This window comes from Heteronotia binoei, chromosome 6 (genome assembly GCF_032191835.1).
Source record: "Heteronotia binoei isolate CCM8104 ecotype False Entrance Well chromosome 6, APGP_CSIRO_Hbin_v1, whole genome shotgun sequence".
Lineage (NCBI taxonomy): Eukaryota > Metazoa > Chordata > Lepidosauria > Squamata > Gekkonidae > Heteronotia > Heteronotia binoei.
Genome location: NC_083228.1, coordinates 76,095,165 through 76,167,253, shown reverse-complemented (window position 1 = coordinate 76,167,253; position 72,089 = coordinate 76,095,165). Strand labels below are relative to the sequence as shown.

The 72,089-nt window shown below is 42.5% G+C and overlaps 1 protein-coding gene across 1 annotated transcript; it reads right to left on the bottom strand.

The window, feature by feature from the left end:
* Nucleotides 1-49,193: 49,193 nt before the first annotated feature.
* KAZALD1 (Kazal type serine peptidase inhibitor domain 1) lies at nucleotides 49,194-71,169 on the bottom strand. Its single transcript, XM_060241791.1, has 5 exons — nucleotides 71,021-71,169; nucleotides 58,798-59,416; nucleotides 56,381-56,541; nucleotides 52,173-52,320; nucleotides 49,194-50,810 (listed from the first exon to the last, which is right to left on the bottom strand). Exons 2-5 carry the CDS (start codon nucleotides 59,318-59,320, stop codon nucleotides 50,716-50,718), a joined length of 927 nt encoding a protein of 308 aa, XP_060097774.1. The 5' UTR covers nucleotides 59,321-59,416; nucleotides 71,021-71,169; the 3' UTR covers nucleotides 49,194-50,715.
* Between the last annotated feature and the right edge of the window lie 920 nt (nucleotides 71,170-72,089).

The following is a 72,089-nucleotide window of genomic DNA, read 5'->3' as shown; positions in this document are numbered from 1 at the left end:
AGTAACTCACAACTTTAATGCTAGTAGCTCACAAAGTAGAATTTTTGCTCACAAGACTCCGCTGCTTAGAGGAAGTATCTCTCCTCTGTGACCTGCAAACTTTTACCTGTCTGGACTAGTGTACCAGCAATAGCTTTTTCTTTGCAGATCAGGTTTGATGACATCCAGCCTGAAATATTGCAATGCACTTTACGAGGGACCACCCTTGACGATTGTTCAGAAGCTTCATTTAGTGCAAAATACGTGTCACAGACACCAGACTCTTCCAGTGTTGAAGAAGCTTGCTTCACTGGTTGTCTCTGGGTCCAGTTCAAGGTGCTGATTATGACATTTTAAGACCTAAAAGATTCACCTAAAGTTGCTCAAAAATTTAAATATGCCCACCTTCTGAAGTAAAGAAGGCAGTCACAAGGAAGAGGTCTTTTTCCATGGTGGTGCCCAAGGATACGTTTGCCTGGCTTCTAGTGTGGTTAGTTTTAACTAACTAACGTCTGCATAGTGGAGACGTTCCTTTTCACCTGGAATTTTGCATTTCAGGGAAGGGGTCTTGCTGCTATTATGCTGCCACTGCAGAAGCCTGACTGGTAACAAACTCTACATATTTTGTAGTTGACTCATGATAGCAGGTGTGTTATTTATGGTTATTCTGATACTGCACTGTATTTCATCATATTATGATTTTACTTGTATTTTTATTATTCAGTGGTAATGGAACCTACATCATGAACACAGATAGGCTGAGTTGTGGGGTATAAATTTATTAAATAAAGCTGTAATCTTGTGGTCAGACAGGACTGTTCTTTGGCTCTAAGCAACAGTTTATGTATGCAACTAGTTGTGGATTCAAGAAGTGCAAGTCGCTGTACACAGTGCTGCTACCACAGTGTTGTTTTTCTCTCCCTCACACTCCCCTTTTCCAGTTAGGGTTGTCAATCCCCAGGTGGGGGCAGGGGGCCCCCCTGTTTGGAGGCCCTCCCTGCACTTCAGGATTATCAGAAAGGGGGGGGGAGGGAAATGTCTACTGGGCACTCTATTATACCCTATGGAGATCGATTCCCATAGGGTATAATAGATAATTGAACTGTGGGTATCTGAGGCTCTAGGAAGGGCTGCTTTTTGAGGTAGAGGCACCAAATTTTCAGCATAACATCCAGTGCCTTTCCTCAAATCACCTCCCAAGTTTCAAAAAGATTGGACCAGGGGGTCTAATTCTATGAGCCCCAGAAAAAAGTGCCCCTATCCTTCATTATTTCCAAATGGAGGGAAGGTATTTAAAAGGTGAATGGTCCCTTTAAATGTGATGGCAGTTCCCTCTGGAGTTCAATCATGCTTGTCGCATCCTTGCTCCTGGCTCCACTCCCAAAGTCTTCTGACTCCACCCCAAAAGTCCCCAGATATTTCTTGAGTCAGATCTGGCAGCCCTATTCCCAGTGTATTTCTTAAAAATTTCCTTCTTTGCTCTTGCACTTAGGTTTTCTCTATGTGGTTGTTTCTGCCTCCCATGGCAGCCATTTTACAGTTGCATCCACCACCCCTATGTCAGAATTGCAAATGTGGCCACAAACTCAAAAATGTAGGGATTCCCATCTTAGATTCTTTTCTTCTTTCTACTGTTTCAGGTCATCATCATAATCTTTACCAGACTGAAAACTTTGGGAGAGAGGGATAGATCCATCTCTGGTTGTTTACATGGCCATTGCTTCTATCTTGAAGCAAAAATTAACAAGAATCAAACAAACCATCTTTGCTATTTTGATCTTTTGCCCCTCAGCATTCTACCATTTTTGCCTCTCAAAAATGTTGGGTCTTTAACAGCAGCATGTCAGGGAGAAATTCAGCAAGAGTATTAAGATGTAGGTACTGGAAACATTTAGCACTTAGGCTTCATGCAGTCATTTGAAAGGCCAAAATTGCTCTCTGTAATAAAGCTGAGTTGCCTTAGCTGGTATCGCTAATTTTTCCTTTTAATCCAGGAAGGCAGCCATGTGTCCAAAAGCTCATACCTTGAATAAAACTTTGTTGATTTTGAAGGTGCCACTGGACTCAAATGTTGTTTAAGACTGCGTTACTGACATAGCCCTCATTCGGGCATCAGATATATGGTCCTTCAGACTGGAGAGATCAATGCTGTTTGCTCAGCCACTCTCTCTTCCTGGGACTCCTTTCCCAGTCTTGCTGTGATCAGCTCCCTGGTGGTTTCCTTTATCAGCAGCTGAAATCCTTGTTTTCTTAGTTGCTTGTTCTAGTAGCTCTATCAGCATTAACCCATGACCTCTAAGTGTAGCTTTTTCCTTCTTCCCGCAATTATGTTTACTGAACATTTCCCTCCCCTTGGTGAGAAAGATTAACTTGTGAGTCACACACAAGGGTCCCTTATTCCTGTAGCTGAGCTTTCCTATGCAGAGGCTATTAGGTCCTCCTAAGAAAATGTTTAAAATAGAACTGTGTAAGTCATTACAGTAAAGTTCTTACTGGTGGTTAGAATGACTGACATTTTCATAAGACCTAATGAAGCCACACATTTTCCTGGCAGACCTGTGTTTTTAGCATGGCAAGCAGAAAATCAACAGGTGCTGCTGAAGTTGTGGCTAAAATAAATAGCCAAATTAAATTATCATTGTCACTAAAAACAGCTTTTAATTGATTGATATTAACATTTGGGCAAGTCTCATGTTGGCATATTAATTAATTAGATTTGTACTAGGTTTCTACTGCATGTGAATCTCAGCTGGAGGTAAAAGCAATGCACAAGTTGCAAGACAAATCTGTAATGATCATCAGAAACAATTTAAAAATCACAACAGCAAAGAGTCTTACAGTACCTGAAAGCCTTAGCAAACTATGAAAGAGGTACATGAATGAGCATGTGGTTGCAACATACAGCTGTAGAATTCTCATGAGAGCTACTTGTTAAAAAACACTCTGGCCAACCTAAAATGGATGGAGGTAAGCAATTCAGAAATGTAAATATACAGTAAGCAACATAGATCATTGCTATACCAGACCAAAGCATGTTATGTTGCACTTGCCTAGCAGCAGAAATTTAATGGAGAGTATTCCAGAGGATGCCAATACAGGACACCACCTCTTTTAAAACATGGGTGTCAGTTTTGTTTTTTGAAACTGTAGTTCATAGCCAGCTCAGATTAGCAAAGTACAAAAAAGAAATTTCATGTTCAACAATGAATCTGCAAATAAAAGTGAGTTTTGAATATCTCCTTTCTGAGCTGCTTTTGCTTCAAGTGTTTAAATTAATGCTTGCTGTTTTGTAGAATAAATACTTTTCATCTCATATAAACATGACAAAAAACTACAGCCTGTGTTTGCATGTGGCAAGATTAACAACTGCAAGGTGCTGCAAGTGTAAGAGGAGCAAGATACAGTAGAGTTGTATGTATTCTAGCGTCATCAATGGAAAATCATTCCATATCATAAAAATATGTTTGGATGAGTGCCTTTACATTAATGTGCCCTCAAATATTAGCATAAGGCTGCAATCCTACACACTAACCATGCAATAAGTCCCACTGAACTCATTGTGGGTTACTTAACAGGGTTGTGCTGCAAAATTGCTTCTGAATTATGTACCAGAAGGTTTGATTTGTGTTCACAAAAACAACAGAGTTCTCTGGCACTTTGAAGACTAGCAATGAGTTTTGTAGCTAAGAGCCTGTATTGTCAAATGTATGAAATTGACTAAAAGTTGTAATATCTCCCAACCTCTTCATTCTTTACCACACTTAATGGCTTTGCTCATGAAAGCTTCTTCTGTTCACTTTATTATTGGCTCAGTTAGCATTTTCTTTCCTAATAATCCCATCCAACATGATAAAAAGAACCCCTGTCTGGTCCTTTAAAAAGGGAGAAGATTCAAAGAAAATTATGTTGCTTCTGCTGCAGATACCCAGTTGGATGTTTCCAAGATAGATGGAACCTACCCAGGACTGAAAAGGAGGGTTGGGAATTAATCAGCAAATGTGTTGGCAACAATCTGCTCCAAAATACACTGGAGCATGTCCAAACAGCACACGTTTGGCACTCTGAGATGGAGTGTGCCTGCCCTCAACATTCCGCAGCAGCCCTTGGCTTTGGGGGATGGAGGAGTTAGTGTGCACTACATGGCCAATGTGGAAAAACAGGTGTGTGTTTGATGAGTTGCAGAGTAGTTAAGAAGAGAAGTTCAGCTATTAATCAGAGGTTTAAAGTTAACTGAAGGATAAGAACTCCTGTGCTGTTTGCTTGAAAAGTATCCTTATGCTATCATTTAGTTATCATGAAAGTAATATAACATAGCCTGGGAATCAAGACATTTGAATTCAGTTTGTAGCTCCATTCCTATAGATCTGGGTAAATGTAAACATTTTTTCTTATCCTCTGAGCTGCAGGATAAATACTGTATCACATTTTATTCTACCCTTTCTCCAAGGATCTCTGGGTGGCATAAATGGTTCTTTTCCACCTTAGAACTAAAGAGTGTGACTGACTGGCCCAAGGTCATCCAGTGGGGTTCATTACTAAGTAGGGATCTGAATGTAAGTCTTCCCAGGCCAAGTTCTGTACTCTGTCCACTGTACTGCAGGTATTACATGGTTTTTGATTTTGGATGTTGGTGTGGACCAGTGTGGCTACCTGCAGCCTCTGTATATTATACTGGTTCTCATTGAACTTAGCCTGGATTCGATTAGCCATCCTATCTTACTTATAATCCAGAGTGCGGGTTGTGATTCATCAGCTTTGTATGCAGAAGGTTCTAGATTCAATCCCTCACATTTCTATGTTTTAAAACAAAGGTGTCAAACTTGAAGCCTGGGGGCCAAATCAGGCCCCCAGAGGGCTCCTATCAGGCTCTCAAACAACTGTCTGTCATCTGCTTCCTTCTCCCTGTCTCTTATTTATTTATTTATTTATTTATTTATTTATTTATTTATTTATTTATTTATTTCCATTTATATCCCGCCCTCCCCCTGAGGCAGGCTCATAAAAGACATAAAAACCATAAAACCGTTTAAAACATAAAAATTTAACATTTTGATGCTGTGGTCTTAAATTCAAGTTATGTTCTCTGTTAACAGATCTTATATGTTCCTTGCTGCTGCTGCTGCTTCAGGGCAGCTTGCAAGAGGTGGTTTAGACGTTACCTGAGGACTGTAGTGGCCAAGAATCTAGTTTGCAAATGCCTGGTGGAAGAGTGCCATCTTACAGGCCCTGCAGAACTGTATGAGCTCTCGCAGGGCCCTAACTTCTGCAGGCAACTTGTTTCACCAGCGGGGGACCACTACAGAGAAGGCCCTGGCTCTAGTTGTCATGAACCTGGCCTCCTTAGGGCCAGGGATTAAGAGCAGATTTTGTGATCCAGACCGAAGTGCTCTCTGGGGAACATATGGGGAAAGACGGTCCCTAAAGTATGCAGGTCTCTTAAAGGTAAGGACCAGCACCTTGAAACAAACCTGGTATGTAATAGGCAACCAGTGCAGTGCTTTCAGTCCAGGTTGAATGTGCTCTCGTAAGGGAAGACCCAATAGCAGCCTGGCTGCCGCATTCTGCACTAGTTGAAGCTTCCGGGTTTGAGACAGCCCCATGCAGAGGGCATTGCAGTAATCCAATGTTGAGGTGATCCTAGCGTGGATCATTGTTGCCAAGTCATCACGTTTGAGGTAGGGGACCAACTGTCTTATCCTTCTGCATCACAGCTTGCTTTGCAAGGCTTGCTCAATCACACAGGAGCTACAGAGCAAAGCCTCTGTTTTCTCCACTGGCTGAGGCTCCTCCCTTGGGGAGGAAGGGCAGAGAGGGAGAGTGCCAGGCTTTCTCAATCACTCAGCAGAGCTACTGAACCAAGCCTCTCTTTCTTCTACTGGCTGAGGCTCCTCCACCTCCTCTCCCTGGAGAAGAAAGGAAAGAACTAGAGCTTCCTTTGCCCCGTTCCCTGGATCCCATGGGAGAGATACAAAGAAAGCACCTTTAAGACCAACGAGTGTTAATGTTTTAAGCATGTTTTATTTTAAGTTTTTTTTTTTTAAAAAAATCTTTAATTGTCTTTGTCCTTTATAAAGTTTATATCTCAGCTACCTAATCTTAAATAGGTACATACATGGCCTGGCCTGACATGGCATGGCCCGGCCCAACAAGGCCTCATTTATGTCTGATCCGTCCCTCATAACAAATGAGTTCGACACACCTGTTTTAAAAGAGCAGGTTGTAAGTGATGTGAAAGATCTCCATCTGAGACTGCGGAGAGCTGCTTCCAGACAGGGAAGAAAATCCTAGCCTTGAAAGACCAAGGGACAGATTTACTATAAGGAACGTGTTCTTTGTTCCTACATTCTTTGTTTTAATGTTTAGCATCATCATAGATAAATAATGACAAAAAAGAGAGCTTTCTGCATCCTCTCAGCAGCCACTTGTTAGTGAAATGAAGGTTGTAATCCGTATTGCTGGATGTGATTATGAAACCAAAGGCCTGATGGTTATTCCACACAAATTCATCTAAAGTTAAATAAGGTCCTCAATCCCCTTCATAACTCCCCATGCCAGCATAGCAGTTGCAGCCCTTAAGCCCCCTCGAGTGGTAGTTTAAAAATTACATGTGTGCGTGAACACGAAAGCTCATACCTTGAATGAAATTTTGTTGGTCTTAAAGGTGTCACTGGACTCAGACTTTATTACACAGATAGCAATAACATTGCCCAGCTGTGGACCATACACAGGTTGTAATGCATGGTTGTTGGAATTCAAGTTATTCACATTTCAGACATTATAGTGTTAACAGATGTTGTTTACTAGAAAACAGGATATGATGTATTGTAGGTTATATCCAATTAGGAACTATCTCATGTAAGCCCAGGAAAACAGTCCGACATGTAATCACAGTATTGGTCAGTTGGCACCTTGTGTGTGAAATTGCTTTGATCTCATATGCAAGGAAGGTGAATTGCTCTCCTTCCTGTTCCAATGTTCTCTGGGAAGAAGCAGCAGAAGACGATTGTAAAATAGCCATGTAACTGTAAGGATGTAGTTAGCAATGTAGAATCCTATGTTTTGTTTTATTTTAAGCCCAAGTACCTTTCCTGATGTCTTATACTAGTAAACTTTATTTCTTTTGGTAAGCAATAGTCATGTCTCCTTTATGCAAACACCTCGCCTCTAAATTTAAAAGAGTATCCCAACAATGGTTCTTTTCTTGTTGCAACAGTTAGGCAACATTCTACTTCTCCCTGCAATACGGCTGGGCTGCACAGAAGCAGTGTCATTGTGCCTCCTTTTAGAAGTTTGTTGCTCAGTCAAACAATGGCTGGTGATATCTATGGTGGTGGTACTTTGTATTCAGTCTGTGGTCTTGGATCATTCGTCTGTCTTCATCTAATCCAGCATTTTGGTTAACAATAGTTAACCAAAAGCCTCTACAAATCTTATAAGCAGTTTACAAGGTAACAGCCCTTCCCTATCATTTGTCCCTAGCATTTGATATTTGGAAAAATTCTGCCTCTGAAGATGGAGGTTTCATTTAGGCATTATGGCTGACAGGAAGAGCTCCCATAGGCAGAACTGGGGCTGAGCATATGGGAGAACTTTAGGCAGCTGGGGGAAGTGGTGGCCAGAGTGGCCTGGTAAGATGGGAGGAGCTTCTTTCTAAGAGAACCATCAGTGATACAGATTCATGGTGCCCAACTTCACTATCTCCATTGTCTTACAAAAATGCATAGACTACTTTTCAACCATTTTGAGGGCCCATTCTCCCTCTTGCACATCCCCAGCCCCTAACAATTCAAAATAAAAATTGTGTGTATGTTTTATTATTATTTTCCATTTATGATTGGGGAGTAACGTATGGGGCCTTTCTGCACAATCACAGAAAATATCATTTACATTTTTAAAACTTATTTAGATATTATATCTCACTTTTCACCCCAAGGGACTCAAAGCAGATTACAATACAATTCTTCCTCTTCCATTTTAACCTTCACAATGAGCATTCTGTGAGGTAGGTTAGGGTAAGAGTGTGTGCCTGGCTCACAGTCATCCATGAGCTTCCATGGTTTGAAACAAAACTTTAGTCTGATAATTCTACCATCTACACCATGCTGGCATGCTGTAAGCAGCTGTGAAGCAGTACTCTAAGAACTCTAACATGCCATAAGAATTACCTTGCTGGATCAGACCCATCTGGTTTCAACAGCAGCCAGCCAAGTTACTAAAAGAGCTCCCCAAAGTTGCATTCTGTCCACACTTTACAGATGGGGGAGAAGGTGAGTAGTAGTGCAATAGAACTCACAGGCTGTATTCTTCAAGAGGAAATTCCCATATCCTAGCATTTAATCTTATTTAGATAGTTGTGTAAAAGAAGATGTAACATCATGACTGATTGCTCCTAAGAGTTGGTTCAAATGGAACGGAAATAGGAAACGGAAAGCTTTTTAAAGACTTTGACATTGCTTGGGAGCTGGGTTGCTCTCCCATACATCCTCCGGTCTCTGTGAATCTCTCAGTGGGCTTGCTGCCTCCCACTTACTATGTGCCTGTTAGGGAATAGCCCATTTCAAACAAAATGATCAGATTTTAAAAGCACTAAACATAGGGGGAAGACCATTCTAGCAAAGATAGTGTAGGATCTCAAAATGATCTTTAGGTGGGACTGCAGCTGCAGTTACAAAATATATATATAGCAGCCACAGCTGTGTGCCGGTCCAATGAAGAGTTACCTGCCTCTAGTTATAGACCTTCTAATTTCTTATGTTTTATTTACTTCAAATTTGGGTTGTCAGCCTCCAAGTGGGGTCTGAGGATTTCCTGCTTTTACAACTGATCTCCAGCTGGCAGAGATCAGTTTCTCCTGGAAAAAATGGCTTTTTTGAAGGATGGACTCTAGCAATGTTCCCTCTAAGCTGTGACGTCTTGTGAGCCAAAATTCTATTAAGTGAGCTACTGGCATTAAAGATGTGAACTAAATTAGTTTGCTCTAGGGCAATGTTTCCTGAGCTAAGGCAAAGATATGTGAGCCAGAGGCTAAATATCTGTGAGCTAACTCACACTAACTCAGCTTAGAGGGAACACTAGACTCTAGGGCAGTGATGGCGAACCTTTTAGAGACCAAGTGCCCAGAATCCACTTATTTATCGCAAAGTGCCAACACGGCCATTTAACCTGAATACTGAGGTTTTAATTTAGAAAAACAACTCATAGTGAAGTTAACAAACTGTAAAAACATTTGGTCTGGATAGCATTTGCTTAAGAAACCAACAAAATAGTAACATGTCAGAATGGGAGAATGATGGTGAGAGTGTCATAAGGCAATAAATGGAGACTGTTCATTGCTCTGTTGCTTGCAAGTCTGGGTTAAACTGAGAACATTCCTTTCCCAGTGGTATTCCTGTCCACCTAATTTACTTTTGAACATGTAACATACATTATAAACATCATTCTAGTTTGCCATTAGGAAAAAAGAATACATTAAAATATAGTGTGTTTAGTAAGAGCTGGTGGTTAGGGTGTCCAAATCAGATCTGGGAGGTCCTGATTCATACTCCCATTCTACCCTGGCAGCTTGCTGGGAAACCTTGGAACAGTAATATACTCTGAGTTAACCCACCTCATAGGTTCATGGTGAGGATAAAAGAGAAGGAGAGAGTGTGTCAAACCACTTCAGTCCTTTTGGAGGAGGAAGGCAGGGGATACATGATGTTAGTTAATAAATTAAGTTGATGAAAGGAGTCCACTGATTTATATAGCTAAATCTGAGTCCAGCGGCACCTTAGAGAACAAGATTTTTGAGAGTCAAAGCTCCTTTTATCTAATAGAGGGAGCTCTAACGCTGGAAAGCTTGTGCCCCCTCCCCCAAATCTTGTTGGTCTCTAAGGTCCTCCTGGGCTCAAATTTAGTTGTTCTAGTATGGACCAGCATGGCTACCCTTGGAAACTTCAGGGACAGTCTGAATTGTATTTCTGGGTTTGATTCCCCACTCCTCCACTTTCAGCTGCTGGAATGGCCTTGGGTCAGCCATAGCTATCACAGAGCTGTCCTTGAAAGGGCAGCTTCTGGTAGAGCTTCTCCCAGCCCCACCTACCTCACAGGGTGTCTGTTGTGGGGGAGTGAGATAAAGGAGATTGTGAGCTGCTCTGAGATCCTGAGATTCAGAGTGAAGGGCGGGATATAAATCCAATATCTTCTTCTTTCTTTAAACTAAAACTGCAATCCTGTGTAGAGGGTAGTAGCCACAGTGCTCACTGTAGATTACTTCCAAGTAGCCATGGAGAGCAACCCCAATGAGGAAAAACTAAAGGACTTGGGGATATTCAATCTGGAGAAGAGTAGGTTGAGGGGGGAGACATGATTGCTCTTTTGAAGTATTAGAAGGACTGTCACTTAGAGGAGGGCAGGGAACTGTTCCTGCTGGCAGCAGAAGAGAGGACTGGCATAGGAAAAACTTTTTAACAGTAAGAGTTGTTCAACAGTGCAATCGACCCCCTCACTGGCAGTCTTTAAGCAGCAGCTGGACAAACACTTGTCAGGGATACTCTGGAAACCAGAACAGCAGTGCAACAGTTCAAAAACAGTATCAACAATTTGCTTTATGGTTCCTGTAGCTTGAAAGAGCTCTGCTCAGATACTACTATCAGAAGCATCATATCTGAAAGCAAGGAAACCTGCAGTTCCTCCCTTTCCACTCCTAAACCAGAGGCGATCCCGGCCGCTGTTTCTGCCAGATTAGTGGGATCCAACATTTCCTGTAATAAACCCACATCCCTTCAAAAAAACATGCTTGAGTCAAGGTCCTGATCTCTCCTCTCCCCCCCATCCCCACACACCCATGCTCTCTTCTTCCCTTCAGCTTGAACCGTGCCACAACAGTTTTGAAATATGAAACGCAACCAGGTCTTGGCCACATGAAAACGTGAAGCTGCCTTATACCCATCTCTCTAGTGCAGGGGTGGCCAAACTGTGGCTCGGGAGCCACATATGGCTCTTTCACACACATCATGTGGCTCTTGAAGCCCAACCAGAGAAGGCATTTGTCTCTTTAAACCACTTCTTCAAGCCAAGTCAGCCAGTGGCTTGAAGAATGCATTTAAAGTTCAAGTTGTTTTCTTTCCACTTCTCTCTCTCCTTCCCCACCTATTTTCCTTCCTTCCTTTCTGTTCTCAGACATCTGACATTCGTGTCTGGTGACTCTCACACATCTGACATTTATTCTATGTGGCTCTTATGTTAAGCAAGTTTGGCCACCCCTGCCCTAGTGGGTCCCATCTAACCCCCTCCCTAAAACTTCAGGAACACCTGCAAGGAATTTTCCTGTGTGTTGTGCTTGGGGGCTGCATTGTGGTTGCACCCACCCACCCCACGTCAGAATTCCAAAGGTGTTCACGAGCTCAGAAAGTTGGAGTGCCCTGTTGTCTCTCTGAAGGAGGCCAGTTAGGGTTGCCAGATTTGGGTTGGGAAATACCTGGAGATTTGGGGGAAAGAGTCTGAGTTTGGGGAGAGGAGGAGCTTCAATGAGATATGAGTCCAGAGTCCACCTTCCAAAGCAGCCATCTTCTCCAGGAAAACTGATCTCTTATCGCCTGGAAATTTGTTGTAATCTCCACCACCTGGGGGTTGGCAACTCTGTTCTGCACCCATGCTCAGAAGGGTATAATGCCACAGGATCCACCTTCAAAAGCAGATATTTTCTCCAGGTGAACTGACCTCTGTCACCTGGAGATCAGTTGTAAAAGCCAGCAACCTCCAGCTACCATCTGGAGCAGGGGTGGTCAAACTATGACTCGGGAGCTACAGATGGTTCTTTCACAACTATTGTGTGGCTCTCAAAACCCCCACCACCACCCCATCAGCCAGCTTGGAGAAGGCATTTGTTTCTTTAAATCCCTCTCCAAACCAAGCCACTCAGAGCCCTCTCTGTGGGCATGCGCACTCCCTGCCCCCCCCTGCTCATGAGGTTTGGCTCCCCCCGCAGACACCCCCCACCTTCCCTCCCTCCCCGGAGCTGCAATGCAGCCGCATTCTGTTGCCACCCTCATCAGAGGTGCGTCGACCTGCACTGTGCCAAAGCTGGACCCTATTGGCTTCGATATGGCCAGCGTGCCTTCTAACTCTTTGAAGCCAGAAGTGAGGGGGAGCGGGTGGGAGCAAGGGAGCATGCATGCCCACAGAAAGGGCTCTGAGTGCCGCCTCTGGCACCCGTACCATAGGTTCGCCACCACTGCTCTAAGGCATTGTGCCATGCTGAGGCCTCTCCCCTCCCCAAACCCCACCTTCTCCTGGATCCACCCTCAAAGTCTCCAGGTATTTTTCCATACAGACTTGGCAACCCTAACTTTACTGATGCTGACAAGGGTATGGGGTCTGTAATCATGGAACCTAGTGAGAGGGGTGGCCAAACTGTGGCCCAGGAACCACATGTGGCCCTATCATACATATTGTGTGGTTTCCAGAGGTTGAGGAGGAACTTGATGCAGGCTTACTCTCAAGTAAGCATGCTTAGCAACAGGACATCAGTCATCCTCTGAGCACTGATCCATAGGTAGGCAACTATTTCCATTGTGTAAGAAGTGGTGAAGGAGGGGAAAATAGGCAGGCTTGCAAGTTCTTCTCCTCTACCACACAGGTTGCCCAAGACCTAGAGCGGGGAAAGAGAGCACAAAAGCTGAGGGAGCCGCTGGAAGGAGGGACAGAATCATGGCTCTTTTTTTTAGCAGGAATGCACAGGCACTCAGTTCTAGCTGGCTTAGCATCAGGGTGGTATGACCTAATATGCAAATGAGCACCTGCTGGTTTTTTTTAAAAAAAAAGCCCTGGACATTGTCATCATTTCCTTTTTTGTTGTTGATTAAAATAGTGCCAGTACTCATATATAAAGTTGCACTGATTTCCACCAATTCTTCTCCCCGGAGGTTCCCTGAGACTAGGAATTTTCACTGCTACTCAGTGCCACAGCTACCACCAATTCAGTATCCCTGCCTGAGTCAGCATCACACACCTAATTATTTCTAAATCCCAATTAACCTATGGTATCACACACAAAAAATCCTTAGTTATCTCTGAACTAATCACACAGTTAAACCAGATTAGCTAACCATGTATACCATGCAGACCCAGCCCCCCCACCCGTACCTATAAACATGAGTTGAAAGTATAGATAACACAAATCCATCCCTTTATAACAGTTTCACCTTTCAGACTTTTAATGTTAGCTTCTGTAGCTGAAATATGTTGATGGGAATAGATTGAGATTTGGGAGGGGGGGCATGGGAAGACCCTGAAGTAATATAATACCCTCATGTACATTTTTTCTGTGTTCTCCCCTCCCACCTTATCTCCTGTGTAAAGTTTTGTGTGGAGGACAGCAGTCAAATAAAATTGTAATTGAAATCTAAATAATACAGAAATATCTCTTGGACACAGTGAGGGAGGCAGACCATCAATCCTGCCCCACTTTGACACAACCACCACTGCCACCAGATAGAATAGACTAGGGAAATAATAGTCATTGTGAAAAGAATTAAAGAGGCCTGTATTTCCGTGAGTCCTGCCAGGTTAATACCACTGCCTATCTCCCTGACAGCTACAAGATTGATTACCAGCCTGAGCGCTCTTTATAACTTGATCAGGCGAATTAATCTCTGGCTGTGGGCCCATCTGATGCCTGGCATCGCAAATTTAATTTGGAGGTGTAGCAGCTCTTATTCTATTGCCCCCCTTCCCTTTACTACTCCCCCCATACATGTAGGAAGTATGGAGTTGCCGTAACAATGAGGCCTAGCGATGGCTTCTAACTTGAGGCCTGAGCTGTCAAGGCTTCAGAAGTCTCACGGGAGATGTTTCATCAGGTACGCAGAGAAAAAGAGGCTTAACAGACACTAAGTAAGACATATTAATGTACTAAAGACTTAATGAAGTTTGGAGGGGTGGGGATACAGAGGGGAAAGTGCTTACTTTATTAGTTTATGGCCGATTAATGGGAATGGTCATTACAGTGATGGAGATGGATTACTCCCATCAAAGTGCTCCTGCCATTCCCATTCAAATACTGGAGTTGCCTGATATGGAAGCTTCTTCATGGTCTGCCTAGGAGATCTTCACCCTCTGTGCAGTTATAAAGGTGTATCTGTACATAAGGGAGACAAGGGCAGCTGATAAAAATACTCTTTGGAAAACAGATTCAGAGAAAGAAAGGGAAGCTATTAAGGGCTAAGCATGTTGTTTATTTATCAGAAATGGGAGTAGGAGAGTGAAAATTAATGTTATGGGATGAGAGGAGTTCATAATGAAAATAAAAACACTCATGAAAAAAATATTGGAAAAAAGGAATTTTATATGAATGAACATTATGAACCCCTTCATGGTAAACAGGAGTTATTAGCCCTCCAGAATGTCTGTGTAAATTGATAGATTAAGTAATACATAGGACGGCTAGATCTCCTTAGAGTTCAGGAGTTAGGGTTCCCGTGTGCCTGCTCACATCAGGAGACCTTCCACCCTTAGCAGGTCTGTCCACTGGCACTCCATCAACCAGAGGGAGAAAGGTTTTTTTTTTTTTAATCCCAATCTGCGACAGCGTGACATCACTTCTGGGAAACCAGAAGTCATGCCATGTCTCTCTAGGAATTTTCAAAGGACTGATATCACTTTGACATCACCAAAAGTGATGTCATGTGGTCATTGATAGTCCCCCGCCCCATGTCCCCACTGCAGCTGGTCTCTCTCTGACTGCCAGGTCATGCCTGGCAACCCAACTGGGAGTCAAGGAATGTTCTCTAGCCTAGAGCGTGGTGCACTGAGGACAAAACTAATGGTGACTGATGGGGAAAAGAATGGTACTTAGCTAACTAGGGGATTGGGTATGGTGTACTTCAGAGTTCAAGCTTGACAAAAAAACCCACATATAAGCTGCTATCACACACACTAAATAATGCACTTTCCAGCTGGATATTACTGTGTGAACTGGCAAAATCCAGTTGGAAAGTGGATTGAAAGTGCATTATTTAGTCTGTGTGATCATAGCGTAACTTTTATAAGTTTTTATCTCTCCAGGCAGAAGTCAGGCAGCTAGAGCGAAGTCAACCGGTTCTGAGTATAATCATCAAACACTGGGAAATGCTTATGACAATCCTAGCCACAGACAATTAAATGGTCAGCTCACATTGTGGCTGGAATTTGGCCCCAAGTCCAGGGGTGTGAGGGGCTAGATTGTATCTTCCTTGGGATTTCCAGAAAGAATACTTTGACCCACAAGGGGGCAGGAAAGTTGAAGGGATAAAATCCCTTGTCACAGAGGTAGAAAGCTTCCTTTTGCTGAATTTTTTTCTGACTGATTACATCTGGAGAAAGACACTTGCAACCAATGTTCCCTCTAAGCTGCAGAGTCTTGTGAGCAAAAATTCTACTTTGTGAGCTACTGATATTAATGTTGTGAGCTACTGGAATTAAAGTCATGAGCTACTGCATAAAAGTATTGTGCTCTGGGACCATTTGTCCTGAGCTGGGACAAAAATGTGTGAGCTGGAGGCTAAAAATTTGTGAGCTAGCTCACGCTAACTCAGCTTAGAGGGAACACTGCTTGCAACCCTGAGCTTCATCTTGATGACCACAACTGCTTCTTGGAGCTGACAAAGGGCTACAAAGCTAATAGATTTTAGAAAACTAATTTCTAAGTTAAAGAGACTGCTCTAGGATGACTTCAGCTAGGATATGTATACAGTGAAGGATAAGGGAACTGCATGTTTACACCTTTCTTTTGTCTTTGTTGATCAGCCTGTTGCTGTGCAGAGAGTATATGTGCAGACTTTTTAAAATAAAGTATTTACAATATTGAATGCTGGTAGCTGTTCTCTGTACCACATAGACCTCCATTGTTCAAACACACTCTTTAAAAAGGATGCCAAAGGAAGGGATGAAGTAAATTGCTAAAGTCCTGTCCCCCCCCCCCACACACACCGTGTGTGCAAGTGCAGTAAGCTGTCCCCATGGTAACTAGTCACTGGGGTGTGGGAGATGCAGGCACTAGGCAGAGCCTCAGAACAGAAATGCACAAAAGGCAGCTGGGAATACTGGCCCTCTCAGGAGGTAATTCGTAAAGTGGCCAGTTGATGGTGGTATACCAAAGGAGAAGAGAATGCAAAATGAGAATGTGGCTGGACTCTGCCCCAGATATCCTGGACAAGGTATCAGGGGCTGTGGCTGGATGGTTATAGCAGAGCCAGCTGAAGCTGAATCCAGTGAAGGCAGAGGTCCTGTACCTGAGTTGTGGGGGAAGGGGGGAATTGGTCACCTGGTCTTCGGTGGGGCACCAGTGGTGCCAGCACTGAGGGTAAGGAGTCTTAGGGTGATGCTGTATTCCTAGCTTTCTATGGAGGCCCAGGTCACTTCAGTTGCCAGATCAGCCTTTTATCATCTTTGGCTAATTTGGCAACTGGTTCCCTATTTCACCCCATGGGACTTAGCTACAGTGATCCATGCGATGGTCACTTCCAGGCTGGATTACTGTAACTCACTCTATGTTGGGCTACCCTTGAGACTGATCCAGAAATTGCAGTAAGTGCAGAATATGGCAGCATGCCTGCTGATGGTGATGCATCCTTGAGCGTGCATTCAGCTGGTATTGTGCCAACTGCCCTAGCTGACAATTTAATACTGGATTCAGTTCAAGGTTATGGTTTTGACCTTTAAAACCCTATCTGGGCTGGGACCATCGTACCTGCAGGACTGCCACCCCCCTCCATGAGCTCCAGAGAGCTTTGCGTTCTTTCAATCAGCACCTCTTGGTAGTTCCCAGTCCAAGGGATGTTCACTTAGCCCCAACTGTGGCAACGGCTTTTTTGGCCCTTGCCTCAACCTGGTGGAACATGCTCCCACTTGAGATCAGGGCCTTGCAAGACTTACTTCAATTCTGCAGGGCCTTTAAAACAGAGCTGTTCCAGCAGGCTTTTGGCTGAGATGACAGTCATTCAATTATTCTGATGTCTCCAGCTCATGGCCCCTCTCCCTGTCCCCCACTATCCTTGATATTATTTGGGCACTGGAGTTTCCAGGGACATATATTTTTTGCCTGGCAGAAGGCATGAGTCTTCGTCCTATTTGTGGTGCCATCTATGTTCTATTGTTTTATTTCTGATGGGTTTTAAATTGTAAGCCTTCCTGAGCTCACTTGTGGGATGGGATGGGGTATCAATAAAATAAATTAAAGAAAAATAAATAAAACCCCTCCATTGGTCAGGCAAACCAGGAGAACAGCACAGTGCTGGGCAGAGACTTGAGATGGTTGCTAGGTGCCTAGGCACCTCAGAGGGCCAAATGGAGCAATGCTCACAGGTCAGTGAAGTTGTTCCTACACAGTAAAAATGGGCAGTTTTTCCAACTCATTGAAGTTTATTTCCATTATTTCAGCCTATTGCAAATCAAATAGCACCAGCAAATCTAGTTTCATTTTTCCATTATTTAGTCTCTTGTAAAGTTTCATTTACTTTGAAATCCATATATTAGTATAAAATTAGATTCTGATTTCCTGGGTCATATCTCTTATCTACAAGTAGATTAGACTCACCCGCTAAATATTTGTTTAAACAAAACGAAATATAACCACAAATATTTTTTTTACAAAAAATCTCCAATCTGTCATATTACTAAATCAGGTAACATTTCTTTCTATCACATATTCTTTCTACAATGCTTTCAACAATTACCCCCATTTTGCAGATGGAGTTGCACTTCTCTGTAGCTGTTGTTCATCAAATGATCTTCTGTGCAGGCCCACACTGGGACTGTGCATTTGTAGGTCAGCCACGAAAAAGATTTCCAGAACTTTGTAGCAGATTGCAATTACTTTGATGTTTTCACAATGAAAACCATTATGTGATCAAGAAAAGGTGTACTACTCCCTCAATTCTCTCCATGGTGCCACCAGAGACACCCCCCCAGAAACTAAAGTTTCAGAGAGATAACAGTGGGGCAGGAGGGAGGGATGTGTTCCTACACAGAAGATCATTTAACGGACAACCGTTATGGGTAAGTGCAACCATATTTTCATCAGCGGTACAATCCTGAAGAGGCCCCTTTTGAGCCATAACAAAAGTAAAAAACCAGAAACTTTTAAAAGCAAGTCTTTTCACCCTCAGGAAGGAGGTAAATAAAAACCAGAGGACAGCAATAGAGATCTTCTCTTTGCAGCAGAAGGGAGGGATGTGTTCCTACACAGAAGATCATTTAACGGACAACCGTTATGGGTAAGTGCAACCATATTTTCATCAGCGGTACAATCCTGAAGAGGCCCCTTTTGAGCCATAACAAAAGTAAAAAACCAGAAACTTTTAAAAGCAAGTCTTTTCACCCTCAGGAAGGAGGTAAATAAAAACCAGAGGACAGCAATAGAGATCTTCTCTTTGCAGCAGAAAAAAGAGAACTGAAGGAATAGCACCCCTATTCCTTGTCATGTGATGTTTCAGCAGAAAAACACCAAAAGGAGGGGGGGTGCTCCTAGTCAACTAGAAAGCTCTGGAAACATGACCTGCACATGCACAGTCTCAATGTTGTCAAGCGAGTGGATCTCAAAGTAATCAGTCCTTGATTTGAAACAAAGTATGATTTATTCGATAATCCAGGTTTGACCTGAGGATTGGAACTGTTATGTAGTAACAGTGAAAGTCATAGTTAAAGGTGACACATCAAAGTGTTTTCTAAACAAGGCTACATTCTCTAAACAATGCTACATTCACGTGTGAAGATTTACACTGCAGTCTCTTATCTCTCTTGAGGTTTCCTTCCTTGAAGTCAGGCCTGAGAACCATCCCTGGAGGCGCTTTATCTTTAAAGAGCAAATTCTTGCATTTGTTAGTAAAAGCAAGAGGTGCAAACTACCCCCTAAATATTCCCTGCTTTGATGTGCCCATTTTGACTTTGGTCAGTAACAGTCATGAAGCTTTATAGTTACATTTGATTGCAATATTTCATTAGCATTAGAATATAGAAAGAAAGATTCACATTGCTTGACAGATGTGGAACTGCAAAAAAGCCACAAACCTTAACTGAGTGTGAACAACAATTACCTCAGTCTAGCAAGGGTGATTATTTTACTGAAACGGGGTTCTGTGAGCAGATCACATTCCTGGTGAGTGAATGTGCTTGTACACTTGCACCAGAATTATACCACCAAGCAAATTATCGGGCCATCAGCTTTGACATCCTGTAGCATGTGTTTGGAGAAGGACTAATTCTAGACAGCATCTCTGCATCCCACCCATTTCTTTCAGTAACACTGATAGAAATCAACAATTATAATTTTAGCTGTTTAAATGTAAAATCTTCAGTATTTTTATGTTCAAGAAAATAATATATTCTCCGTTTTCCTTTAGAAAACAAACCAGTCTAATGAATTAAATAGCATTGCAATCATTCTTTATTTTCTAGTTTTGATAATGTTATGATCATCTATGAAATATGTGATTTCACACTTTGCAAATGCTTCTTGATCTTTCATTTTCATATTTTCCATCATTCCAGCTTTTCAACCTGAAGAAATACCTAGAAAAAAGAAAAGGAGAAAATGTATGTTTCTTTTAACCAGGAAAGACAATGTCATATACGCTATTACAGTTGGTGAGAGATTGTCATTGTCTGAAAATTCTTGCAATCTAATTGACCAGAGGAAGATTAACTGATTTTCTTTTGTAAGTTTGCAGTTTGGTGGGAAATCATGGTTAGGGAATCAGATGGTTTTCTTAAAACTAAACTCTGTATAGTTCTGTGCATTTCTTCAGCAGGAAGTAGTTATGGAGAAGTTTATTCTGTGTTCCATCTGATGCGTTCCAGTGGTGACACAGCTCTTTAGAATCCAGTTTGACTTACTGCCTTTTGTCAGTTGTTGAGTGATTTATACCTTTCCTTATGAACTGACTGGAATTGGATTAGCTACAAACACCCATGTGCTCAGACTGGGTTTGATTAAACTCCCATCTGTGCATTTCCAGCATTTGAAGGGTTTATTATGATGTGTTTTGAAAATGCATTTGTTGGGGGAAGGGAGTAATAGAGTTCATTATTAAAACGCTCAACTTATTAATGTCGCTTAGGAGTAATATTTTTTTTAGTTACCAGAATAAATACTGTGCTAAGTACTTCTCTGGTTGGTTTTGTTAAAACAAGGTTTGCTGCTCTGATTTGTCACCCCTGAGAATTTCAGGTCTGATTGTCAGTTTTCTCAGCATCTCTCAAAATAGTCCATTCATTGAATGCTGCAAAGTAGCATATGGGTAAACAGCAGGCCCGTAGCCACGGTGGGGCCCCGGGGGGCATGCCCCCTCCACCCAACCCCCACTTCCACCTGTGTGGCCCCTCCTTTCCCCACTGCTCTCCCTGCGGCCCCATTTTTGCCACCGTTGCCACTCTCCCCGGGCTCTTCCCACCCCATTCCTGCCTCTCCCGCTCTCCCCACAGCCCCATTTTTGCTGCTGCCACTCTCCCCGGGCTCTTCCCTGCTTCCTAAGTTCTCCTTGCAGCCCTGTTTTCACCGCCGCTGCTCTCCCCGGGTTCTTCCCTGCCTCCCCCGCTCTCCCCACAGCCCAGCTTTTGCTGCCGCCACTCTCCCCAAGCTCTTCCCTGCCTCCTCAGCTCTCCCCACAGCCTTGTTTTTGCTGCCACTGCTCTCCCCAAGCTCTTCCCTGCCTCCCCCGCTCTCCCTGCAGCCCCATTTTTGCTGCGGCCGCTCTTCCCTGCCTCCCCTGCTCTCCCTGCAGCCCCATTTTCACCGCCGCTGCTCTCCCCAGGCTCTTCCCTGCCTACCCCACTCTCCCCACAGCCCCATTTTCGCCGCCGCCACCCTTCCCTGGTTCTTCCCTGCCTCATAAGCTCTCCCCGCAGCCCCATTTTCGCTGCCGCTGCCCTCCCCGGGCTCTTTCCTGACTCCTTTTTTATAATAAACAATTTTTATTAGTAACATATGGTAGCAAAACTATATCTACATCTACATCTTATATCTACATCTTATAAAGACTTAAAAAAGAAAAATTCTTCTGCCCCATATCTTACTTTTCCCCCACTCCTCCCCCAGTTACTTGACCCCCGCCAGTGTTATTTACTTAAAAGAAACAAATATTAAAGGTACCCTTGACTATTTAAAAAACCAAAAAATATATTCTTATTTTAAAAACTTAATCATTATCAAAGATTGTCCAATGTCCTTTTATTTTCCGCTCTTTTTCTACGTATCTTCTGAACTTCTTCCACTCCAATTTAAAGAGCTCCAAATCATAGTCTCTTAATTTTCTTGTTAATTTGTCCATTTCACTCCATGACATAACTTTTATAATCCAGTCCCATTTCTCTGGTATTTTTTCTTGCTTCCACAGCTGCGCATACAATGTCCTAGCAGCTGAGAGCAAGTACCATATTAGAGTTCTATCTTCTTTTGGAAATTTTTCCATTTGTAATCCCAGCAGAAAAGTCTCTGCAACTTTATTGAATTCATATCCCAAAATCTTAGAAATCTCTTGCTGAATCATTTGCCAAAACATTTTAGCTCTTTCACAAGTCCACCACATATGGTAGAAAGAACCTTCATGCTTTTTACATTTCCAACACCTGTCTGGCATCTTGTTATTCATCTTTGCTAATTTTTTTGGAGTCATATACCATCTATACATCATCTTAAAACAGTTTTCTTTAATACTTTGACATGTTGCGAGTTTCATAGAGTTCTTCCACAATTCCCAAGATTCCATCTTTATTTCTTTATTTACATTAATTGCCCGTTTTATCATTTGAGATTTCACTACTTCATCTTCTGTAGACCATTGTAAAAGTAATTTGTATACTTTTGAAATTAATTTCTCATTATCTCTGAGCAGAACTCTTTCCATTTCTGTTTGCTCTTTCCTTATTCCTTCAGTTTTAATATCATTCTCCACCAAACTTTTTATTTGTTGCATTTGAAACCAGTCATATTTGTAACTCAGTTCTTCAGCAGTTTTCAGTTCTATTTTTCCACTTTGTATTTTTAATAGCTGATTATATGATAGCCGTTTTTCTTCGGCTGTTTTAGCCGTTATCTTTATCACTTCAGCTGGGGCTCTTTCCTGACTCCTAAGCTCTCCCTGCAGCCCCGTTTTCTCTGCCTCCGCTCTCCCTGGGCTCTTCCTCCCACCCACAAAATTGTGAGAGAGCTGGGGCCTGGAGGCTGGCTGCTGGAAGAAGCAGCCAAGACTCCACAGCCCCCCCCCCACCCTAAATTTTGTGTCCTGGGTCCCTCCACCCAAAAATTTCTGGCTACGGGGCTAGTAAGCAGACTGAGGCACAAAGGAAAGGTCAACATTAAATGGAATGTTTGTTATAGTTTATATTCATGAAAGACTGGGGCTGCAGAAAACTAGAAGATGGGCAGAGCAATCCTGAGAGGGAAGCTGAAAGCACTGTGGGAGCTGACTTACTCCAGTATAAATTCCATTTATACCAATTTAAATGGGTGCAGGCCCATTGTGTTGCCCCATCACTTGTGGATACCAGCAGTGAGGCATGGCAGCCATCCATCGGCACAACTGAGGTATAGGCGTGTTGGTGAGTGGTGTTGGGTGAATGGCCAGAGTTAGTCAGCTCCCTGTGCCCTTTCAGTTTGGGAATGTCCCCTGCCAGAGATGGAAAATTACACCAACAAAAAACATGGTGTGGCCCATAAGCATCCATTGAACTCAGAAATCAGGTCATCCCCTGCTGCTGCAGCCATGCCCATGAGGTTCAGAGGAGCTCAGGATGCCAGCTACAGGCTCAGTCTATCACCTCCCTCCCTGGGGCAGCTAAGCCCCTTCCCCAGCACCCAGCTGCATCCAAAGCTTCCACCAGGGCACCTTATAACTCAGTTGTTAGGGCACGTGACACAGGACTCTGTCTCAAAGCCTTCTGCTATGTGGACTTAGAGCATGCTGTGGCAGAATCACCATCGATGAAGCCTCGTAAGCAGCCAGCTACACTCCCCCCCCCACTCTGCTGCAGAATAACTTGCTCCTTAAGGAGCCGATTAGTAGCGTTGCTCTTGTGTTGTGGTTGGTCACTTGCAGTATGGGTGTGGCTCAGGATTGTGCTGTTAGTTGAAATTCCAGTTTTGAAAACTTTTATGGCAGCTGTATTATTTTTAAGCTAATTTCTGGTAGTTGGTCAAGCACTTATATAACATAGTTAGGAAAACAGAAGATGTGGGTTCCCCTCCTAACTATACCATGAAGCATAATGGTAGTTTTGTGTCATAATCTCAAACTCTGTGATATAGCTGATGTTGACAGCTAAGTCGACATTATTAAATTACAATCATATGGAGGCCACCCTTAACTAGATAATATGTTACATTGATATAAGTAAGATGAGAATATACAATGTATAGTAACACAATGATACACCTTTTACTGAACAGCTACAATTTTAAGAAGAAAAGAGAATCTTGCCTATAAACAACTTAAAGTATATTCAACTTCAGAGAATGTGACTGCATTGAACCAAACAACCGTGGAAAAGCACAGTCAGATATGAAGAAAGTAAGTGACTTGCTTAACATAATACTTTAGGTCAGTGGCTAAAAACAAAAATAATTCCAGGTACTGGGTCAACATTGAAACATTATCACTTGAGTAAGGTTGTACTTAATTGTTATGGGCAAATAGAGGTAAAAGAGGGCATGTTGAAGTTTAATTCCCACCCTATCTTAAGGCTCCTGAACAGTATTTGTTGTTGTTCATAGTCTTTCTACTGATGCCTTGTAGCCAGTTTCATCCCAGGTCTGATTCCCACCCCACAAAAGTGGGCCAGGGATCATGTAGTAAATAGGCAGATTTAGCTATGTGGTAGCATTGTCAAGGGCAAACAAAATCAGTGGATTGCCCTCACTTTTAATGGATGTAAGGAGTGAAAGGAGGGCATCCTGTTTGCCAAGGAACCTTTAACTTTACTCTCCTATATTGCTATACCAGGGGAGCCAAATACATGGCCCATGGGATGCATCCATGCTGTGTAGGGCTCAAATCCATCCCCCAAGCAACTACCTTCTCCTGCTTCCTTTCCAAGGCTGCTGCTGCAGTCACACCACAGCTTGCCTTTTCCACAGTTCCCTCAGTGGCTTTTTGCTTCCTGTTTCCTGCTTCTTGCCTCCCTTCCCTTACCGCCCCAGAGTTCCATGGCTGCTTCCTTTGTTTGGGAGATATATGAAGACAAGTCTCCCTCTCTTTCTTTCTCTCTCTCTCTCTGACACACATACACAGCTTCTATTTCCTTCTCCAGTGCTGCTGCTTCTCTTTTGGGGATGAGACGAGGGGGAGGAGGGAGAGAGAGTGAGCACAAAGCTGGAGCCCCATTGCAGGTTTAAGAGCAGCAACATTTTTATTCCAGGCATAAGCTTTTGTGTGCAAGCACACTTCTTCTTCAGAGGAAGGGTGTGTGGGTGGATGGATTCTTCTGAAAAGCACAATGTACATTGAGGAAATTATTTTGGCTTATTCTGAAAGTTGGTTTTTTAAAAAGTTTGGATTTCTCTGTTCCTATGTGGATTTATTTTCTTTCAAAAAAAGACCCCAACTAGGAATTAGAACACTTGGGTTGGCGCTTATATTTTGGAGAGTGATTTCAGATGCCAGAAGATAATAGCACACATTGGTAAGTCTCATTTCAGTCCAGGAGGATGAATTGTCTTGAGCTTCATTATCAATGGCAATTCAGCAGTTTCTCTTTCTAATCCCATTTTGAAAATCTTTTGTAATAACACTGCTACTCTTAGGTCAGCAACTGAATGCTGTAGTTTCTAATGTCAAACTTATGTCCATTTATTCTTTGCATCCTCCTGGACAGAACTGAGACCTAGGTTTCTTGTCTCATAACCAGTGCTGGTATCTCCACACCTACTACCCCACTGTTTATCACACCTAATCCAAATCAAGCTTGCTATTGTCATTCACCTGCGATTGCCATTCAACATCTGGAATCACCTTTATAAAGTTTATATCTCCGGTACCTTAGGTTGCATTTTATGGCATGCATGACCTGGCACAACAAAGTGATATTTATGTCAGATCTGGCCATCATAACAAATGAGTTTGACACCTCTGTGATATGCAGTGTCACAAAACAGGAGCATCAGCTCAGCCACTTGTCAACAGGTATGTATTTGCAAACAATTCTACCCATGTTCATGAAAACGTTCACAAAAAGTATCCCTTCTTTCTATTTAGCATTGCTCATAATGAGTCTTTCATGAAATCATGAATGAAGATAATCTTGCTGTGGTCATGGCAGAAGGCTTCCATAGATCTTAGGACATCCTTTTTTATAGTTCATGGTTCAGCACTGTGGACAGCTGCCTTGGTAGCTCATTTTAAAACTGTAGAAATTGACCTGTTTGTTTAAAATGCATATTTAGATCTCATAGTATTGGTCAACAGGTGCAGGTTCTGACTCTGTTGCAAAAGGGAAACAATCCTCCCCCCCCCACCCCCCCAAAAAAGCTTGAATAAATAACCTCAAAATGTTATCCAAAATATAAGATCTGCTTCCAGCATTTCCTTTCTTCCCTTCTGACAGCATTTGATTGCTGAGTTTTTAGAACTGTCTACCAAGTGGTTGTACATTGTAACATGAAAGCAAAAAAGCAGGTAGACTCTACTTACTGATGTTAGATAAAGGGAAAATGTATTTCTTCTCTTCTTAAAAATGGAACAAGTTTGCTCAGTTCAAAAGCCATAACCTGGACCTCCACTGAAATGCCATCTTTGATTAGCACACTGAAAACAATGGTTCAAAATAGTTTGACCTCTCTTTCTTTATTTTGATATGTGCTGCAGCAATGTAATATCAAGTGAATGAAAATGGCTTTTGCTGAAATGCAGTCAAGTGCCCACATGTCCCAGGAGTCTTGGTTAATGCTAGTTCAGAAATGATTGGAACCCTGGTTTCCTTCTGAAAACGAAAAGTTAGAGGCAGGAGCAGGCCTGTTGTGCAGACAGCTAGAATATACCTATTAACCTAATCTGGACAAATAATACTATTGAAGGTCTATCCAGTTACACAGACAGCAGTAGCAGAGCATCTACCACTGATCATTTGTTTACAGCTATTTGACTAATAGTAATTTGTGATTTTTTTCCACCTATTTTGCTCCCTTAACTTCTTCCCATCAGGCAATATTCAGAGAACCCTGAGGATATACCATCTGTATAGTACCCATGGCTATGATCTTCAGAGCAATTTCATGCCTCTGAATGGTCAAAGATCTTAGGAGGTGATATAAGTGAACTGAAAGCTTGTAAGGCACAGTGGATAGAGTGTTGAGCTAGGATTCTGGAAGATATGGGCTAGAGACTTCACTGTGCCATGGAAGCTCTCTGGGCACCTCAGGCCACTCAACTTCTCTCAGCCTCACCTCCCTCACAGCTTGTTAGTGTCAGAAAAGGAAGAAGGAAATAAGTATGTTCCAAGCCATTTTGGGTCCCTGTAAAATAAGTAAATACAAATACAAAAAAAAATGCATGAAGTGGATGTTAAAGGGCTCCTTGAGACAGAACACAGTCTTAAGAGCAGGGAACTGAAAACTGGGGGCTTCCTAGTAAGGAATAAGAAGTTGTTTCTTACCAGTAAAAAAATGGTTCAGTACATTAGAACCAACTTCAGAAAGATGTTCTTTCTCATATAAGGTTGCCAGATCCACTCTGGGAAACTCCTGGAGATTTGGGGATGGAGTCTGGGGAGGACAAGGGCCTCAGTAGGATACAATGCCATAGAGTCCATTCTCCAAGACATTCATTTTCTCCAAGGGAACTGATCTCTGTTGTCTGGAGATGAGCTATAATTCCAGGGGATCCACAGGTCCCACCTGGAGGCTGACATCCCTACTTATAAACTGCAGATTGAGTGAGTCTGCTCTTATAGGAGGGCACTTTAGCAAAATAGAATTTTATTAGGTTTGTATAATGAGGAAGTTGGTTGAAGAGATAAAAAGGCTTTAACTTATTACATCCCTAAACTGGCATATAGTCAGCATTTAGGACTCTGAAATCTTCAGAGCTTGAGTAGCAACCAAAGGAAATTCTTGTTCTTTGATACATAATTTGAAATAATTTTTCTGCAGACTGTTTGGTGTTGCATTTGATGAAACAAGTTATTAAGAGCTGTCTGGCTGAGAAATTAGTTTTGTATTCTATAGGCTTTCCAGTGGTCAGAATGATGACCCAATTTCATTTGCTGTATAACCACTGATTTCCCATTGTCCATTCTCATTGCTGCCAGAAAGTTCAAAATTTGACAACCTTTATTCCCGTTTGTTATTTCTATACTTATTATGGTAAGCTTCAAGGCAGCCTATAAAGAATCACCAAAAATAACAACACCAGTAAAGACAGCAGCAATAACATCATTAATACTACAATAAACAGAAATTATGAGATACAAGACAATATACTCTTTAACAGCCGGGGGGGGACATCTAAGTGAACAATCAAGAGAATAGCCACCCTACTTGATGGGGTGAAAGAACTGGTTAAATTTTGTATGCCAGGTGTTCAGGTAAATAGAAGCATTTTCACTAGCTGAACAAGAAAGGCATCAAGGAAACAATAGCAGTGAGAAAGTTCTACAGAAGTGGTGCCACTACAGAAAAGGCCCAGCTTCTCATGGCTGCCTCAGTAAACATAACTGAGCCTTTAAAATAAACCTCACATGCTTATACAGATCTATATGAAAGAAGACAGTAATTAAGTTATCCAGGTACCTGATACTGTTTTTGCAAGATGGGTTGCAGCTGACAAATCAACCCAAACTGGTTAAAGGTGCTGTGCAACACAAATGAAATTTGATAATTCACCTGCAACAAGGGATCCAATAGGACCCCAAAGCTGTGACCCTGGTCTTTCAGGAAGAGTGCAGTGTCACCTGTAAAACATTGACTCCTCATTCCTTGGTTAGCAGTACTGTCAACCAACAGCATCTCTCCATCTTGTTTGGATTGTACTTTAGCGTACTGGCCTCCTTGTAGTCCAATCCCAGAGTGAAATACTTTATGCAAACTAATATATATTTGCCTTGCAGAGGAGTGCATCAAGAGTTCTGCTTCTGTGTTAGTTTACATAATTATTCTTATGACAGAACACAAGTTTTACTATTGCAGAATTTAGAATGTTTAGGATCTTCTGGTCATGAAGCCATTGGCTGCATTTCCTCTAACAAATTCAACTTCTTCCTCAGTCCGTTTCAAGCAGTGCAGCTCTAAAGAATCCCCTCATACACAGAGGATGAGTAGGGCCAGCTGGGCAGCAATAAAAGTGTCAGGGCTGTCTCCCTGTGAATCACTGGGCTATGGTATTTCAGGAGAGCAAACTGCACAGAGGCTAATTATTGCTTTCCTCCGCCCTTACTCTCTCCCAATTTAAGATGGATCTGACTGTCAGTAGAGGTGACAGATGAAGACAAAGCACAGGTACAGCTCCCATGAACTCCAGGCCTGGTTATATCATTGGAGAGTAGCTGAGAGCAGGAGAATGTGGGGGCTGCTCTATAGCAACATTAACTCTTCTGGTTCTGGAATGCATATAGATTGGTGGAATAACAGTTGAGAAGTTTCAATAAGTGCTCCCTGGTGGAACTTATATTTCTCTTCCACCTATTGAACTTATTTTGTGCCTATTAATATGTTATTCCTATAGATGAGGAATTTTCATGCACCTCCAAACATTTTAAAAATATTGTTGTGGGGGGCGGAGCACTGCTGATGTACAAGTGCCAGGGCTATCACAGTGCAACATGTCAGCAACTCACCTCTTTAGTCCCTGGTATCTGTGCAACTAAAACACAACTTTGCCTTCTCTGCACATAAAAGATATGGCTAGTACAATCTTCCAAGATTACCAAGTCTTTAGCTAGTTCTTGTGGGCACCCTTTTAATACCCAAACCGGCAGACACCGTGGCAATTTTTATAGATGTGGTGCAGATGTATTCTTCACCTTTCCCTAAAAGCCCATGAAAAATTGGCTACCATTCCAGGCTCTATAACAGGAAGATCCAGACTGACTCTATCAAACGTCAGTGTTATTTGACTGAATTGCTGCAGCATCTGCAGTCCCAGCATCCTTAAGGCCCAGTCTTCCTTAAGGCAGTGTTGTTTATTTTGTTTTTTGTACTTTTCTGCTCTGGAAGGCATTACCTGAACTAGGTTCCCCTGAATGTGCCTTATAGTAAAGGCGTCATAGTTGGGCCAGTGTCACTTTCAGTGTTCAGTATGGCAGTGTTCAGAGTTCAAAGCACTTCACCTACATTATATAGCAGTCTTCATAAACCTATGGAGTATGGTGTTATCCTTATATTACAGATGGTAGGGAATGAAGCCTGAAGCTACCTTTATGAACCTATGCATGTCTACTCAAAAGTAACACCCATTATACTCATTAAAGTTTACTAAAGAGAGCCAGTTTGGTGTAGTGGTTAAGTGTGCAGACTCTTATCTGGGAGAACCAGGTTTGATTCCCCACTCCTCCACTTGCAGCTACTGGAATGGCCTTGGGTCAGTCATAGCTCTGGCAGAGGTTGTCCTTGAAAGGGCAGCTGCTGTGACAGTCCTCTCAGCCCCACCCACCTCACAGGGTGTCTGTTGTGGCGGGGAGAAGATATAGGAGATTGTAAGCCACTCTGAGTCTCTGATTCAGAGAGAAGGGTGGGGTATAAATCTATAATTATTCTTCTTCCAATTAAGTTTGTATAGGAATGCAGCCTTACTGAGTTTTTTGGTGGAGATGAGATTTAACCTCCTAGACCAGGGGAGGCCAATGGTAGCTCTCCAGATGTTTTTTGCCTACAACTCCCATCAGCCCCAGCCAGCATAGCCAATGGCTGGGGCTGATGGGAGTTGTAGGCAAAAACATCTGGAGAGCTACCATTGGCCTCCCCTGTCCTAGACTACAGCTCATTGCCACTATGCTCTGAAGACTTCATTATTAATAAGACTTCCAGACCAAGGGGACCATGTTCCAGTTTTGCTGCTTATTGAGCGGATGGGGTTCCTTCTAACCCATAACAAATAGATACCAGGTCTTCTTAGTCATATGCAGGAGTGTTACTGATGTTACTGATCTTCTGTGTTACTGATCTGCACTCATTCCTGTCCTTTTCTCCCTTGCCCTGAAACCACCACATTTCAGTCTCTGGCAGTCTGAAAAACAATTTTTAATAAATTCCCTCTTTGGGAAAGTCACATATGCCGCTGCTTTGTGCAAAGCCCTTCAAAGTTTAATTAAACAAGAATCTAAGAATTGTTTGCAAGTCCGTGGAGTAGGTCACAGGGGACAAGCATTGAACCATTGTGGGAGGACAATGTTTTTGCCTTGAAGGCTTTCTCTGTCTCCCGCCAATTCCCACTTGACTCTGTTTCCAGCATGAACCCACAGTGTTCAGGCCCATCCAATTTCTATTCCCTGAGGTCTCAGTGTGAGGGACTTGTTTCATTATATTTTAGGCACAGGGATTTAGTGAGGAGAAACATATGCTCCTTGCACAGAACTGTCTGCGCTGCAGTCATGTTTTTAATTATTTTTTAAATCACAATTAGAAGAGACCCTTATTACATTGCCTCTTGTCATAATTTAGATCTCTGGTGATGAAGAGAACCTCACTTGCAGCCCTCCCCCTCATGCACTTGGCAAGTTGGCTGGTTTAAAAGCACTACCTATTAAAAGACAGAAGCCAGTCTCTCCTAGCAGGTCTCATAGCTGGCACTGGTGTTTCCACTGTCAGCCCTCCCCTTGTGCCCCTTGCCAGCTACAGCCATGCCTTGAAAAACTTAACCTGGCCACAGTGATCCATGCATTGATCAGACATAGGATGGCAGACCCCTTGGTGGGGGTTCCCCATTTTCAGGCTCTACCTTTCGGTGCTGGTCAGGTGGCTGGCAGGGGGAATTACCACCACCACCACCCCTCAAAAGGGGAAGAACTATGGAAATTAACAAAGCATGACTATGTGACCTAAAAGTGACATAAGCATGTCAGGAGGTGATGCTCTAGCTTTGGGGCAGAATAAGCCAGAGCGTTCCCCTGCCCCGCAACATCCCTAATGTGCCTGTGTCACTTCCAAGTCACATAGGCACATTGCATTAATTTCTGACGCTCTTCCCTGCTCCTGGTAAGTGCACCCCATAGGCTGCCTTTGAAAACAGTCCAAGGACCAGCCCAGTGACCAGGCTATTTTCAGGAGCTGGCTGCAGGGGTTGAATCAGTCATGCTTGAAAGATCCACACTGATTATCCATCTGATTCTGGGAACAGTTCAAAGCACTGGTTCTTACCTTTAAGGCTTCAAACAGCTTGGGGCCAGGGTGCCTGAAGGATCATCTGTCCTATCCAGAGGTGGAATTCTAGCAGGAGCTCCTTTGCATATTAGGCCACACCCCCTGATGTAGCCAATCCTCCAAAAGCTTACAAGGCTCTTTTTTTGTAAGCTCTTGGAGAACTGTCTGCATCACAGGGGTGTGGCCTAATATGCAAAGGGGCTCCTGCTAGAATTCCACCCTGGTACTATCTAGTCTGATAGTTAAGTTCTGCCTCTCTATCTCTAGTCCTATACTCTGTGGACCCTCCTTCAGATGGGAGGTGGGTAATAACCAGAGACAGGTATTTTCTGTGGTGGCACCAATGTCAACCCCCTTGAGCCAGTTTGGTGTAGTGGTTAAGTGTGCAGACTCTTATCTGGGAGAACTGGGTTTGATTCCCCACTCCTCCACTTGCACCTGCTAGAATGGCCTTGCGTCAGCCATAGCTCTGGCAGAGGTTGTCCTTGAAAGGGCAGCTGCTGAAAGAGCCCTCTCAGCCCCACCCACCTCACGGTGTCTGTTGTGGGGGAGGGAGATAAAGGAGATTGTGAGCCGCTCTGAGTCTCTGAAATTTGGAGTGGAGGGTGGGACATAAATCCAATATCTTCTTCTTCTTGAGACTTGCCTAATGCTTATTTCCCTTTCCTTTTTTACCCAAGCTTTTAATTAGGAGTTTTATTGTAGTTGTAGTTGGTTTTTAATGGTCTGCTTCTGTTTTGTGGGCAGTTTTTATGTTGTTACATTGTCTTAATTGTACACTGCCTCAAGCAGGACTCTGAGGAGTCAGCATAGACACATCCTGAATAAATTAATAAATAGTGCCCATGTCACATGTCACAGAATGTTTGCTATGTATTGCAGGAGTGCTTGCTGTGCATGAGGTCTTAGTTTGGTGGCTCTTCATTATTCCTGTCTCTGGGTGCAACCTTGTGAACTGAACTGCAATTGCTTTTTGTGAAGGAAATTGTTTCACAATGAGTCCAATCTTTGCAATACATATTGACTTGCAAGATCTACCTGCTTAATGAAGAAGGAACAATTTCAAAAGGGTTAGAGGAATGGAATTCCTAGTGAGGTTTAGAAAACTATCTGATCACTGGACTGTTTCTTAGTGATACAATTGTACTCCTGGGGGGTCTGAAGCCTTCTGCTCAAACATTATTGCACTATCCTATGAAGCATCTATCATGCAGATCAGAGCCTGATTAGTTCAGACTACTAGGAAGAACACCACATTCTAAAGGCCAGCTTCTAAATCAATATCCTCTGATTGTTTCAGTGCTTACTGGATACATGAGCACACCTGAGTTTAGTGTGTTTGAGATACATGCCATGCCAGATCTGTAGGTGTAACAAAGCAGTAGAGTCTCTTTGCCAAGCTTCCTAAGGCTCTGAAGCAGCCAATGCACAGTATCTTTTACAACACATACAAGATGTGTTTCTCAAGGGCTTCACATGTTTTTTTCTGAATCCATTACACTGCCTTCTTAGTTGCCTTAACTGGCCAAAAGTTATCTTCATCACTGCACATGATCACAGCCAGTTTCCACCTACTGCTGGCTCTGTTCCCCATCAGCTGTTAACAAGGGGAAGTGCATGTTTTGTTTTTTCATCTTCAAAACAGGCACAAGGGGAGGGGGGAGCTAGATAAGTGGTAAGGGGGACCCAAGTTTGTATGGCAGCCTTTTATGGCCTGCACTCATTTTTGTTGATCGAGATTCTAAGGAAGCTTCACTTTTTCTACATACCTTACACAAGTTCAATTACTTGTGTACACAATTACTTGTGTACATTTTAGCTCAATGACAAATAATGAACTATCATATAGAAATAAAATCTAAACCAGTAGTTAAGATTTTTTAGCAGCCTATTATTATTTGCACAATTTTAAACTCAGGAATTTGCAATCCCAAAAATAAAGTCTGCAAGAAGAGGTTAAACGAGTTAAATATAAGTATAAGCAACAGTAAACCCCTCCACACACACACACTTTTACCTTTGAAATCCAAATATAGTCAAAATAACTGAAAGGCCACCTTCTTCGTGTATCATCCTTCAGAGGCTATGTAGTAGTTACTTGAGAGAGAGTATTTATCTGTAGCAGCACCCAAGTTTTAAAAGTCTCTTCCTTGGCATATTATCGGATAATCATTAGATAAATATATAGAGCAGAGGTCCATCAGTGGCTATTAGCTACAGGGTATAGATGGAACTCTCTGACTGGGGCAGTGATGCTCTGTATTCTTGGTGCCGGGGGTGGGGCAACAGTGGGAGTGCTTCTAGTGTCCTGGCCCCACTGGTGGACCTCCTGATGGCACCTGGGTTTTTTGGCCACTGTGTGACAGAGTGCTGGATTGGATGGGTCATTGCCCTGATCCAACTTGGCTTTTCTTATGTTCTTATGATCATCTGGCATGGTCCTTGTTAACATTTAGATGCAGGATTATATCTTGTTCTGTTCTGTCCTGCTTCCAAATGGCATATAGGAATTTTATTGCTTTTTATTGCTCTGTTCTTTAACACATTTGCCCTGTTATTGCTAGTCTTACACTGTGTAGCTTTATTATTGATTTTAACTGTTTGCATTCTTTGTTTTTGGTAAGTTGTCTTGAGGGAAGTATACTAAAAGGTGGGATATCAGTTCTATAACCAGACATTATTCTATAAACTACTCATTATATCCCACTCAATATACTGGTTAGATTTCTACTACATGTCAAGATTAATACTGTTGTTCAAAGGAATAGCTAGAAATATCAATGGTTTTGGCCATTTATACTCAAGAACTTAGGTACAGAAGTTTCTATTTGATTTAAAATTAAACTGTTATTCAGCTTTATATGACAAACTAAGCAAAGTTGTACCCTTCTAAGCCCATCAAAGTCAATTGATTTAAATGAGAGCTCTGCTTAGGATTGCGCTGCTAAGTATATTAACTGCTTTGAACTGTGCTGTGATTTTTTGTGCACTTTTAAGCAGGAGCAAAAGAAGTACCTAGTCTTAACAGTGTCTAGGCAATAGCAACTACAGACCAGGACACTAACTGATAGCAACGGCTAGGGTGGAAATGAATGTGAAGAAAGACAACAAGCAGCTAAACAGATTTCTGATAAACTCTTTCTCCACAAAGCAGCCACATTACTCAAGGAGATAACTTGGAGCTGAGTGTCAAAAGTGACGGAAGCCAGAGCTACTGCTGTATTTATGAATAGGTGTTCTCTTAGCCAGTTCCTTGGCCCAACCATTGCCTTTTTCATTTTGCAAGCTAGCAATTTATTGTCTATGTCTCATCCTCAGTTCCAAGATATACAAGAATCAGATCCACTCCCCAGTAACATATCTCCTACCAAAGAAAAGCCAGCAGGTAAAACAAATCTTAAAGGGGAAACATTGTTGTTTTGTAAGATTTGTTATTTTACTGTATGCTATCTGTGGTAATGAAAATACAATGAAGTGGAAGCACTTATCACTGTTACCCCAAATTTGTTATAATCTATAAAGCACCAGAATAAATTCATTACCTTTTGCTATTGCAATCACCAAGAGCAAGGGCAAGGGAGAACATCTCTTAATGAAATTATCTATTCTCTTAGTTCAGATAATAAAGAACCAGTGCGTTAGGAACCACCTTTGCCTATAAGAACCTGCCCATAGTTTGAACTCAGTTGGTGACGCCCTTCTCTGAGTACCTTCCATGAGTGAGGCAAGGTGGTAGGCATTCAGGAGAGGACATTCAACTCTAGGCCCAGGGCCCAGGATCTGGAATTAACTGCACTGGTCAACCCCCTTGTTGTGGGTCTTCCATAAGTTGGTAAAGACATTTTTTCCCATGGAAGGCCTCTGGTGGCCCTCCTGAGTGAAAATGGGGTAGCTAAGTGTGTACTTTATTATCTGTATTTGATATGAAAACTGTTCCCTTACCTGGACTCACCTGATCTGGTCATGGCGATGATCTATGCCACAATAATCTCAAGGCTAGAATCCTGAAGGCAACCTGGAAACTTCGTCTGGTGAAGAAAACTGCAAGCCTCTTCATAACAGCCAATAGGAACATGCTGATTCCAAACTTGTTTCCAGATTCAGTTCAGGGTGGTGGTATAAAGGTCTTCATGGCCTGGAAACCTCATATCTGCAAGTCTGCCTCTCTGTATATTCCTTTCCAGCAACTGCATCTTCCAGTTAAGGCCTGTTTCAAATTTCAGCCTGCAGGCAAGTTTAAACATTGGGTATTTTACATTCAGTTTGATCCAGAGTTTTAGAGTCTTCAAATCACCTGCCACCATTCCGCTTTAATTATTTTCCTTTTACATTGGTGGATTTGCTGTGCTCATTTTGCATAGCCAAACGTCTATGTTTCCTGCTGAAAGCATTTCAATTTTTTTTTTGGGGGGGGGTGGTCTCTGATCAGAGGGCAGATGGAATACCAGTGCTTAGTTAAATGTATAAGATTGCTTGGAAATTGTGTCAACACTGCAAAAACAATACAAATTTAAATTACAAGATGAGGCAAGCAATGATACGTAAAAATTTCAAGTGCTGTCAGTTCTCAGGCAAATTACTGCACCTTGTGGCTTTTGGAGGAGTCTTTTAAAACACATGAAAACTTCTACAACACAAGTTTGAAATGCCTGTAGAGAAATGACCGGATCAAAACCAGTTTTGAGAAAAACGTTGCAACAGCAGCACCAGAATTCATCTCACTGAAACAAATGTAGATGCTTTGGGCAGCAACAATGCAAAACAGTTGTGAGAATGTTAGGTAATGTAAAAGGTGAGTTTCCAATGCGGTGATAGTCACAAACTGTCAGTGTAAAAACACCCATTGTCTACATGGTCAAGAGCTTTATCAGCTGAGGCATTTTATGGATGGCCTTTCTGGGGATGATACCTAATAATTCCAATGCTGGTGTAAAGCAGAATTTTTAAAAAGAGCTATTTTAATTCAGTATATTGTTTCAGGCGATTTAACAAGATAATTGATTATGTGTTTTAGACTGACTAGTTGGTTTTAACTTTGCTTTTTTTATATGCACCTTAATTTCTTTGGGAGAAAGTCAGGTCAGAAATTCTTTAAATAAAATAAAATCAAGTTGAGGGTGACTGAACCCAGTGGTTGATATTTTAATTGTGGGTTTTAGATTTGTTTTTATTGCTGTATTTTCCATAGTTAAAGTTTTTATCTGGTCTGAATCCCCATTTTTTTATCTGTCTTATTTTATTTGGTGGATATGGCACAGTTTAAAGTCCATGGAGACTTGCTAAAATCCAAGCTATAGCATTTGTGGAAGTATTTTCAAAGAAATTTGTTCGAGCTGCCTTCTAGCAATCTGTCTTTAGATGAACTTCCAGTATAGCAGGGATTAGAATATTGCTCTCCCACATCCTGCACTCCCTTCTTGAAATGATCCTTTAAAAGATGTGAAGATAGTACAGCTGTGATTTTTCAAAGGCAATAAGTTGTGAAGAAAAGCTTGTTAAAAACTGAGGATTGTTGCTGCTGTTTTAACCAAAACAGTCTCAGGCAGAATTAATCACTAACCATCACCAACATGGATAGTAGCTTTAAGCTGTTGATGTCCACCACTATCACCCCCTTTTAAAGATGATGCAATAGAATCTGTGCAAATGTACTCATCCAACATGTGCTGAGTTTGTAGGGGAGATGCTTGCTCTCAGAAAGAATGCCATTTTAAGGTCATGGCCATGCTAGAAGTACATCTCATTTATGTTTTGTTTTCCCCATTGACATCCAGCCCTACTGCCAGATTCAATTCATGGTTCTTACTGTATTCAGTCATTCCTTGGACTGCATTGATTCCAGAGTCCTCCTCAAAGAGATGTGGCTACAGATAGTGGAGGTAAGAGACAGACCTAATTCACTCCAGAATTATCTCAGAAGTACGTATATCTTGCAAAGCGTTGTATTCAATCAAGCAAATGAATGACAGCTGCTCATTTGATTGTGACATTCTTATTGGCTATATAGGACATTCTTCTCTTTTACAAGTATATACGCAAGCATGAATACTTCTTTCATCTATCATCACTGAAAGAATAATTAAAACCTTTTCACATGCAACAGTGTCATCACTTCAGACAAGAGGAAGGAAAGCAGTTAATATAATCTAATCTTGCTCTAAAGCCCTCATTAAGATAGGGCACTTGGGCTGCCCAGTTTAATAGCTCTTCATATGCACAACAGAAAAGTAGTCACATGGAGGTTCTAAGGGATACACACACACACTGGAAATGACTGTGCGGTTTTGAAAATGAGGATACTGCCTCCTCTCACCCAGGTAGATGTGGTTAAGCACCAGTTGTTAAAGTTTGCAGGGAAGAACATGTATCTTAAGACTTCTTGCCCCTTCAGTACTCGTAGGAAGGTAGTTGTGTGTCCTATGTCTCTGCCAGCAAAAGCCCAAAGCAATGGTATTCCCACTAGTAATGTATGGCTGTGAGAATTGGACCATAAGGAAGGGCAAGCACAGAAGAATAGATGCTTTTGAGCTGTGGTGCTGGAGAAGAATCTTGAGAGTCCCTTGGACTGCAAGAAGATCCAATCAGTCCGTCCTAAGGGAAATCAACCCTGACTGTTCCCTGGAAGGTCAGATGCTGAAGCTGAAGCTCAAATACTTTGGCCACCAAATTAGAAGGGAGCACTCACTGAAGAAGATCCTGATGCTGGGAAAGAGAGAAGGCAAAAGAAGAAGGGGACATCAAAAGCTGAGATGGCTGGACAGCATTACTGATGTAACTAACACAAATTTGAGCAGACTTTGGAGGAGGGTGGAAGCCAGGAGGGCCTGGCGTGACTTGGTCCATGGGGTCGAAAAGAGTCAGCCTCGACTTTGCGACTGAACAACAACAATGAAGTTGTGTGTCCTATGTAGTTTAAAACTGCACTCTTACAGACCCAATTCTACCTAAAGGAAACTTTGGTGTACCTAACTATGCATGGGATTGTGCTGCTAATCTGGGAAATCTGATGGAGAATTATAGAAATTGATTAGAAGTACTTGGGCTTTGTTTCATAGGTGCTTCCGCAGTGTTGTTCCTTTTATAAAGACACATGGAGAATGTTGGCAATCTTTTGCTTAAATGTCAGGACTTCTTGAGTCTTTGCTGCTTGAAAAAGGCAGAAAGCTTTAATTTACAGAGAGAAAACAACTGCCACTATTACTACCCAGATAATATGTGCCTTATTAGTATGTTTCAGCAACAGAACTATTATCAAGATTCTTCAGTCTTTTAACAACTAGCTCAAAGCAGTGCATTGGGGTCAAAGGACACAGAGCTAGATAGCATTGTCTTAGATGCTTTTCTTTCTGTTGTCTGAAGAGAAGACGTTGTAGCTCTGAAAAGGTTTTAGTCAATGTACCTGCCCATCTACACACACATTTTAGAAAAATGGAAACATAGATTCATAAGACTGCAATTAATTGGGAAGGAAGTAGGCAGGTGGTGCATTCTGCTCTTTTCTGCTAGCTGTTTGTCCTCTCTGAATGCCTCAGATCAACCACCACTCCATGCAAGGGGAAGATGCACATCCCTGCATCTTTGGGGGGAGGAGATGCTGAAAGGAAAAACAGCCTGAAGGGTATGAGTTAAGCAGCAGTCCCATCTTTCATCCCAAACTGCAGCCAAGCTTTCATCTGGAAAAAAATGAAGAAAGTTACACACAGGACTCTTTTTCTAGCAGGAGCTCCTCTACATATTAGGCCACACACCCCTGATGTAGCCAGTTCTCCTGGAACTTGCAGTAGGCCCTGTACTAAGAGCCCTCTAAGCTCTTGGTGGATTGGCTGCATCAGGGGGGCATGGCCTAATATGCAGAGGAGCTCCTGCTAGAAAAAGAGACCTGGTTACACAGAACAGCATATAATGTGTACCTTGACCATAAAATATTGCTTTGAGCTAGGATATCAAAAGCATGAAGAACCTTGTGAACAGTCATGTTACTGAATAAACACTGAAGAGATACAAGTATAGGTAGGTATTGCACTGGTAGCCTGCTAGATACAATCCAGGCATAAGATCCTATTGACATTTGGCTGCTTTGTTCAGTGCTGGTGCATTTATTCAGTTACAGCCACACCAGCGTTTAAGTCTAGAGGGCTACAGATGCTCCACTTGGATTGGTACCCCAATCTGTGACTGGAGCCAGAAGCACATACCGTTTCAAACACTTGGCTTAGCAGAGAATGGGGAAGCTAGTAGCTAAGGGCCTGGTCCTCCCTCCTCCCCTCCCCCCCCCCAGTCTTGCCATGTATCAAGGGACCAACTTAGATATTATTCATTAAAACCCTCAGCCAAATCTGCAGCCTTCATCCATTTGCCATGACTAATATCAGGCATTTGAACGTTTTTATTAAACTCTGCCGTTTCCTCTCCTTTTAAAAGTTTAATAATAAATTGGATGTCACATTATAGCTGCATTTATTAAAACCCACCAGAGCTTGCTCACTCAGTATGCTGCAGCTTTGTGAATTATTGAGGCCCCCCCACCCATGAGGCCTGTTTGCTTCAACTGCAAAAGGTGCTTCCCCCTTCTCCATTTTATTTGCCAGACAGAATAAGTGCCAGCAAGAGACAGAGATAAAGTGGGAGATTCTTTTAACTGAAATTAGAAAATAAGCATTCAAGGAGAGAATATGAAAGTTGCTACTGCTACAGAACAGAACTTCTAGTCTAACTTAATAGAAAATGTTAATGAAAGCATTTAAAATTAAATACAAACAGAAGTTGCCAATAGGTACTGATAGACTGTGGCAAGGAGTGATGATCCACCTTCTGTTAGGTAAATCTCTTTAGATAGTAGGTTACTTACCACTTTCTCAGAAGCTGATAAAGTGTTAAAATCCTACACCCAGTTTCCTATCCTGCTTTCATAATATCTATAAATATATCTGAAAAATATTTCAAGTGCTCAGAAATTGGAAACCAGTATAAGACAACCACTGAGGAAAAACAAACAAATGTAATTGATCCTGGAAGAATCCCATGGCTAAGGATTCCTTGGTATGGGAAGGAAATCTGCAATTCACACAGGAAGCCAAGCTCTAGATTCAGCCAGTGCATAATTTCCTCCTGCACAGGGCTATATCCATCGGTAGTCTTAAAGATCATCTAATGTCACAGGAGGCAAGTACTTAAATTAGGGCTGTAGATTCAAATGATGAGGTAGCAGGCATTTGCTAATGGAAGGGCTAATCTAATCTCTTTGCTTTATGCTCCAGTGGCAGGGATAAGCTATGATCATATACAAGTAGGGTCCCAGGATCCCTGGCCATTGGCAGGGAATGAGGAGGGGAGAGTTGCCAGATCCAGGTTGGGAAATACCTGGAGATTTGGGGCCAGAGCCTGGAGAGGGCTGGGACCTAACTGTGGTACAAGGCCATAGAGCTCACCCCCAAAACCATCCCTTTTCTCCAGAAGAAATGATCTCTGTAGTCTGGTGATGAGCCGTAATTCCAGCAAATCTCCATGTCCCACCTGGAGGATGGCATCTCTATTTCAAGCCATGTATTTGAAAGGCCAGCATGATAAAATGTTGGGCACACAAGATTTTTCCTCTGTGACACATGTGTTCCCATTTTGGGTCTCATAAAATATGGCTGGGAGACCCAAAACTGTGGGGAAAGTATACTTTTTTTGCATTATATAGATGTCTTTGTCCTTGGGAATGTAATGTCTAAGCTGCATTTTAGAACTGTTTCAAACAACATGAGGTGTTCTTAAGAATTACATTAGACCATATCCAAAAGCAACACAACCACAATACCTTTCATTAGGACCTGCTAAAATTCCACAATACATAAGCAAGCGTTCAAATTATTGTTGTTGTTGTTATTGGATGGTGATGGTGGTGATGATGATGATATCCCAGAAGCAAAGCAAATGAAGCATGAAGTTGGTAATAGGAAGCTGTTTCTGGACATGATGAAAAACTGGTCGTTTGTAATGGTCTTCAGACAATGTGCAGAAGATATGTAAAATTAATATTACACAGCCTTGGGTGTAAAACAGAATTTAGGTTGCATCAAAAGCTAATTGGAACAGAGAGGAAAATTATCTCTCTCTGAAAATATAAAGACTTGCAGATATAACAAGTGGCCCTTCAGTTACTAGTTCTGGAGATTAATTTTAGGCGGTGCAGTGTAATTAAAAAATTTGCCAGAAGATGGAGCTATTTAGTGGCCAATCATTGAACAACAGGTCTCTTGGCTTGACTTCGCGAACGAAGATTTAAGAAAGGTGTAGTAGTCCACGTCTGCTCCAGGCTCGCTGGTGGCTGACAAGACCAATGCGGGACAGGCAGGTCCGGCCACAGTGGCTGCAGGGAAAAGTCTGATTTGGGGTTGGTGCTGTAGCAGTACGATTCTTCCTCAATCTCCTTTTGTCCTCAAGACCAGCTATGCGTGCGTTCTCAAAGGAAGAGACAGCCTGGTGGATGGTGTGCCTCCATGGGGAGGGACGGTGGCTCATTGGGGAGGGACAGTGGCTTTGGGGAGGGACAGTGGCTCAGTGGTAGAGCATCTGCTTGGGAAGCAGAAGGTCCCAGGTTCAATCCCTGGCATCTCCAAAAAAGGGTCCAGGCAAATAGGTGTGAAAAACCTCAGCTTGAGACCCTGGAGAGCCGCTGCCAGTCTGAGAAGACAATACTGACTTTGATGGACCAAAGATCTGATTCAGTATAAGGCAGCTTCATATGTTCATGCTTTGCGATCTGAGGCTAGGTCAGACCACTGGTGATGGTTAATGCAATACGTACCAAGGGATTTCTTCAAGGAGTCCTTGTACCTCTTCTTTGGTACCCCTCTATTTCGATGGCCGGTGGAAAGTTCACCATACAGGGCAATCTTGGGAAGGCGGTGGTTTTCCATCCTGGAGATATGCCCTGCCCAGCGCAGCTGCGTCTTCAACAGCAATGCCTTGATGCTTGTAACCTCCACCCGCTTGAGGACTTCAGTGTTGGTCACAAAGTCACTCCAGTGGATGTTGAGGATGGTGCAAAGGCAGCGCTGATGAAAGCGCTCAAGGAGTCGCAGATGATGATGGTATAAAACCCACGATTCGAAGCCGTAGATGAGGGTTGTCATCACAACCACTTTGTAAACATTGATCTTTGCGCCTTTTTTCAGATGCTTGTTGCTCCACACCCTTTTATGCAGTCGGCCAAATGCACAGTTAGCTTTGCCAGTCTATTTCAATCTCCTTGTCAATCTTGGTGTCTGAGGAGATGATGAACCCCAGGTAGCTGAACTGCTGGACTGTCTTCAAAACTGATTCACCCACGGTGATGCAAGAGGGTGATAAGCTTCCTGGGGTGCAGGCTGGTGGAGAACTTCTGTCTTCTTCAGACTAACTTCTAGGCCGAATAGCTTGGCAGCCTCTGCAAAGCAGGACGTCATATGCTGCAGAGCTGATACCGAGTGGGAGACAAGTGCAGCATCATCAGCAAACAGTAGTTCTGGGATAAGTTTTTCCATTGTCTTGGAGTGGGCCTTTAGTCACCTCAGGTTGAACAGGCTGCCATCGGTGCGATAGCGGATGCAGACACCATCGTCGTCATCTAAATCTACTGCGGCTCTTTGAAGCATCATGCTAAAGAAGATCGTAAAGAGAGTTGGCGCAAGAACACAGCCTTGTTTTACACCTGTGCCTATTGGGAAGGGCTCCGAGAGATCGTTGCAGTGTCTAACTTAGCCTCGCTGGTCTTCATGTAGCTGGATGACCGTACTGAGGAACCTTGGGGGACATCCTAAACGTTCCAAGATTTGCCACAGGCTGTTCCTGCTAACGGTATCAAAAGCTTTGGTAAGGTCGACAAAAGTCACATATAGACCCTTGTTCTGTTCCCTGCATTTCTCTTGGAGCTGACTGAGAACAAATACCATGTCGGTGGTGCTCCTGTTAGCTCTGAAGTCACACTGGCTCTCTGGGAGAAGTTCTTCTGCAATGGTGGGCACCAGTCTGTTCAGGAGCATTCTAGCAAGGATTTTGCCTGCGATGGAGAGCAGGGTTATCCCCCGATAGTTGGAGCAATCTGACTTTTCCCCTTTGTTCTTATGTAGAGTAATGATGATTGCATCACGAAAGTCCTGTGGTAGTTTGCCTTGTTCCCAGCAGGTGACAAGTACTTTGTGAAGTGTGCTATGTAGTACTATGCCACCATGCTTCCAGATCTCTGGTGGGATTCCATCAACTCCCGCTGCCTTGCCACTTTTCAGTTGCTTGATGGAGCTATTTAGTGGCCAATCATTGAACAACAGGTAAAATGGAGTGAAATATGCAGGAATACAAATGTACTGAAAATATCAAAACATATTTCTGTAGCATGGACCTAATGCACTGAAGACTGTTCTTCATGGACTTTTTTGTATTTGCAACTTAGAAACAATAGGATTATTGTTTTTTTCATCTCAAGAATCAGAAGCCAGAGGAAATGACAAAAAAAGGCAAATGCCATCTTGGAGTGTATCAACAGAGGCATAGCATCCAGATTGCAAAGATGCCATAGTCCCACTGTACACTGCATTGGTCAGGCCACATCTGGAGTATTGTGTGCAGTTCTGGAGGCCTCACTTCAAGAAGGATACAGACAGAATGGAGTGGGTGCCGAGGAGAGTGATGAGTATGATCAGGGGCCTGGAGACCAAGCTCTATGAGGAAAGGTTGAGGGACCTGGGAACATTCAGTCTGGAGGAGAGGAGGTTGAGGGGGGACATGATTGCTCTATATAAGTATTTGAAGGGCTGTCACTTAGAGCAAGGCTGGCAGCTGTTCCTGCTGGCAGCAAAGGAGAGGACTCGTAATAATGGGTTTAAATTAAGGGTAGGAAGGTATGTACTGGATAGTAGGAAAAACTTTTTTACAGTAAGAGTTGTTTAACATTGGAATCAGCTACCAAAGGAGGTGGTGAGCTCCCCTTTAAGCAGTGGCTGGACAAACACCTGTCAGGGATGCTGTAGTCTGATCCTGCATTGAGCATGTGGTTGGACCAGATGGCCTATATGGCCCCTTCCAATTCTCTGATTCTAGGAAAGCTGGACCAAGCTTCATGTAATTTAGCAGACTGGACAAGTGTTTCCTGAAAACTGACTCTACATGCTGCTTTACCACACCTGTTGTCTCTAGTATTCTGGGGAATGAGGATATAGCTCTGTGCTGAGGACACACCTGGTGCACAGAAGGTCCCTAGCAGAAATCATTCCAGGTAGAGGATTGAGAAAGGCTCTGGGGAGCCACCACCAGCAACAGCAGATAGTAGTGTGGATTAGAGCAACCAGTGATCCAACTCACTATAGGGCTGCTGTGTATTCCCATGCATCTCTCTTCCTTCACCGCATTTACCAACTGCATCTTTCTACAGCATTTGAATTATTTGAAAGTGATCATTTTTACTCTTTGCAACCAGAATAAAATGTAGATTTGTTTGATTTTTTTAGCAGAACCTTTCTCAGTTATATGGCTGGCCACCTTATCAACAATAACAAATGCTGCCTTGGCAACTCTAAATTTAATTCAGATACATCAAAATTAAGGTCAGTTGCTGGTACTTACCCTCATTTTTGACCAAGGATGAAGCATGGAGGGGGGGGGGGGGACAAGGCATGGCACCTTATTCAGTCATGCAGGGTGTATTACTACATCTGCAAGTTAATATGGATCCCCAAGAAACCATGGGAACTGGAGTTTTATCAGAGCCTTGAGACCCGTCTGTTAGAGAGAAGATTTCCAGCATTTAGAGCAGGGCCTTCAGTTGTCCATTTGAAAGCAGTCTGAGTTGCAGCAATTAATTAGGTGATTATGTTTAGCTCAGTGCCGTGAAAAACACCACCCACTGTCTTTTGCACCTCACACCTCTGTTAAAGACAAGGGAGTGGGCCAGGCCATGCTGAGTCAGCTGGTAGACTCCTTCCGCCTTTGTAGAACTGCAGTCCCATTTCCTCATCATAAGAATCAGGAAGCAGACTCCCCAAAATTGATCTATATGCATGGAGCGATAAATTTATGTTCTTGCTATGAGGTGGAGATTCCTGACTCCCTGACCTGTGTTTCTTCTTGGCAAAATGTTGCATGGCTGGTCAAGTGATGAAATCCAGACCCCAGAGGGGATATGATGTATGAACTCTTCTTCCTATTTGTAAAGGCCAGAAGGTCCCAAGTTGTGCACATCCTAAAACAATCCTTTTCTTTCTAAGTGGCTTGTTCAAAATCTGCACAGCATCAGGAGATTAGAGTATCCCAATGCTCATTTCTCTTTTTTTCTCCCCTGTTACAATTATTGAGTTTAAATACAAAAAATGAATAAAATCTGTTAAAGGCTTGGTTTAGCTGGAACAAAAGTTCCCAGACATCACCATAGCAGACTTCCCTTGGGCATGATTAAAACTTTGCAAGCTTCTCCAAATGTAACTAAGACAAAACAAAGACAGGCAGTTATTATGGCAGTGTTTATTTTTGTCCAAAGCTCAGGAAAGTGGCTTCAAAGAGAGAAGGAGTATTGTTCCATGCTTCACTGAAAGCTTTAGGGAGCATGGCAGAAGTACCATAGCAAATCAGAACATATGCTTTCACCTTCAAGCTCAGCATTGTCAACATAAGCACATATTGATGGAGAGTAAGAAGAAAGAGAGGGGAAGAGATGGCACCACGATAGCACCAGTGTGATCCTAAGAACACTTGGATACACCAGGTATACATCACTGGATATATTTGAGTAAGACTCTGAGTAGACCAGTTTAGGGCTGTGGTCAGATGAATATATTGATCCTGTGCTGTTGTTGTTCCGTTCTGGATTTAATGTGTATGATCAGACAACTGCCCCCCTGTTCCCCAGTCGTTGGCACCCATTCTGACCCATCTTTGAATTGGAGTTATTTGACACTGGGGAAAGTCCAGTCTTTACAGATGTCAGCACTTTCACCCCACATTTCTGGATGTCTGAACTCCCCTATTGAGAACTCAAGCCTGTTGGGAAGTGTGAACCTTCCCTTCTGTTTTTGCCTCCTTTTTAAAAAATCAGTTAGCGATGTGCACATAAGCAGATCTTTACCCCAGGGTTTTGAATCACTACTTGTGCTTTTCTGCACCCAATCCTGATCTGTCAGGATCAGGAGCCCCCAGGGAAGTTGCTTTTGAACAACAAATCTGCCCCCCCCCAAAAAAAAAACTCTCTCTCCTGTTTCTTGGGGATTGGAAAGCCATGGAAATAGCCCATAGATAGCCTCCCTTTTTGTTGTTGTTTCAAAGTTGCTGTTTGAGAGCATCCCATGATTGACACAAGAGTAAATGTACCTAAGTCAATTGGGCTACTCTCACATCTAAATTTCCATTGTGCTTACACTTCCCATGTATTCTGAGGAAGAGAGGGACAACAAAGGAGGCTGAGAAGGGCTGAAGTGCTTGGCAGAGGGATCACAGAGATGTCCAAAAGGAGTTGGTGCTTCAGCTATGTGCTTATTCACATGCATGAAAGACAAACAAAAAAAGGATGCCACCCGCCCACTCCATGGTTATCATGCAGCAATAATCTGAATGGTCAACCATGGAGTGAGTGTGCAGTGAGACAGGTTAAGGGTTGCATGTTTGGACAAACCTCTCTGGAATAATAACACTGGACCACAGCATTTGACTGCTCTCAATGCAATGTTTTTAAGAGCTGCATGTCAAGAATAAATGCAATAGATGAAATTTTCTTTGAGCAGAATGATGGGAAATGCTTCCCCTGTTCAGTTCTGCTTTCACACAGGAGCCTTTCTTGAGGGGGAAATGATAACTGTAACTGCAGTGGCTGGTAGCCAGCAGTACCTTCATAGGTGCAGGGCAGACCAGGCACAGCAGGGTTAATGGAAGTTTCCAAACAGCCACTTGGAAGCCAGCAGTGTCCCAGCAGGAGAGCCGAACCAGCATATTTTAAAGTAACAACAAATAACTTTAATTAACTTCTGTGGCAGTGACAGATTCTGAACAATTAACCTTAGGCCTGGTGCAGAGGAGGTTATTTTCTTCTTTTAATTTTTAAGTGGTGTTGAAACAAGAAAGAGTTGTGGCCCATGAGATTCTCTCCACAGTTTTTTTTTTTAAGCCAAGCTGAGCAGAGATGTTGTGCATCTTGCATCCTGTAACTCCCTAGTTGATAGTTTGCCTGCAATGTGGAAGCTAGGAAAGGACTTCTAATGTAGAACCAAAATCCACTTTCCATATCTCAGGCCAAGGGTCCCATGCAGTATATTGCAGCTTCATGTGTTCATGACAGCCTATTTGATGGTGGTATTTCTGGCTAAACCCCACACTCCAGGAGCAGGTTTAGCCTGCTAGGTGGCTTTATTAACAATTCTTTTGTCATTTTACTCCAGTTAGCTAAAGTACAAATATAAGATCAGACCAAGAGCCCATCTTAGCCCAGCACATGTTTTTCCAGTGGCCAGCTTCTGGAAAACCTACAAAAATGGGCACCAAAGTGAAAACCTGCTCTGCATACCTACACCCCAGCCACTGGTCTTTAGTGGTATAAGCATCATGGCTATTAGGCACTGATGGACCTATCCACCATGAATTCATCCAGTCCCCTGTTAAAGCCAGCCAGCCAGTGGCCATCACATCTCATGGCAATGGAAATTATATGTTGTAAGAAAAAAGTACTTTCTTATTTATTTAGAACATATTTATCCCATCTCTCCTCTCAGGAGCTGAGACAGTATACATTATTCTACTATCTTCCATTTCATCCTCTCTCATCAACCCTGTGAGGTCAGTTAGGCTGAGAGAGACTGGCCCAAAGTCATCCAGGGAGCTTCATGGAAGAGTAGCGATTTGAACTTGCATCTCCCAGATCCTAGTCTGACACTCTAACCTAGGGTTGCCAAGATCCCTTTGGCCACTGGCAGGGGATGGGGGCTAGGGTTGCAAGATCCTGGGGAGGACAGGAACCCCAGTGGGGCACAGTGTCATAGAGCCCACCCTCCAAAGCATCCACTTCCTCCAGGGGAACTGATCTCTAATCTGCGGATGAACTGCAATTCCAGGGTCCCACTTGGAGGCTGGCATCCATCTCCTAACCATGATGACTCTCTGCCTGTTAATTTCATTGCATTGTTTGGGAGAGAGAGAAAAAGTTTTCTATGTCAGTGTTGGTACTCAGTCAAGTATTTAAAAAAGGAAAATTCATACACTTTCTGCCTTGGTGTATTTTTCCCTTCATCTAAATACAAAACAAGTCATTATGTCTATCTATTAAGAGGTTGGTAACTAGAAGAAGAGGCAGTTGCACTTGGCCAGAACACTGGGAGCAAGGTGAGCCCCAACAGCATTAGCTGTAGCTTGAGGGCTCACCTTGGGTGCAAAACAGGCCTTGTGTGCCAGGGGAAAATGATCTAGCATTGAACTACATTTAGTAGTTCAGCATACGTGCCTGGGGTGTCCACCCCGTCAAGTGGAAAATCCCATCATGCCTTCAGATATGTGATAAGTATTCCACACATGCAAATTATCACTTGATTGCCTCAGTAAACTTGCATATGTGAATTCAGCATGTGTCTGCCATGGCCTTTGTTTGTTTACATTTAGTAGTGCAGATAGAAGCTTATGCCTCTCACTCTTGTGATCTGCTTGCAGAGAGTCTATTGTGTTTATGTGTCAGATGCTCTGAGACCCATTTATTAATTGAGTAATTACTCCCTGGTCTCAAAGCAATCCATTTGCAAGAGTCAAAGCAGCCCATAAGGATTCTATCTGGAGTCTATTCCATTTGCTTGTTTGCAGCATAACCTGGTTGGGCAACAGACCACCCACCCATTTTTCTAGATGAATGTATGATTTTGTTCCTAAAGGGGGAGCTCAGAAACCATTGGTCTGTGTTGTGAAAGCCAAAACTGGCACACATCAACTCTTTGAAATTTCTCCATGGTTTTTAATGAGAGTTGAGAGGGGCTTTTAAAACAACATATAGTGGAGGGGAAAGACATAGTTTGGTCAACGGATTTATCCACTAGCACAGGACTGTTCTACTTTTCTCCCTCATTCAACAGTAGCAAAGGACACAGGCAAGAATACTCTAACACAACAGAACACAGTGCAGGACTGAGGGGTGAGGGCAAAGTACAGTGAGGAGAAAACTTAAAAGCACAGTACTAAACAGAGTCATCCTCCAGAGCCCATGGACTTCAGTGGAAGGAGGGTGTGACTTTGCTACAGCTGCACTGTAAAACTTTCAGTTAGACAAATTTATTACAACAAATTCTTTCTTGCTTTCCTTATCTACAAGCAGAGAACTATTGAACTGCATTCCTGCTTATCCAAAGCCCTGCATTGCTATGACTGTATCCTACTGCTGCTGTCTCCAGTAGGAAATGTATAAGAAAGGGAGGTGGGATATGTATTGATACATGCAACTGATGGTTCTGCTTCAGAATGTTCAGGGCTGGTGAGGACCATGGGCAGATGGAAGCAGGTCCAGTGGTAAATGGTGTCTGGCCACTGGCAGCTAATCCAATGGGTAGGGCTAAATCAAACTGAAAAGTAGTTCATGTCATAGCTCTTCAATCTGTCAGAAAGAAGGACTCTAAATTGCTTAATGAGCTAAGCTAGTTCTGGAGTCTGGAGGAAACAGGAAAAGGTAGGAAGAGAAAAGAAGGAAATGTGGAGAGCTGGTGGAACAAATAAAGGTAAGCAATGCATCCCAACTAAGCAAGTTGTTCTAGACTGGGAAAGGCAGAGTTCACCCAGAACAGCAGACAGGAGAACACAGGAAGTTGACTAGGCAAGAGTTAGTTGCCTCTGAATATTTATATATATCTTAACCATTCTGGAAGCAGCACACTTCAAGCCTACCCATGTTGGCAGGACTGAAGGTGCCAGTTATCTAGACAGCTTGAAGAATGTGCTAAACTAAGTTGCATCTTCAGAATCAAATGATTCTGGTTCTAGCCCCATGACAACTGTAAAATATGATAAACCTGCTCATGTCCATTTAGCTGAAAAGTGTTCATAAACACATTGCTGCCAGATAAGCTCACCACATGGAAAATCTAATTTCAGGCTTTGAGAAGGAATAGCTTCTTTTGAAAAGTTTAGACAATAGTGGCAACAGGCAAGAATGCATCCACAGTTCCTTGTTTGTTAGTTACTACATTCTAACTTTTAATGCCCATTTGATCTAGGACAGTTCCCCCCTCCCACTTGTTTCTCCACCAGAGGTGGTATCAAATCATTAAGTACTTCTACCTATCACACCGAAAATGAACTGATATAAAAACTGTTCATAGAATATCTTTAGCCAGCTTCTTTGAATCAGCACAAAGGTTCAGTACTGGTTATCCTGGAAGTCTGGAGCTGAAGTAAGGTAGGAAGCAAATGTTTAAGTGGGAAAGAAGTGTATACATGTTCCCTCATTCTGCTCCACATATGCTTCATCAGTAATAGTCATATGACTCATCACTTTCCATGTCATCATCCTGTCTCAGGTCAGGTATCTTGCGCAAGGCCATTTCAGTCAAGTTGAGCTGATCTGAAAGGCAAAAGGCAAGAAATCAGTCCCTTTAAAAGAGTTTGTGACCTTTAGCATCTTTGGGGGAGGCATCGAGTTGTAGCTGACTTATGGCAACCCCATAGGGTTTCCAAGGCAAGAGACAGAGGTGGTTTGAGATTGCCTGCCTCTACATAGCAGCCCCGGATCTTCTTTGTGGTCTCCCATCCAAGTTCTAATCAGGGCTGACCCTGCTTAGTGACTGAGATCTGATGAGATAGGGATAGTCTGGGCTATTGAGGTTAGGGCATTACTATTTTACATTACTGGATACCAGGGCTTCTTTTTGTAGCAGTAACTCCTTTGCATATTAGGCCACACACACCCTGACATAGCCAATCCTCCAAGAGCTTACAGGGCTCTTAGTACAGGGCCTACTGTAAGCTCCAGGAGGATTGGCTACATCAAGGGTGTGTGGCCTAATACAGAAAGGAGTTCCTGCTACAAAAAAAGGCCAAATGTACAAAAATATGTTTGGCTGGGATCATTAGCTTTCCATCACAGCAATACCCAATCAGTTCTGATAAGCAGAGAGGTCACTTGCCTTTAACCATTAGCTGAGAGTCATTAGTAAACTAACATTTTAATGTCTGCCTTTTAACTGAATCAATAAATCAACTAAATGTGAATGCCAATACATTAATATTTGACAAACCATGTTAATTGTATTGGTAAGATTTTTTTTAAATAAATACTAAGGGACATCATGGTCTACTGGACAGAAAGCAGGATTTGAATTTGAAAGGTGTTGGGTGTGGGAGGAAGTTTACATGACACAGGGTTGCTGTTGAAAAGTGGAAGATGCTTCTTGGGTAGCATCCTCCCCCTCCAAAGCTGGTAGTTCAGGTTACTCTATATCTAGACCATCATTACAGTGATCATTTCCCCATCCCTGGCTAGTGCAATAGGATCAGGGAAATTTGAGTGACAGCCCCATGTTTGTTTGTAGTGTGTGGCTGTGACCTAAGTGGATGAGGCTGGGGGGAAAACGGTATCTCACTTATTTGGAAAGCCTTATCTGGCTCTTCCAAACAGCAGAATTTTACTGAGCACAAGAGGCCAATTAATCCATGGGTTTAATCAGTCATGGAAGGTAAACCATTTGATTGGTTCAATTCTGTAGAAATGCAATTCCCTATATAGAGTACCGAAACCATAGAAGAGTAATATTGGTAGCCCTAACACCTGGGATATCAGTTCAAAAGAAAAATACACAGAAAGTGTGAGAAACTAAGGGGAAATCACCAGGTGTCTGTGAGCATGGGGAAAGGGTACTTGTTGGAGAGGGCCTGAGCAGAATGCACCACACCAAGGATTTGTTTCTCTGCAGAGAGGGACACCTACCTGGAGTGAGAACCATGAGGTTGGCAAGAGCTGCTACTTGCCCAATCTTGTTCCTTGCGAAGCAGTGGTAGGTTCCTTCATCTGTCACCCGCACAGCTTGGATCTGGAGCCAGCTGCTCACTTCATATTTCTGAGGGCCTCCCCTAAACTAGAGGGAATTAATATCATTAAGATGGCAGCAAATGGCAGGAATTTATTTTTTTTTTAAAAAAAAAATCTTACCAGCAAGTAAGTGGTTTGCTGTGCCATCCCAAGCAGTTTCATGCTTCTAAGCTAATTGATTGATTGCTCTGACTGGCCGGGAATATTATAATTCAGAAGCCATATTGGTGCTTTGCCTTAGTAGAAGGGAGCATTGCTCAAACTGAGATTTTATCCTGGTCTAATAGTATCTTAGATTTCCCTGCAAAAATTTATATATGCTATACCAAGATCATCATCATGCAATTAGTATGGCAATTTCAGTATGGCCTCTCTATAGCATCAGTTTGAGCAATCTTCCTCCTACTTGTAGCAAAGCACTAATATGAGCTTATGAATTATCACGTTGTTCAACATCTATATACACCTTCCTGCCCACCTAGTTTCAGGCTAGAGTGTTGTCAGTATGCAGATGACACCCAGATGTATCTGCTAATGAACAGTCAGCCAGACACCATCCCAGAAGACCTGGCCAGTTGTTTGGAGGCTGTGGTGGGATGGTTAAAGCAGAGTTGTCTGAAGAGGAAGGGCAGGATGGAAGTCCTGTGGCTAAACCAGGGGGGCCCAGATCAGATAATTCAGCTTCCCACTCTTGACAGAATACAGCTAGTACCAGCTCCTTCCATCAGGAGTTTGGGTGTGAGCCTAGATGGCTCCCTTTCATTGGAGGTTCAGGTTACAAATATAGACAGGACAGCATTTTTCCATCTTTGCCAAGCTCGACAACTGATCCCTTAACCGGCAACTGAGAGTCAGTTTGATGTAGTGGTTAAGAGTGTGGGCTCTTATCTGGGAGAACTGGGTTTGATTTCCCACTCCTCCACATTCACCTGCTGATGTGACCTTCAGTCAGTCACAAGTTCTCACAGAGCTGTTCCTCTCAAAAGCAGTTTCTGTCAGAGCTCTTTCAGCTCTACCTACCTCACAGGGTTTCTATTGTGATGAGGGGAAGAGAAAGGAGATTGAAAGCCATTCTGAGACTCCTTTGGGTAGTGAAGGGCAGGGTATAAATCCAGTCTCCTCCTCCTCCTCTTCCTCAATCACCTTCACTTATGTACTGCAAACAGATAACCTTGACATAAACTACCGCTGAAGTATACTGGCCATCTAAATGCATTATAAATGTTCAGCTTTCTAAATAAGAAAAATTGTAATTGTCTCTTAGGCTTGCCAGCCCCCAGGTCCCAGTGGGAGATTCTCCAGTTTTGCAGGCTCCTCCCCACCACCCACCAGCTGGCCAGTGAGAGAAACTCCAGCCCCAACAGCCACCATGTTCCTTTAAACCTTGGCAGGCTTAAAAGATGCTTGCAACTGTTTGTGTTTTGAAATGTGTATGCCTTTAAATCTCAGAAGCAGGAAAACAGGGGGCAAGATGAGCAGGCATAGCCACCAGTGTGTGAAGCTGTGAGAAAGGCAGAGATCAGAGTCCCTCTGTTTTGCATTCATTTCAGAAGTTGTTTCTATAGTAAAATGGATAGGAAAGAGGTAGCTAGAACCTGATTATGGAATGGGGGAAAACTCCAGCCCCTAGGCTACTCTCCTTTCCTGTTCCTATATGAAGAAGCTCGTTGAAATATAGCAGATAGTTACATTCAGCAACTGCCCAGTGCAACCACAAAAGTATGGGCTTGCAAACTCTGCTTTTGGCTGCTTTGTGAGTGTGTTTGCATGTCCCTTTAAAAAGCCATGCTTGAAAATGCTTCCAAAGCTTGAGAAGGGGACTTGTGGGGTATGAGAAATTTCACTTTCATTTAGTGGAAGTGCAGCTTCCAGAACAGGCAAAAAAAGAGGATGAGAAAATGAAGACTGCATTCAGGGAAACTGCACTGCTTTATTTTGTTTGTTTGTTTTTTGTTTATTTATAGAATGGGAAAATATCCTGGCTCCATCCCCAAAGTCGTCAGATATTTCTTGAGTTGGACCTGACAATCCAACCACATGTGGATATACATATTTCTTCAGCATTTCCCTTCACACTTTCCCTTATAATAGCAAATATCCCTTTTTAAATCCTAGTGGTCAGTTCAAACATCTGGACTCATGCTGTCATGAGGTCCACTGTATTCTTCTTTCTCATTCCAGATTTGTATTCTAAGGGCCTAATTTAGATACACAGACATATATAATGCATGGTGACCACATCTGCATTTAAAAAGAGGAATGCATGTGTCCAGTTCTATAATCACACAAAATCACACTTAATGGAGAGTGTGTTTTTTGTAGATGGATATCTTCTAGATATCTCAGTCTGCTATGAAACACTATATTATGTTTTTCCACCCTGGAAACAATACACATTCTTTGCAGATGGAACCATCTGTAGGACACTCTATCTTTTCTTATAGCACCTAAATTAGAGAGGAGTAGGAATTGCTCGCAAACTGTCTTCTTGGACTCCTTTGTAAACAGGATTGAAGAAGTCCAACTCTTAATGCGAATACAGCTTTCTTTTTCTGTCAGCTCAGAACATTCTAACACATTCCAAAAAACAGGATTACTTAATCAAATGGACAGGAGAACATGAAGCACAGCAAATAATGTGTTGTTTTTTTAAAAGAAAAAACTGAAATAGCAAAGCAGTACTGAAAGTGTTTCCAAAATCTGTAATACCTTGGCAGGGTCTAGAATATCAGAAGAAAGGAGTAAAGGGGATCTGTGGAGTAAAGCAGGCACGGCCTGACATATGAGTCCAGGAATTACATATGAGGCACAAAATCTTGTTTCAGATTGCTTCAAGTTCATTCAGTATCCCCTCTGAACTTTTAGAATATATAGTTTCATAGTCTCATAGTCACATGAGGCTTAGAAATTTTTAAAATTAAAAGTGGGGTCCTCCCAAAATCTCCAGGAATTTCCCAGAACAGAGTTGACAGCCCTCATTTCCCCAGCTATGTTGGTGATAAACTAACCTTGAACTGAAGTAGCTTAAATTAAGCTGATGGACTAGATCAGTCCCATTTTCTTGGTCCCCGAAGGTGAACAGGATTTAGCAATGCATTAGGACCTCTTTAGCCTCATCCAGTGAAATCCTTTACAGAGATTTTTCTGTGCCACGTATTCTCTCGTGTTTCATCCAAACAGTTTTTAATTAATCCAGTCAAGTTTCTCTCTGGAGAGAATTCCATTGTTTCAGCTTTTCCCTTTTTAAAAGCCACTTTTCATTTGTTTACTTTCATCCCCTGCATCTGCTTCCTTGGGCCAGCTTCAATGTATTTGTGAAACCTCCTGTCAATGGGGATGGCACCGAAATGCCATCAAGTAAAACAAATGGCATTCTCCCTAAAGGAAAGAGGCTGTCATGGCATTTCTCAGCTCCCCACCCCACCACACTGTTCACAGTTTACCCATAACAAGGAGCTATTCCCAGCCTCTTAATATGTCAGTGACATATTGTTTTGCCTCACCCAAACACTCCATATAATGATATAGCTAAGTAGTTCTATAAAAGCTTCCCAGAATTTCCTTCCACACCCTCTAAATGTGAGGGTAGGACTGCGGCTGCCCTGCAGGCTCTCATATTCTATTTTAGTCAAGCTCTCCAAAGCCTGTTGACTCTTCTGAAGATAACTTGAAACCTTCTGAGTTAAGGTATGCCCAGTATTCACGATGGTAGTATATTTACAACCTTTGCAAGATGTGATCACAGGTATTCACAGTGATTGTGAATACCTGCGATCACACCTTGCAAAGGTTGTAAATATACTCATACTACTGTATGTGTATATAATTGAACTCCACAAAGGAAAAGTCACAGAACAGGTAAGGATGCAGCTGTCTTCTCAGCAGCAACAAAAGACCCTCTGGAGAATAAGGACACAAGATACAGAAGGTCATCTGGATAAATTGATAAAGTAGGCACTCAGACTGTGCAAGCAGGCTATTCCAAGGGCTTGTGACAGAAGATAACGATGGATGGATGAGGCAGCAGCTAAATTACATGCATATTGTGGAGACAAGCTTAATCTTCAGACTCTGTGCCATCATCATACTGAAAGCTTGTGGCTCACCTGAACGGAGATGTGGGGGTCATCTCCAGGAAGCAGCATATCCAGCCCTTCCTTTCGCCATTCAATAGAGGCCATTGGGTAGGCAAAGACCTCACAGCCAAAGATCACATCTTGCCCAGTGATGTTCCAGATGTCATAGGGCGGAGATACAATGTGGGGCTCTGGGAAAGTAGGAAAAAAAGATGTTAACAAAAAGAAATAATCTTCAGTATGCCTGCATGTCATGTCCGTGTGCAAGACTGTGTATAGTCGTCCTTCCAATTGGATACAGCTGAGGTCTCACTTACAGCATCATATGTAATCCTTTCCTTTCACAGGAAGATATTTAGCATGTTCTACTGTTGTACTGTGTTCACTATATTCATTCAGCAGAAAAAGCCAGACCTTTTATGATGAAACTCAATAGTCCTCCTTTTCCTTTTGCAGCTGTTAGTCAACAATGTGTTTACATCACAGCACATCTGTGCACCAGAGCTCTGGGCCCCTAAACGGTGGTCCGGTGCTTTGTCGCAGGCATTTAAATGAAGTGCTTCCCAGGGATGCTGCTGCTGCCTTCCTGTTGCTGGGGAAACATGACATCCTTGTGGCAGCTGCTAATCAGTCTATTGTCAGATGCTTTGGCTTTATTTTAAGCTGCTTAGTTCCTCTCTTTCCCTCTTGATTTGAGATGTTAAGTATAGCTCCTTCCAAATGCTATAGTAACGAGAGGCCAAACATTATAGATATATTCATTTCCCCCTAGTGCTCCATTTCTCTTCCCCGCCCCCATATATCTCCAGCACTCTTGATTTCTTCTGCTACTGCTCCCATGGATTCCTCTATGATTTCCAACCATCCTATCATGGATCTATTGGAACTTAAGTTGATCCATGTTTTTAAAGCTATTTTTAAGTAAAGCTTGTCCACATCAAGCTAGACACTTTAGCTTACTCTAAGAACCTATCACCTGTCTAATCCCATATTTCCTCCCCATGATATCTTATTGCTCAATTTGTGTCTGATGACACAATATCCCATGTTTTGCTGCCTCCATTCCACATTGTTAGCTGTTGTTAGTAGAGGAAACAAAGCCGAACGAACGAGAGATGTTAAGCAACTTGAAGACATTTCAGAAGAGACATTGCTATTCTGGCAGCAAATGCATATTTAGGGAAATATGTAATTTGGCCTTCAAAGTCCAAGCTCCAACATACAATGAACACCTTGCAGCACATAAGAGCCACATTCTTAACGGCAGCAATGACCAGAAACTGTGCTTCAGTACAGCAAGCTCTCATGCAGGCTTTAAGAGATACTGCAAATGTTGACAGAATAATAAATGATGCAAGTTAACATATTTGTTTCATGTCCAATTCTGGTTGCAAAATCCTGGAAAGGGATTGAAAGGGAGCAAGACATTACATAAGAAGTCCATGTGCTGTATTTTTATGCCAAAATATTATGAATTGGGGAAAGTGAACAGGGAGCTACAGAAAAGAGGAAGAATTTTGAGGCTTGCCATTAATAGGATGGCCATGGAGTTTAAAGGATGCTAAATTCCTCATAAGACTTCATTCCACAAAGTAATTTCTGGAAACAAGATCTCATCATTGGAATCTATAGTTGGATTCCATTCAACAGCAACTGTGGCAGTTACTCCCAATTCTCTCTTTACTAATCCTGTAAGGGACAGATATATCCACTCATATGCCACTGTCAGTTACAGCTATTCTGGCTTGCTTCTTGAGTGATATCACTCTGGTTTAGTAGAACTAGTTCCCAATTAGGCCAATACCAACTAGATTCACAAGATGTCAAGACCATATGCCTTCAGTGGCTTCCATAGTAATTTCATACCCCTTGTCCTATACCTGAAGATCTTGAACACAACTTCTTTGAATAAAAGTGCATTTGTATCCCTTCTCTCTCTTGCCTGCCACAATGTGGGATGCTTCTGTCTTCTGAAGTCTGCCTATAGTCTTGGTGGCCATCTTTGAAAAATCCCAGATATTAAGTTCACCCTCTGCTCTAATTAGACTAATAAGTATATGCATTGTACCTCTGTATCCTGAGTTCCTTCTTTGCAACACACCTCCCACTTTCTGACTGGGATATAAGGACTCAGAGATCTTCATTCCAACTCATATCTGATGAAAGGAGTTTCAACTCTCAAAAACTTATACCCCAAAAAACCTTTGTTACATAGGAAAGTATTGCTTAAGTCAATTGTGTATTGTGTACGTAACATTCTACATTTCTGCCAGCATGCTTATTATAGAAGGTTCCCTGTTCTGGGACCTGAGAAGGAGGGAAGGACTATTTCCCCCTCATTTTCTTTGTACTATTCAAGATTTTCCATACTCCTCCCCCCTCCCCCAGAACATTCATAGTTTGGAGTTTCATGTAGAAATTGGAAGAAAGCTTCTTCTGTACCATACCTGACTCACAGGGTCCTTCATGGGCCATGGTGAGATTAGCCCCTGGATGGGAGTTTTGCATCTCTTGGAACTTGCAGATCTGGGCATAGGTTTTGCCATCGGAGCCACAGAGGGCCTGGTTGGATAGGCAAGTACACTGGGGCTCAGGTACTTCACCATGTTGTAGGTCCCCTGCATCAAGGCGACACTCTAAGTGATTGCCACACTTTCCATAGAAGTGGTTAGTATTGTCCAAGTCACAGATCTGTCCCTCTAAATTGGCACACTCCCAACAGCAGTCACAGGCATCTCTTACTACCCCAGCCAGACAGCCACGTGGTGTGGGACATTCTTCCAACCTACATTCCAAACAGCTCTCCCCTTCCTCCAACAGCCTCTGCCAGCCCCGTTGCAAATACTCTGGAGCAGTGGGCAGTCCCCAGCTGAGAATGTCACAGTATAAGAACAGCAATAGAAATGTGACCTGTAAAGAGACTGAGTTAGCAGGATAAGACATTCTCACAAGCTTTCTGGAACTTGGCATCCATTCGTCACACTTATTTGTAACTACCCCTGGACACTGGAGCCCTTGGTAAGTTCCACTTCCACCTTCTCTTCAAAGCCACAAAGTCATCAATTCCTAATAGAAAAAGAAAGAGAATTCAGAAGAGGGTGATATATTTGGATCCAACCTTTATGTGAAACCCTAGAGAAGATTTCACTAATGCCTATGGACAACAATGAAACTGGGGGAGTGGCTGTGGATCAGTGGTGCAACACATGCTTTGCATGAAGAAGCAAGTATTGGTTTTACCAACTCCCATAATGGTTTGACACATTAGAAAAGCATTGAGAAAGCCATTGAGACACTGGAAAGCCACTGCCAATCAGCACAGGCAATACTGAGCTAGATCGACCAATGGTCTAATTCATATAATTCAAGCGTAACCTTCTTTCTGGAACAAGAGGAGAGGTTGCTGTTTGTAAATGTAACCAGAGCCACCAACATGGCCACATATTTTCCTTGGGATAGGTGGATTACCCTATCATGCCAACTATTTGAAATATAATTCTCAGGATGGATCCTACAGTACAATGCTATAGACAAAAAACATTTTCTTCACCCCTTTGGATTATTTGTGTTTTGATTGCCATTATAAGAATTCTAAAAATAGTGCTGCTTCCTTTCTAAAAATGTTGGTTCTTTTTCTTCTGATGGGTGACTGGTGGTGCTCAGGGCTGTGCTGAGTGTTCTCTTTCTGGGGTGAGGTTAATGGCCACTGTTGGTAGAAGCGAGCAACATAAGGGGACGGATGAATCTTGCTTGGGAGAGAGTTCCAGAGCTCTGGTGCCATGACCAAGAAGGCCTAATCTCAGAAGGAGGGGGGATCTGAAGGAGGTGCTCCAAGATAATGGTCAGGCAGGCTCATAAAGGAGAAAGTAGGCCTTCTGGTATATTGATCCCAAATTGTATAGAGCTTTGAAGGTCAAGACCAGCACCTTGAATTGTGCCCGGAAACAAATTAGAAGTCAGTGTAGGATGGCCAAGACTAGAGTTGCCAGTCACAAGGTGGGAGCAGGTGACCCTCTGATTTCATGGGCTCCTGCCAGCCATCAGGCAGCTGTCTAGCAAGGGGAAACTCCGCCCCCAACAGCCATGACCCAATGCAATGTCCCCAATGTGATGATGTCACATGGAAATTTTGCCTGAAATACCAGAGCGTTATCCCCAGTGTGATGATTTCACTTCCAGTCATGTCACCCCACTTCTAGGGTTGCCAGTCCCCATGTTCAGGTGGGGAATCTCCTGGTTTTGCAGGCTCCTCCCCACCGTCAGCCAGCTGGCTGGCAGGGAGAAGCCCCACCCCAGCAGCCATGATGTGTTTTTAGATCTTAGGTAGGGTTAGAAGCTTGCAAACTGCTTCTGTTTTGGAAGGTGTGTGTTTGCCTTTAAATTTCAGTGAACCAAAGCTGCAGGGGGGTGAGAAATGGAGATAGAGCCACCTGTGTGAGAAAATAAGCTAGAAAGCACAGTCCCTCTATTCTTCTATTCCTTTTGCATCCCTTTCAGAAGCTGTTTGGGATGGTAAAGATAGTATGTTTGGGATAGTAAAGACAGTATATATATATTTACTATCTACTAATGAGTTAACTAGAACCTGCTGATGGGATAGAGGAAAACTCCACCCCTTAGATCTCTTTCTTCTGAAGTTGGTTGAAATACAGCCGATTGTTACATTCAGCAACTCTGGGGAGTAAAATTATCTGCACAATTGCCCCAGGGAGATCACAAAAATGTGGACATGCAAACTGTTTATTTTGGCTGCTTTGTGAGTGTGTGTGTGTTCACTTTCATAGCAGCTGCTGGGGAACAACAACAAATAAGGCAAAAAAGAGAAGGAGGATATGAAGACTATATTCAGGAGAACTGCACTGTTGTATTACTTATTTATGTATTTATTTGAAATGGTAAAGTCACCTGGCTTCACCCCCAAAGTCCACAGGTATTTCCTGAGCTGGACCTGGCAACCCTACCCATCCCCCACAGACAAGAGCCCAAGACCTGGCAACCCTAGATATGATCCCTACAAACCATTTCAATCCTGGCTGCAGCAGTCTGTATCAACTGAAGTTTCTGAACACTTTCCAAGGGCAGCCCCATGTAGAGTGCATTGCAGTAATCTAATTTAGATGTAACCAAGACTTGCACACAGTGGCCAGCTCTTTTCTGTCCAGGAAAGGCTGCATCTGGTGGTAAAAGGCACTCTTGGCCACAGCTGCCACCTGCTTACCTAGCAGTAGGCGTAGGTCCAAGAGCTCCTCCAGACTATAGACCTGATTCTTCAAAGGGAGTTCAGCTCCATATAGAACAGTGACACCTTAAATCCCGGACTTTCCATCCATCAGTAGTATTTCCAGTTTGTTGGAATTAAGCTTTAATTTATTAGATCACTTCCACTCCAAAACTGCCTCCAGGCACTGCTTTGGGGGGTTCTATAGCATCCCTGGGATCAACTGGAAGGGCAAGATAGAGTTGAGTGTCATCTGCATGTTGGTGACAACCCAGCCCAAATCTCTGGACAACCCCACTAAACTGTTTCATGTAGAAACCTTGACTAAAGGCCAAGTGGCTGAACAACTATCTCTCAGCACCACCTTCTGAAACCTACCCTCCAAGTAGGACTGGAACTATTGCAGAACAGTGCCTCCTATCCCAGGTGGTCCAGAAGGATACCATGATTAATGGTATCAAAAGCTACTGAGAGGTCCAGGAGAATCAACAAAGTTGCACTCCCTCTGTCCATCTCCAACAGTCATCCATCAGAGCAACAAAGGCTGTCAGTTCTATAACTAGGTCTAAAACCAGCCTGGAAGGGGCCTGAACAGGAAAGCTTGGAATTGTCCAGTTCCTTTGCTTATGTTAGGGTGTTTGTATACCTTGTCTTTCTCCTAGCACAATCAGGACCCAAGGACAACAACATACACAGTACAAAAATAATCTACATTTACAGCATTGTCAAGAGACCCCAAAGGTAGGAATATGCCTTTTCTCTTCTGTTCTACAGCCAAGAAGCAACAACAGAAAAGACCCTGGCCTTATCCCTTCATAGATCATATTCTCAAGAGGGAAGAAACTGCTAGAAAACCCTGTTGTGAGGAGCTCAACATGTGTGTTACCATTTTTATATTGGGTTAGATTTAACTGATTATGTTCTTATGTATTTTTATGAATGGTTAACAGTCTTGAACACTTTTTACATGAAGAAACATAGGGCATAATGTTCTACATACATAATCGGCTTGGATCCTATGAATGAGTTCCATGGATGCTTAATAGTCTCTGCTATAAAACATCCTTTCTCTTCTGATAAAACTTTAGTTTTGCACAAGGGCCCATTGAAAACAATTGATATTGCACAAATGGAAGTTTAACAGAAGCATACTCTGCAGCGTCTAGCATGCACATAATTTGTTACAGGGTTGCCAGCCTTCAGGTGGGACATGATGTTCTGGAACTGGAACATCTCCACACTACAAAGATCAGTTCCCTCAGAGAAAATGGCAGCTTTGGAAGGTGGACTATATGGCATCACATCCTGACCGAGCTCCCTCCTCTGCCCAACCTCTGCCTTCCTCCGCTCCCAAATAGCCAGGAGTCTCCCAAGTTGGAATTGGCACCCCTACATTCATAGGCTTAAAGTCAAAGTTCTGCTACACTTAAAAGGAGATACTATAAGGTTAGACTGTAGTGTAGTGGCAAACCTTGGCATCCAGAGCTGAAAGAATCAGGCAACCAGTAATTTGGGGGGGGGGGGGGGGAGAGAAGAAGAAGAGATGTATTTATACCTCACCTCTTTCTTGGAGTCTCAGAGCAGCTTACAATTCCCTTCCTATCCCCCAACAGACACTCTGTGTGGTAGGTAAGGCTGAGAGAGCTCTTCAAGAACTGCTCTAGAACAGCTCTGAGAGAACTGTAAACCGGGCAGGCCCTAGAATGTCTGGTACCTAGGCAAGGTGCCCCCCCAACTCTGATAACATCACTGAGTCATGTGAGGAGTGCCCAATTTGGCACCCCCAGAAGGCCAGCACCCTAGGCAATTGCCTAGTTTGCCTAGTGGCAGGACTGACCCTGAATGTGACTGACCCAAGGTCACTCAGCTGGCTGCATATAGAGGAGTGGAGAATCAAACCCAGTTTTCCAGATCAGAATCTGCTGCTGTTAACCACTGCACCACACTGGCTTTTATGAGAACCTGGAAGCCTGAGTCCTTAGACTGCTGCTGCCAGGCAAACAGGCAATATTACTCTTGATAGACCAATAATATGATCCCATGTAAGGAATTTTCATGGGAATGTATACTTTAGAGGTGGGACTTTTTGAAGTCCATGCTTAGTATTTTACTATGCTTGGACCATGTTGGCAATCACTGATCCTAGCATAGTAAGTTATTTCTATTCACATGATTGACACAAACATAACCTAGATTTGTTTGTTCTTCCTAAACAGGAGAATGAAGTTATTTACAGATAAAGGATGCTTTTTCAATACCTTCTGCTTTCATATTTTCATACAGGATCTTCTTTCATACTAGCTATTAAAATATAAACAACAACAATAGAAGTCTTCAGTGCTTTTGAAAATATGTACTCTGATTTAATAGAAATACAAACAAACTGAAGTAGAAATATATAAACCAAATAGTTCTGTAATAAAAACAGTGTTTCAAACATTTTCAAAATGTGATTTGTTTATTCAAAAATATGCTTGGGAAGCCATTTCCTGAAGCATGACACTCACTCATCTGCTATGGCACCTTGGATTAAAATGCCCATTGTTCACCAGGGTTGCCTTGTTACCTCACAAGGGAATAACATCACTTTGAAAGGGAGAGCAGAAACATAAAATTTGCTGTTGCTTTTACCAAGCCATACTGTATGGCATCACACTAACTCAATAGTTTTGTGAGGGTTTGCATGATACAAGGGTTCAGGTGTCACACTAGGATCTGGGAGACCCATGTTTGAACCCTCATTTTGCCATGGAAGCTTTGTGGGTGACCTTGGGCCAGTTATTCCCTATCAGCCTAAACTGCCTCACACAGAGCTTCTTGAAGGAAGAGCAGAACAAACTCTGATTGGTGTGATCCAGGTGGACAGCCTTATTCACATGCTCATCTTCTAGCACTGTATATGCCATTAAATGCCAACAATGCTCTTTGATTCTCTATATAGGGCAAACAAAACAGCCCCTATGCCAAAGCATAAATGGACGCAGATCTGATATCAGGAATCACAAGACTGAGAAACCTGTAAGAGAAGACTTCAACCTTCCAGGGCATTCAATGGGTGACCAGACTAGCTGTTTTATTGAAAAAGAACTTCAGAAACAAATCAGAAAAGGAGACTGCTGAATTACAAGTTATTATGACCCTTATAACAAATACATACAACCTGGGACTCAATAGGGATACTGGTTTCTTATCTCATTACATATGCTAAACTAATTCAGTTCTTACATATGTTTTCCCTCTCCCACCAAGAAGGACTATACATCATCTGTATTTTAGTGTATTTCTTTTTTAGAATAGTATATTGGAATATTGATTGCAATGCAATGTAATGTATTGGAATGTATTCCTTGACCCCTAAGAAAATGATGCTGTTAATTAAACCCATGCTTGAGGGGAGATGAATGGAGCATGAATGGAGAGATGAATGGAGCATGAAGAACACTTTTACACATCTATCTCCTATTTAGTCATATTTATTGATTTTCTGTCTCCCCCCTAATTAAAGCCAAACAAATGGTGGTCCTATGAACTTAGCTTGTTATTACTGTTTGACCTTTGCATAAGTCAAAACATCCTCATTAAGTTGTATTCTGAAGAGGCGTCATATATGAACTGCTAACCTCCATTCCAGTGTATCTGAGGAAGTGTGCTTGCACATAAAAGCTTACATTTTAAATAAAACTTTATTGGTCTTAAAGGTGCCACTAGACTAAAAAATTGTTCTGATTAGTGTGGTTGTCTGAACACACAACACGCCACTAACTATAGTTTATTAACCAGAGACTTTCTTCCCTGTGGTTTGTGTGTGATACAAAGGTGTACATTTCCAGGCTTACACCCTGGAGCCACTCCCATTACAGTGCAGGCAGGATCTCTGTGGGGGAAGCAAGGTAGAGAGCAAAGGCAGTAAAACTAGCATTTGTTGAGGCCATCCAGGACTTCAGTGACCATCTGCCAGCCAAATCCTGGTTTTACAAACTGACCACAGTAAAATTAAACCATGGTCTAAAGTGATATCTGAACTGAACCAATGACTTGAGCATAACATGTAATATTACTAATGTTACCTGACAAAGTTGTTACTGCAATGACCAGTTGATCTCCAGTAAAGCATGACTTGTGGACTTGATGTGGAAGAGTATAACCAGATGGATTTGATTGTGTTTTAGTTTATTATTTGGTTGTAACACAATGCACTGCAGTTTTCCCCTTTACAGTTTGTTTATCCAGCTACATATTTTCTTACATCATTAAATATAGCTATTCCATTGTACTTTGAGTTTATTTCTAATTTGCAATTAATTAGTCATGCTGTCAACTTGGCCTAAAACAAAGCAGAGTATCATTTGCTATCTGCAAATGCTTTCTATTCAACAGCAACTTCAGCTGAAGGAGACTTGAGAAGACGGATGCACAGAAACCAAAGGCAAGCAGGTAAAAGAAAAGCAAGAATCAAAGAGTCATTTATTACATATTTGCAATGAATCAAGCATAAGAAATAAGGGAGGAACTCCAAAAGTCCAGTTTATAGCACAGTCAATGACCTGGAGCATACTAGAACTGATGCAGCTGCTGTTGTGACTTGGGGTGTATCAGGAATCTGTATTGGAAAGAATGCTGTTTTCATTTTATTAAACTTCAGGAGTGCTATCATTCATGAAAGTTATTCCAGAAACAGAGAAATAATACTCCCAGGATGAAAACTATCATCCTGCCTTTCCCAACTTTTCCAAACAAAACAAGAATTTAGTAAATGCTTCCCCTCCCCAGAGGTAGCAGGAGTGGGAAGGGGGGATAGAAAGGAAGGGCCTTGGGCCACCAGTGTCAAGATCCCTTGCCATTTTAATGTTTTACCATCTTGCTGTTCTGTGCTGAAACACCTGCTATGCTACTGGGAAAACGAAAGTATTTAGGCCCTCTAACACTCTCTGTCCTTCAAGGTCAGTACTATCTGTTGGAGTGTTTTGCTAATGAATACTGTGATGTGAGAATGTCTGCCTTGTAACAATTTACTGTTTTGACCTTATCTCACACCAGAAAGTTAGCCACGCATGACAGCTAACTGCTTCTATATATATTCACTCACCTGCATCCCATCTTAATTTCGCCACTGTCCTTGCCACTGGTATTATCCTGTCTTATAATAAATACTAATCCTGATGAAATGGAGAGTTGTTATTATTGAAGATAGTCATAGACCTGACAACCAGCTAGTCCATGGTGCATCAATCCTGTCACTTTAAAGGGCCATTATTTTCAGTGGAACTTTGGAGGCCAACTCTTCCCAATAAAAATAATGGCCCATAAAAGTTTAAAGACTCAATGTGCCATAGACCAGCTGTCAATAGCAAAAGGCTTCTCAACCTGATTTAATATTTCCAATATTTATTGAGAGAGAAAAATCAGGAAATAACAGGAATCTGATCCAGAAAATATTGGACATTGTATCAGGTCAGGTGGACATGATAGGGTCTGCAGACAAAACTCCTTTGCATCTTGAAAGAGAGCTAGCAGAATGGAAATATTAGAACACTCAAGAGGAGAGGGCCTCAGTAAGGTCATCTAGCAGAGGGCAAGGGGGATTGGCCTCTCCCTCAGTCAAAAAGGCTGTGCAGCAGAGTGTGAGCTAACTCCAGCCAGCCCTGTCTTGTGTTTGTTTTGTCTAGCAAATCTTGTTATATTTCTCTTTTACTGTAAGGTACTTCCTAACTGTCCTGACCTGGATAGTCCAGGCTAGCCTGACCTCCAGGGTTAACCCTATTCAATATTTGGATGGAGGAGCACCAAGAAATACTAACATTGCTACACAGAGGCAAACAATGGCAAACTACCTCTGAATGTCTGTTGTCTTGCAGCTCTACACACGCACATGCACACACACACTTCCTAATTATATGTGTAGGAGAGAATGATATGGAACAACCATGTGCAGAGTCTGCTCATTCACAAGGTTACACCCGAGTCATTCATTGTGCTGCCTATATGTGACCAGATGCTAAGCAAAACAGGACTTTGAATAGTGAATCTGACAATGATGTCTTCTCTCAGCCTTGCACAGCATACTGTAACCAGCCAGAATTCTTTCCTCTGAGTTTTCTGAAGGTAAAAGGGTCATGTCTTCTTTGTTTCTGGTCATCTTCTCTAGGAAGGTTTAGGTTGCTACCAGAGCCTAAAAAGTATTTATAGCAGCAATGCTTAAAGTGCCAGAAACTGGAGTGGTGGATATTTAAAATCTGAGCAAAAAAGATTGTGTGGGTTACAGGGAAGGCGTCCCTGGATGCAATTTAAGACCTCTTCTTGCAAACCAAAAAGAAAAAGCTAAATCTTGATGGCTGTACTCAGAGCAAGAGCAATCACTTGCAAGTTTCCATCACTTCAGATCATGACCTTTTCATAAAGATTTTAGCATAGAAAAATATAATAGCCAGCAGGTGGTTGTGGAATGTTTTGTTAACAACCCAGGAACCCACGTCCTCTATTTAACCCATTGTTTTTTCTCTGTCATAAGACTCGGGATTTTAATTTCCCCAGACTTGCTTTTCAAATATATTGTGCAGGCTTCTTTTAGAACAAAGACTGAGAGGTCAGAAAGGGAGCAGTCATGCTGGGTGCTAAGTTATTCTTGCCCATGATCATTTTTTTTCTGGGCTAGTTCATTCACATTCTAGAGGGCTGTTTGGCTTCATCTATGGCTGCTTGCAGAGCAGGACATCTGTTGCATTGTATCTGATATCTCACAGTAGTTCTCAAAATAACAGTCCTTGGAAATTTTATCTTAACTGCAGCCTATAAGGATCAGGCAGATATCTCTTCCCTCCTCTCCAAAATATTATCTTTGGTTTCTCTCCCCACCACACACACCCCATCCCTTTCCAGAAAGGACACTTGATGGTTCAGAGTTTCACCTCAATATAATTTCCTATGGAAACTAGGGTTGCCAGGTCCAGCTCAAGAAATATCTGGGAACTTTGGGGGCGGAGCCAGGAGACTTTGGGGGTGGAGCCAGGAGCAAGGATGTGACAAGCATGATTGAGCTCCAAAGGAAATTCCGGCAATCACATTTCAAGGGACCACATGCCTTCCCTCCATTTAAAAACAATGAAGGATGGGGCACCTTCTTTTGGGGCTCATAGAATTGAATTTCCAGGTCCAATCTTTTTGAAACTTGGTGAGTGTTTTGAGGAGAGGCACCAGATGCTATGGTGGAAATATGTTGCCTCTACATCAAAAACCAGCCCCCTCACCAGAGCCCCAGATACCCACAAATCAATTCTCCATTATACCCTATGGGGATTAGTCTCCATAGGGTATAATGGAGTGCCCAGCAAACATTTCCATGCTTTCTGATAACCCTGAAGTGTGGGGAGGGCCTCCAAACCAGGGGTCCTCTGCTCCCAAATGGGGATGGCGACCCTAATTGGAAACACTGGATAGATTGACTGGCCTGATCACCATCAAGGACCACTATATTTCCCTAGGTGCAATTAGCTCATAAGCCGGACAAGTTAGTAGGATTTGCCTTTTCCTCAGCATGAGGGTGAGCATGCTCCCAAATCACTTATATCTATTGCTTTGCGCCAAGGCAATACTCCTCATGCTTGTTCTAGCACATTGTCCATTTGAATGAATAGGGTAGTTAATGCTGTTTGCCTGAAGTATTGGGATGTGACTCATGAAAGCATGTTGAAATAAATGTTGTTGGTCTATACAGGACTACTGAGCTTTTGCTTTATTTTATTCCAACAAGACTATCATGGCTATCCCTTTGAAAGCTTTTTAATGTCAGACTAGATTGTCTTTCAGCCCCTGAAACTGTCTAATGCCTGTATTTTTTTCCATTCAGAATTAAAAAAAAAAAAATTACCACCTTTATCCTCCTTGTCTTCTACCCAACATCCTTTCCATGCCTCTTTCCTCCAAGAGCTGGGTACAAGAACTCTAGAGCCCCAACTCTTCTCCCTACACTGCCCCACTAGGCAACATTTTTCCATAATGTAACAGAAAAGTACGTAGCTTCTCTGGGCTACTCTACTCCATTGACAAACTTCCCATTTCTGGGGACAGACCTCAGCATTTCAGTTTCTCTTTGTGATGCCTCCATTAGACTTCTCTGTCTGCCTAAACTCAAAGAAACAGTAATCCCACTAGAAATGTGCAGTATTGTTAGCCAATTATGTAGAGTTAGATGCAAGCAATATAGGTTTCAGACCAAGCTAATCCATACCAGAAGGCACTTGAATGTTTTATGAAAAACACACTCCCCACAACCCCTGGGCATTAAGGGCCATCTTGTGACAGATGAACCTTCCCAGAATTGTTCTCCTTTACCCCCACCCCTTCCTAACCACAGACATGTACATTTCATGCCAGACCTTTAGCTGGATAAGCATGTTACGAATAGACACTATTGCTGAGCTGGGAACAAATCCAGCAACAGAATCATTTTTTTAATTCAAGTGATGATGATACTACAGGATTTCATCTCATACCCTGCTTGGAAATGAAAGGGAGAGAGAAAGTAAACTTCAGGCTGATTTGCTGCCAGGTTTAACCACAGAATCAATCTAAGTGTAGATCAGAACTGAGGGAGGCAGCCCCTCAAGATATATTGATCAACATTATTCTCAATACTCTGTTTCATAACTTTGCTAGGCTTCGGCTATAGAACTCTTGATTTTAAGGAAGTTTGCTAGTGGAGTTTGGGATGACTGGATGCAGAGACAGAAACCACAGACACACAGGGCTGCCAGGGATCTAAAAAAGGTTAACAGGCTTCCCCTGCAGGCAGATTTCCTGGAGTTGTCCCAGTGTGGTGTACTGGTTAGCGTTAAGCCATGATTTTTACTGAGTGACACTGGGCTAGTCGCTCTCATCTCAGCCTAACCTACCTCACAGGATTGCTGTAAGGACAAAAGGAGGACTACCTTTGTTAGCTCCTTGGAAGAAAGACAGGGTAAAATGTACTAGATAGACTTCTGTTTTTTAAAGATTATATGTATGTGTCTCCCAGAAATGGAATGCAAAATGCCTTGCAGACAGTTTGGGTTTCTCAATGAAGACATTGAGACTTTTGAGCCAATTCTGGACCAAGTCTGTATTTCAGAATCTACCCTTTAGGATTCCAGGAAGTATCCAACGAAATGAGCAGTTCCTCTGGAACATGCTCAGTTTTGCAGGGGGAGGGGGGATGGGAAGTATCAGAAGGTGTCACTATGCATGCAACATTTTCCCCTCCTCACTCGAGTTACCAGGTGTCCATGACTTTAATTGATATAACTAACTTAAACAGTCACAATTCCAGAAAATAATTTCTATGACTTCCTAGTTTCTTAGTATTCTGGAAAGTATTCTAAGTGCAGAAAGTGCTGCAGCACCAAAATATCACTTGGTTTTAGTATTTTGATCCAGCAACTCTATTCTCCCAGGTTTGGTGCCCTGTTGGAAGTACCTACCTCATCTCACACCTGGCAGAGCCTCCGGCTGCTTCCAGATCCTGGCATCCAGTCTGGATGTCCTCCGGAATATCTCCCTCAGCTGGGTTATGCTGGATGGTTTTTTCCCTTTACCAGTGGATTTGTCTGCATCTCTGTTTGCAGCAGGGGACCAATGATGTCACAATGAAATGTGATCCCTTATACAAACCCTCTCCGCTTTTCCCTCCCCTCCAAAGTGTGCCCGATCAGCCACTTAACTTGTTTTCATGCTGAATGGCCACAAGTGAAGCCCAGCAAAAGCCTCTTTCTCTGTTGCTCAATTGAGAAACCACAGTTGTAACCAGACACCTTTCTTGCTCTCTCATCTCAGGGCAGGAAAACCATTTTTTGACCATAGGTATGAAATGGAACGCAGAAATGGAATTCAAAATGCCTGGCAGACAGTTTGGGTTTCTTAAGGATGACATGAAGAACTGAGCAAATGGAAGACAGGTTATTTGAAAAACTAGTTTTAAGCAAGGATAAGGAAAAGATAAACCCAAGGGCAGCGTGAATGGATAAGAGCTCCATGACTAGATCTCCTGCATTGTTTGCAAAAGTTCAAAGCAGCCACAGGGAGGGAACATTGAACTGGATTGGGAGAAACAACATTAGAGTGGGGACATTTAATTGATATTTACCCATGAGGAAAATATCCAGGTGTTATGCCTCAATAGTAGCCTATTTAGGTTTATATAAACCAAGTTAGCCACAAATATTTAAGATGGGGAAAAAACTATGAAAACAAACACACACTTTTTTTTAAAAGCAGCATTTAAAGTCATGCATTTTAGAAACGTGCCATTAGGCACAATACTCTTTGTTTGTACCCATCCCAAATATTTTGCCTTAATGAAATCAAATCCAACAGCAAATCAAATCAAAGTCCAACAGCAACAATCTAAAGATGGCTCTGTGGCATTAGGTGTCTCAGGGCCCCCTTTTGCTCCTGGAAATATTAATCAAATCAAGGCAAAAAAACAAAGTCTACAATATTTGTTTATAAATATGTGATGTCCATTAATAAATCTGGTGAGCAGAATCTTAG

Coding starts and splice junctions, on each gene's coding strand:
- KAZALD1 (XM_060241791.1), bottom strand. CDS start 59,320: ATGCCAAGTTCCAGAAAGCTTGTGAGAATGTCTTATCCTGCTAACTCA. Junction 56,542..58,797: donor TGAAGGACCCTGTGAGTCAG/GTATGGTACAGA, acceptor CTACTTTCCCAG/AGCCCCACATTGTATCTCCG. Junction 50,811..52,172: donor CCTCATGGTTCTCACTCCAG/GTAGGTGTCCCT, acceptor TTTGCCTTTCAG/ATCAGCTCAACTTGACTGAA.